Source organism: Mytilus californianus, unplaced genomic scaffold, assembly GCF_021869535.1.
Source record: "Mytilus californianus isolate M0D057914Y unplaced genomic scaffold, xbMytCali1.0.p SCAF_14, whole genome shotgun sequence".
NCBI classification, from domain to species: Eukaryota; Metazoa; Mollusca; class Bivalvia; order Mytilida; family Mytilidae; genus Mytilus; species Mytilus californianus.
In genome coordinates, this window is record NW_026262626.1 from 22162658 (window position 1) to 22223605 (window position 60948).

The following is a 60948-nucleotide window of genomic DNA, read 5'->3' on the forward strand; positions in this document are numbered from 1 at the left end:
GTTTCAAGTTACACTTCTTTACAACAAAAATAAAAGTTGGGCATGTAAAATAATTGAAAATTTGTGTATATAAATATTTTTACAAATGCAAATATCTGAATATGGCTATGAAATCTAAAGTATAAAATAATTCAAATGTGGGTGTGTTGATATAAAACAATTTCAATGTGGGTTTTTAAATAATTACAAATTTTGATTCCTAAATCTTATAAATTAAATGATTCAAACCAATCATACTGTAGACATATTTCATTCTACATTCATAATATTCAATGTTGATATGGTAAATAATTATTATACCAAAATGTGGTTTATATAAATAGCAAATTATGATGATATACAAATCATTCATTTAACAGAAGAAAAATTTGTGTAATGTCATCTGTTGGAATATATTAAGTATTACACATGGACAGGATGTTCCCCATAAAATTAAGGTATTCCACACCCCAGAGTACACGCAACTGTCAAATAGAAGTTATTGCTTTACCTGTAATCAGCCATACAACTTATCAGTTGACGGACCATGCCACTACAATTTAAAAAGTTTGTTGATAGATGAAAATGAAAATCATCATTTTGATGAAAAAAAATTGAATTGAAATGGATTTTCTTCATCAAAATTATGAAGTTAATTATTTTAACATAAAAACAAATTGAATAATTCCCAAAGATTAAAAAAGATTATTTTCTACTCCAGGAATAATAAAAAAAAATGTATTTATAATGGGTCCCATCAATGATTTCTATAGAAATCATCGGTCTTATGAAATGGTTCTCAAACAGACATGCATAATATAGATCTAAACATTTTTTTCTTTTCAGGAAGGAGTTATCACAAATATTTATTTTTGATAAAAAATTATAAAAATCAACACTCAAATTTGAATAAAAAATGTTTTTGGGTTGTTCTAAAAAATGAAAAATTCGTAAGGGTTCCGCGGAACCCAGTGTCTCGCCTACTTTTTCTGTTAATCGCAGGCTCAACAAAAATGAGGAAGTAAATCAATAAAAATATTCCTCTTGATACTATCTTTTGATTGTAAGAAGCTTCTGTCCAAGTTTGGTAAAAAACCAGGATAGTTTATGAATCTAATATATGTTTAAAAACTTTAACTGCAGACTGAATGTAATGTTCACTGGAAGAAAACAAAATTTCCTTCTAGATACTAGCATTTGATCATAAACAAGCTTCTGTTAAAGTTTGGTACAAATCCAAAATAGTATAAGAAAGTTATTAAAATTTTAAAAACTTTAACCACAGAGTGAATGTGTTGTTTCCTGACAGAAAATCTAAGTCCATTCAAAAGTAAAATACGGAAAAAATGGATTTATTATTTTACAAAAATTCCTTCTAGATACTAGCTTTTGATCATAAACAAGCTTCTGTCCAAGTTTGGTACAAATCCAAAATAGTATAAGAAAGTTATTAAAATTTTAAAAACTTTAACCACAGAGTGAATGTGTTGTTTCCTGGCAGAAAATCTAAGTCCATTTAAAAGTAAAATACAGAAAAATGGATTTATTATTTTACAAAATTTCCTTCTAGATACTATCTTATGATCATAAACAAGCTTCTGTCCAAGTTTGGTAGAAACCCAGGATAGTTTAAGAAAGTTATTAAAATTTCAAAAACTTTAACCACAGAGTGAATATTTGTGGACGCCGCCGACGACGACGTCGACGGAATGTAGGATCGCTATGTCTCGCTTTTTCGACTAAAGTCGAAGGCTCGACAATTAGGTTTTTGAATCAAGATGGGAACAAATTCTTTGACCTAAACGAAAGCCCCCCCCCCCCCTCTTTTTTTAGCCACACAAACCCAAAAGATGAATTGTGGGGTCCAAAAGAGATACAAGACACCTATTTTAGTAAAGCAAATTTGACTGGCAGTTTTGCGAACGGCAAAAATCTAAATGGTGTTTGTCAATACCTTCGACTTATATTCCAAGTGAAAACAATTACTTAAATGTTTAATAAAAATAAATCAAAATTAAACTACATGGGGGATTATTCAGGGTATTCCAACTTAGTTGCACCAAAAGGGTATCTTACTATACCAAATTAATCCTCGATTCTTCAAAGTTTAGTTTAGCCATAATAAAAAGGAGTATATAACAGCAATAGAATGTCATAAACAGTGCAGAATAAGTCTGTTCACATTTCAGGCGAAATTTATACTGTTGAGATAGTGTCAAGACATATTTAAGACTGTCAAGAATGTGTCGAGACATATTCAGACATTATTTAGAATGTCAAGAATATGTCGAGACATATTCAGACATTATTAAGAATGTCAAGAATATGTCAAGACAGATCGAGACAAATTTAAGACAGTCAAGAATTGGTCGAGACTAATCCAGACTCTTATCAGATGATACAGGAAGTGTCGAGAAATTTTTAGACAATGTTCATACTGTCAAGACACTTGTCAAGAGAAATCAAGAACCTTATTAGACAAATTCATACTATGTCAAGAATTTTTAAAAATTATTCAGACAAATTAAGAATGTCGAGTAAAAATTCATGCAAATTCAGACAAAAACTGGTCTTTTCAGACTTTTTGACTTTTGTAGTGGAGACAAGAAAGACAGTGTCTTAGATACATGATTTTTTATTAGCTGGTATTGGCTTTGAACTAGCTTTCAGTAACTGTGAGTACCCTTAGATCTGTACTTTGAGTTTTTATTGTTGTGAGTGATGTATAAATACCCTGCCTCGCCCAGACTGTATTTGTGTGAGATGTTTTTTTCTGCTTTATGATGAGTTGAGCCCTTTTGAACTGATTTTTATAGCTTGTTCTGTGTACTGTTACACAGCTGTCCCAGGTATAGGGAGGGTTGGCGCCTTCATACATGTTTAACTCCGCAACATTCTTCTTTGGGTGCCTTTCCCAAGTCAGGCCTGTAGTTCAGTGGTTGTTGTTGGTTCTTGTCTGTCATATTTGTTTTTCGTAAATAGTTTTGTTTAATTCACCCCTCCCAAACTGCATTATAAAGTGGCATGTTTTTTTCTAGATTTTAAAATAAGCTCAGGATATGAAACCGGTAGCTCTACGTATATATTGAGTCCCATCTCTATGTCTGATCGCCCTTTATTGGTAGTGCCGCGTACTGTCTCCGTATTTCGTGGATTCATATGCCCAAACATGACATTCATGAAACCCCACTGTGGGTGTCTTGATAGAAGCTGGAGTTTCTCATCTTTTCGGAGCACCTAGTTCGTCCTATTTGTCATCTTTTATTCTGGGTTCTGTGTTTTTTTTTCTGTGTCTCGATATTTTCTTCATTTTTTACTTACGCTTCATTTGTCGCCATTTTCCGCAAAATTAAATAAAACTTAGTTAAGTAATACAAGGGGTTGAAAGTGTTACGACCAAAGTGGATGAGAAGAGTTATCCAACTCTGGTATATTTATGTATGTAGCTGATAGTGGTGAAATCTCACTCCCTTGATACGAAAGACACTAAACAATACCGGGGACTAGAACAGCACAGAATGACAATAGACACACAATCTCCGAAAAAGGGGTGAGGATAAGGACTGAACAGTTTGCAATAAGCATGTGTATCAACTCCAAGGCACTGAGACAAATATCCAGCATGAGAAGAATGAGGGAGCAGCCATTTAACTTCAAAAAGGGGGGGGGATGGGGGGGGGGGGGGGGGGGGGGGGGGGTAGTATGTTCTTTTTTTTCTGAGTCAGAAATTATTTTTATTTAGTTTTTCGACGCTATCAATCACATTTTTTTCTCTCTAAATTTAACACTATAAGGTATGGGGAAGATCTGGATTCAGAATATTATTTTTTGTCATCTGCTTGGCCAGAATATTTTTTTTCATCAAATTGGGGATCAGATTATTTATTTAGGAAAAAACCATAATATATGGCTAATCCTGATTGGTCGAGATGTGCACCTGTTATTTTCTGTTATAAGAGACTTCGTGCTCTCTACGTTATACCATAGGCAAAATAATATATATTCTTTAGCCCTAACTGAACTGAGATGTCTTTTCAACGCTAGGATGAGACATGTGTTTTTAGGTGCAAAATTGATAGGCAAGAGAGATATTTAAGTACAATTTACGTTATGGACCAAAATACTGTCCGAATAATTTTTCTTTAATTCTGGCAAGAGTTGTTAGTTTATTACGTTTACTTATTGAAAAGTATTTGATATTTTCACAAACACTCTAATTCAGACGGCACGTCATGGTGTGGAACTAACAGGAGTAAAATAATCGGTACAAAACTAACATGTGAAACGTCCAACATGGGCCATATTGAGCATACGTATAAACGATACGATACGATATTTTGGGGATAAAGTTTCCTATCATGATGTTTTTTTTATAGAAAGTTGCGCTGCTTACAAGGAAGCTGATGTATCAAGGGTTCCGAGTGGTAATGTTGAAGTCATCCCGTCGAAAGTTTTACGAACCCTTCGCTTTGTATTGAAGGGGTTCATGGTTCTTTTGCTTCAGTTTTCATGCGAAAGATATTTAAAAATTTGATAGTATATGATGCATGATCATTCATATGACTTATATACGTATGCGTATTTCAACAAGAGTTGTGTTCCGATTGAGTCTCAAAGTTTTTTCGTAAGTGTGGGAAACATTGGGTTATTTCTCTTGGTGTGCGAGTTCTGAATCTTAAATTTAAAAATATAAAAGATCATCTCGGCTTTCGTAGTTATAACATGTAGTACACTAATCAATTGCATACCGAAATACATATATTTCATAACTGTGTGAAGCTTAAAAACTGATAAACAGAATATTATAATTATTTCTGGTTGTATACTATTTATTTCAAAATTAACAAAAACATAACTATAAATACTGGTTAATACAAATGTGAGTCATATACACAACAATACTTCAAACTTAAAACATGATACAATTTTACATTAGATAACTATAAATGTAAAAATGAAAATAAAAATAAAGATAAAAACAATATCGTGAATGTAATGACTATTTGTTACCTGAATTATTTTGTTAATTTTTGATAATTTCATCTTAAAAGTAGTACGAATCTATAACGTATTTCAGGCCTTTATGAGTGAATAAATATACAAATAACATGTATGATATACAATATACAATACATGTATTAAGATTAAAAAATCATAATATCATGAAACTATTGAACAAATATTGTAAATTTGCACTTTAAAGATTATTTAAAGAAGGAAGCTTACATCATATGTATCATTATGATAATATATTTGTTAACCTTTCAGTCATTTTTTAATACCGATCAGTGAAAAAAAAAAGTCACATAAAGAAAATAATAATGATCAGTAAGAACAAACCCGCAGGGATCTATAATACCCGTATTGAAGACGATAAGCATACAGGTACAAGGAAACAATTATATATTGACCAAAGTAAACTATATCCAAAGATGTAAGCAATAAATTTAAACAAATTTTAAAAAAACTTAACCCTCCGATATGCATCCAGATCTACAGTACGTTGTATCGTTGGATCAACTTTGATCAAGATTGTACACTTCTATTTCACGACTAGTGCAATACTATAAACAAAGAGAGATGTAGATTATACGTTAACGAGACAACAATCCAACGATAAAATAACCAAACATGATTTGGAGGGCACCAATAGACAGATGTCCATAGAATGTATCAAACAATAAATATTCGAGTCTATGAAAGTTGTGAAGACGCGATTTTTTGCAATATTTTTTAAAATTTAAGATATATGCAGACTATCCTTTAAGACAAGCATTTCTTTCTTGTTTGAAATTATATATTGATTGATTGCTGGTTGCTTAACGTCCAGTGGTAAATATTACATGCATATTTAGGACGAGAACAAATCAAAAATAAATACAATAGGTATGTTCTATAATAGAGGGGTCCGAGATTAAGGTCTAAGAAATTTAGATTGCCACGGGAAATGAGGGTATATTGGATAGGGACAGAAATTTAGCCTTGCAACAGGTCACCAACGGACCCCTCAAAGAGTTGTTACAAGGGTTCTTAACGTGCAAAGAGCGTGGCACTCTCTTTACACGAGGCATCGGATTTAACGTCCCCATTCTGACCGGACGTGGCTGCAAATTTGTACATCCCGCACAGCCAAACGGACGCCCCACTGTTGGCGAGGATTACTGCCGGTCGGAGGAAGACCAATGGTGAACATACTTCTATTCCCCAGTCATTTCGGGGGTTAAAACATATAGGATCAAAGCAATAATCATGATAATAGTTTCGACAATATCCTGTGCGAAAATTAACTAATAGTAGAACACATTTTACTGTGTTTGATGTTGTGTGATTCTTGCACAAAGTCTTCAAACATATAACGCCTTTCCAGACAAAATAGGTTGCCAAGGAAGTTGTTTTTAGACTCGAGGAGCTGTCTGTGTTTATTCTGCTGCATTGGAGAAGTATATTTTCGGTTTTTGTATGTCATCGGGAAAAAGACTTTCAATTTTTGACGTAGTGTATAAATTAAACAACGCTCGCCATTAAGTATTTAAACATGGTTCATTTCTCATGGAATATTACATAGTGGTAAAAAGCAAGATACCAGTAATCTATAAATTAATGATATTGGTTTTGCTGATTGTTGAAGATCGTTTTGTGACCTATAGTTATTAACTTCTATGTCATTTGGTGTCTGGTGGAGAGTTGTCTCATTGGCAATTATACTACATCTTCTTATTTTTATATTAAATTACCAAACGAAAACTGTATAGACAGATTTTTTAAAATTCATTTGTAGGATTCCACCCTAATCGTCACAGGTGTATGACAGTATGGGCATACAAAATACATTGTAGCACACTGTTTGCAAGTCAGTCTATGACCGCAATTAAAAATCATTGATTTTTTCCTTTCATTGCATTTTACACATTGTATAGTTTCCATTTCTTTTCGTGTACAAGTTTCCCAATGGTATGGATCATCTTGGATTTGATGGCTTCTTAGTTCTGCGTAAATAAGCATTAACTTGATTCAAATACTAAAACAGTCATTAATAATGATTGTATCTTTAAAAGATAATGTTTGGGTGAGTTTTGAATAACACAAGGTTGCTGCATGGTAATACATCTGTTCGATATATGACATAAATTCGTTATTATACTTAATTGCAATTGCTTGTCTGTTTATAGGCCTTTTATATTATGCTTATATCAGGTCACTTAACCTTCGGCATTTTTCGTGTTATTTGGTCGACGTTTTTTCATAAAATACGCACACAATATTGATACTCTAATACTTTTTCCTGCTTGGTTTAGTCTTTGCTATGCGATTTTGTTTTTCTAGTAATTTTTTAGTATGTCATATTATAAGTTAAACTTTTAAGTCATTTTTGTAGTTTTTGGCAGTTAATGCTTGTTTAGAACTCACGAACAGAAAAGCATGTTCTGGTGACAATAACTATAAAGTCTTACCTCTTTCAATTCCCGGATCTCTCTTTTCAAATGTCTGATAAAACAATAATAAAAGAAAATAATAAAAGAAAAAAAAAAAAAACGAAAGGAGAAATAGATACACTGAACGAAAAAATTTGATGTATAATGACACAATATTTATACAATATGCAAAACAATGTAAAACTATAACCTGGATCAAAATGGCTATACATATGAAATTACGTACACAGGTAACTTTAAATATAATAATTTTGTTGTTAGGAGTACGGAAATATTTTTTACAAAATAAATTTGTTGTTCAATGTACGAGAACAGAAGTGAAAATTTGTATGTTTAAGCAATTTATTGGTATGTGCAACCATATAGATTGTTTTGTATTGTCTCAGCTAAATGCTTGCTTCTTAAAGAAGATTTGTTATGGCAAATCATAACTCGATGATAAATATAGTACGTAGGTGAAACTGGGCGATATTTATCTAAACGCACGCAAGAACAGCTGAATCGTTTTAAAAGACCCAATAAATTCAAAAGTATCATTTATCAACATCTCAAAAAGCACAATCATCCTATTAAATATTTAACAGTTCAACCTTTAGAAGTAGTAAATAAGCAGCCTGGTGAATCTCATTCAAAGTATGTACGATCGCGGAAAATAATTGAATTAAATTGGATTAAAAAATTACAGTCTACCCTCTCGGTCTTAATGATAATATCATGGGAATTGGTAATATATCAAGAACCGATTCTGTTAACATTTTGGATATAGTTTCTAAAACTGTTCGTAAAAACCGTTCGCATGGGCGTAGAAAAAATCGCAATCAAAGAAAATTTCGGACCAACCATACAAATATTTCGGACCTAATTTCTATTTCAAAAAACAACGGCAGACATTATCTATTAACCAAGCTCTGTTCTTTACCTATGAATAAATTAAATAAAATTTTAGAGGATTGCAACACAATTTCATATTGCAGTCCTAAGTATGAAATCGTTCAAATTATAAAGGCATATTGTTATTCTAAACAGTTTCCCAAAATTGATCGCCCTGAAGATCATAAAAAACATTTTATTAAAATAAAGTATGTCAATAAAGGTTTTGATTTTGTAAATATTGCCGGTATTTTTAACGACCATTATGTTAAAGAACATATTCCTGGATATTTTGATAATACTGAACTCCCTCTTATTTGTTATATTTACAAGAAATCTACCCGAAAATTTGTGTTTAATTATAGCCAAGTCTGTAAAGATGTAAATATCAGTGAAAATACACCTCCGTCATGTAATTGTAGTAATTCCGAATACACTTATGGCCCCATTTCCCATGTTATTACAGGAGACCTTAACATCGTTCGCGACCGAGAGTTAAAATCATTCCTCAGTAAAGGACCTAAATATCGTCCCCCGTCAATTATTAATTGGAATGAGTGTCGTAATATCATCCACGACTCACTTCGTGCTTACTGTTTGAAATGGATAAAACGGGAAAAAGCGGACAAAAAATTTTTGGACTTTTTTTTTAATTCAGTAATGAAGATAGTTGATATACGTATACAACATTTTAAATAACATTTTACTCTTAACAACAACCATAAAAATCCTATCTCTCGTATCAAACATAAACTAAAAGAACTAGCCAAGGAATTTGTTTTTGTCCCGGCTGATAAAGCTGCAAATAATATCATTATAGTTTGACGTAAATTTTACATTGAGGTTCTGCAAAAGGAAATCACGAATTCACCAACATTCCAACTGACTTCATTTTCAGAAAACGATATCTGTTACAAACATAAACTATTAGCTACTTCTTTACAAGCAGAACCAAATACAATGAAAGTCCCAACTATGTACTGGCTTCCGAAGCTACACAAATCACCTTACAAATATAGATTTATTTCGTCTTCAAGTCATTGTTCCACTACTAAATTGTCTATTCTACTTACTAGTACACTTAGTACAATCAAAAACCTGATAATAAATTGTTCAAATAAGGCCTTTGAAAATAGTGGAATTAACTACTTTTGGAGTGTCAAAAACTCGTTGGAAGTACTTGATAAATTGCATGCATATATTGGTGATTTTGAATCTGTTCAAAGTTTTGATTTTTCTACCCTATATACCACTTTGCCTCATATTCTTATGAAGAAAAAATTCACACACCTAATTAAATGGGCATTTAAAAAGTCGGAATGCGAATACATATGTTCAAACTCTTTAAGGTCATTTTTTAGTAGCAACAAACAAAAGAGATATGTCAATTGGACATGATTTGATACTATATCTGCCCTTGAATTTTTACTTGATAACATTTTTGTTCGCTTTGGAGATTCCGTATATCGTCAAGTTATCGGAATTCCAATGGGGACTAACTGTGCACCACTTATTGCGGACCTGTTTTTGTATTGTTATGAGTTACAAGTTATGACTAAAATCAGCAAAGACCCATCGAAACAACATCTGATACAAAAATTTAACAATACTTTTAGATATTTGGATGATATATTGGCTCTCAATAATGACAACTTCAGTATGTATACTAAAGGATTTTATCCTGTTGAACTTACTTTAAATAAAGCTAATACTAACAATGACCACTGTCCTTTCCTCGATCTTGATATCTATATCATTAACGGGAAGCTTAATACAAAAATTTATGATAAAAAAGATGATTTTTCATTTCCTATCGTTAATTATCCATTTTTAGATGGTGACGTTTCCTTGTCGCCATCTTATGGTGTTTATATATCTCAACTTGTACGATTCGCTCGTGTATGTAACAACGTATTATATTTTAGCGAGAGAAATTTATATATTACTGAAAAATTATTACACCAGGGTTTTCGATATCATAAACTTGTCAAAACATTTACTAAATTTTATCATCGGTATAAGGACATCATTCGTAAATATAACTCAACATGCAGACATCTTATACGTTCGGGTATTTCACATCCAATCTTTTATGGTAATATTCTTTACAAAGCACAAAAATGTCAGTATTCACCTCAAAAGCTAAAAAACCTTAAAACAGACTTATTAAGAAGGGATATAGTTACGATACTGTTGTCAGGTCATTAAAGATTGCATATTTTGGCTTTAATATTGATTCACTTATAGGGTCTTTGCATCGGAATTAAACATATTTTAATCTAAAACCAGTTGTTGGCATGACACGGGTTATGTTCTTCTCATATATTTTATGACGGTATAATACTAAACCCCTAACAGGAGGGATTGTGCCTGATATTCATATGATGAAGACATAATCTTTCAATCAGTTTAATTGAGGTCTGGAGCTGGCATGTCAGTAACTGCTAGTAGTCTGTTGTTATTTATGTATTATTGTCATTTTGTTTATTTTCTTTTGTTTCCTATTCTGACATTGGACTCGGACTTCTCTTAAACTGAGTTTTACTGTGCGTACTGTTGTACGTTTGTTTTTTCTACATTGGCTAGAGGTATAGGGGGAGGGTTGAGATCTCAAACAACATCTTAAACCCCGCCGCATTTTTGCGCCTGTCCCAAGTCAGGAGCCTCTGGCCTTTGTTAGTCTTGTATCATTTTTAATTTTAGTTTCTTGTGTATAATTTGGAGTTTAGTATGACGTCCATTATCACTGAACTAGTATACATATTTGTTTAGGGGCCAGCTGAAGGACGCCTCCGGGTGCGGGAGTTTCTTGCTGCATTGAAGACCCATTGGTGGCCTTCGGCTGTTGTCTGCTCTATGGTCGGGTTGTTGTCTCTTTGACACATTCCCCATTTCCATTCTCAATTTTATTTTTTACAGAGTTTGTCTTTAGTGCCGTGTGGAGACAGTAGAGTGCCTCCCCGTGCTTCAGGTTTATGCTCTTATAATATACTAGATTATGGAGTGTGTGTCCGAGCGAGAACTTCTCTATGTTCATTACTTTAGGAATATTTATCAAAAAGTAGTATGTCACATTCAGCCCCATTCTTCTATTTAGTCAGACGTCAGTCGCTACCCTGATATACCCTATCTTTTGTTTTATTTTTCGGATAATTTATGACGGATAGCGTTTGACGTCTTTAGCCGAACAGTTTTATCATATTCACATAATTCAATTTATTGTGTGCTCCTTTCTAATAAAATCCACATAACAAAAAACAAATATGAAGCTTAGAAATGGAAAAATAGTAAATACTAAACTCGTTCAAAGGGTATCTACACGTCTCAATCTTCAAAATCGCTTATTTAAAAATACTACCATCGCTAACATTTTTAACAATAAAAATCGTGGTTACCCTTCTATCGAAAAGTGTCATGCCAACAAATGACTTACATGTCCCCGTCTTTCCACCAACAATACGGTAAGGTCTACGTTTAATGGTCGCACATTTTCTTTAAATTTTGAAACTGATATCACTTGAAAAACAAACAGTATTATTTATTTACTCACATGAAACAAACCGCGATGCGGTATTCAATACGTAGGTGAAACTGGACGATATTTATCTAAACGCACGCAAGAACACCTGTATCGTTTTAAAAGACCCAATATATTCAAAAGTATCATTTATCAACATCTTAAAAAGCACAATCATCCTATTAAATATTTAACAGTTCAACCTTTAGAAGTTATAAATAAGCAGCCTGGTGAATCTCATTCAAAGTTTGTACGATCGCGGAAAATAACTGAATTAAATTGGATTAAAAAATTACAGACAGTCTACCCTCTCGGTCTTAATGATAATATCATGGGAATTGGTAATATATCAAGAACCGATTCTGTTAACATTTTGGATATAGTTTCTAAAACAGTTCGTAAAAACCGTTCTCATGGGCGTAGAAAAAATCGCAATTAAAGAAAATTTCGGACCAACCATACCAATATTTCGGACTTATTTCTATTTCAAAAAACAACGGCAGACATTATCTATTAACCAAGCTCTGTTCTTTACCTATGAATAAATTAAATAAAATTTTAGAGGATTGCAACACAATTTCATATTGCAGTCCTAAGTATGAAATCGTTCAAATTATAATGGCATATTGTTATTCTAAACTGTTTCCCAAAATTGATTGCCCTGAAGATCATAAAAAACATTTTATTAAAGTAAAGTATGTCAATAAAGGTTTTGATTTTGTAAATATTGCCGGTATTTTTAACGACCATTCTGTTAAAGAACAAATTCCTGGATATTTTGATAATACTGAACTCCCTCTTATTTGTTATATTTACAAGAAATCTACCCGAAAATTTGTGTTTAATTATAGCCAAGTCTGTAAAGATGTAAATATCAGTGAAAATACACCTCCTTCATGTAATTGTAGTAATTCCGAATACACTTATGGCCCCATTTCCCATGTTATAACAGGAGACCTTAACATCGTTCGCGACCGAGAGTTAAAATCATTCCTCAGTAAAGGACCTAAATATCGTCCCCCGTCAATTATTAATTGGAATGAGTGTCGTAATATCATCCACGACTCACTTCGTGCTTACTGTTTGAAATGGATAAAACGTGAAAAAGCTGACAAAAAATCTTAGGACTCTTTTTTTAATTCAGTAATGAAGATAGTTGATATACGTATACAACATTTTAAATAACATTTTACTCTTAACAACAACCATAAAAATCCTATCTCTCGTATCAAACATAAACTAAAAGAACTAGCCAAGGAATTTGTTTTTGTCCCGGCTGATAAAGCTGCTAATAATATCATTATAGTTTGACGTAAATTTTATATTGAGGTTCTGCAAAAGGAAATCACGAATTCGCCAGCATTCCAACTGACTTCATTTTCAGAAAACGATATCTGTGACAAACATAAACTATTAGCTACTTCTTTACAAGCAGAACCAAATACAATGAAAATCCCAACTATGAACTGGCTTCCGAAGCTACACAAATCACCTTACAAATATAGATTTATTTCGTCTTCAAGTCATTGTTCCACTACTAAATTGTCTATTCTACTTACTAGTACACTTAGTACATTCAAAAACCTGATACTAAATTGTTCAAATAAGGCCTATGAAAATAGTGGAATTAACTACTTTTGGAGTGTCAAAAACTCGTTGGAAGTACTTGATAAATTGCATGCATATATTGGTGATTTTGAATCTGTTCAAAGTTTTGATTTTTCTACCCTATATACCACTTTGCCTCATATTCTTATGAAGAAAAAATTTACCAACCTAATTAAATGGGCATTTAAAAAGTCGGAATGCGAATACATATGTTCAAACTCTTTAAGGTCATTTTTTAGTAGTAACAAACAAAAGAGCTATGTCAATTGGACATGAATTGATACTATATCTGCCCTTGAATTTTTACTTGATAACATTTTTGTTCGCTTTGGAGATTCCGTATGTCGTCAAGTTATCGGAATTCTAATGGGGACTAACTGTGCACCACTTATTGCGGACCTGTTTTTGTATTGTTATGAGTTACAAGTTATGACTAAAATCATCAAAGACCCATCGAAACAACATCTGATACAAAAATTTAACAATACTTTTAGATATTTGGATGATATATTGGCTCTCAATAATGACAACTTCAGTATGTATACTAAAGAAATTTATCCTGTTGAACTTACTTTAAATAAAGCTAATACTACCAATGACCAATGTCCTTTCCTCGATCTTGATATCTATATCATTAACGGGAAGCTTAATACAAAAATTTATGACAAAAGAGATGATTTTTCATTTCCTATCGTTAATTATCAATTTTTAGATAGTGACGTTCCCTTGTCGCCATCTTATGGTGTTTATATATCTCAACTTGTACGATTCGCTCGTGTATGTAACAACGTATTAGATTTTAGCGAGAGAAATTTATATATTACTGAAAAATTATTACACCAGGGTTTTCGATATCATAAACAAGTCAAAACATTTACTAAATTTTATCATCGGTATAAGGACATCATTCGTAAATATAACTCAACATGCAGACATCTTATACGTTCGGGTATTTCACATCCAATCTTTAATAGAATTATTCTTTACAAAGCACAAACATGTCAGTATCCACCTCAAAAGCTAACAAAACCTTTAAACAGACTTATTAAGAAGGGATATAGTTACGATACTGTTGTCAGGTCATTAAAGATTGCATATTTTGGCTTTAATATTGATTCACTTATAGGGTCTTTGCATCGGAATTAAACATATTTATTCTAAAACCAGTTGTTGGCATGACACGGGTTATGTTCTTCTCATATATTTTATGACGGTATAATACTAAACCCCTAACAGGAGGGATTGTGCCTGATATTCATATGATGAAGACATAATCTTTCAATCAGTTTAATTGAGGTCTGGAGCTGGCATGTCAGTAACTGCTAGTAGTCTGTTGTTATTTATGTATTATTGTCATTTTGTTTATTTTCTTTTGTTTCCTATTCTGACGTCGGACTCGGACTTCTCTCAAACTGAGTTTTACAGTGCGTACTGTTGTACGTTTGTTTTTTCTACATTGGCTAGAGGTATAGGGGAGGGTTCAGATCTAAAAAAAACATCTTTAACCCCGCCGCATGTTTGCGCCTGTCCCAAGTCAGGAGCTTCTGGCCTTTGTTAGTCTTGTATCATTTTTAGTTTTAGTTTCTTGTGTATAATTTGGAGTTTAGTATGACGTCCATTATCACTGAACTAGTATACATATTTGTTTAGGGGCCAGCTGAAGGACGCCTCCGGGTGCGGGTGTTTCTCGCTGCATTGAAGACCCATTGGTGGCCTTCGGCTGTTGTCTGCTCTATGGTCGGGTTGTTGTCTCTTTGACACATTCCCCATTTCCATTCACAATTTTATTTATACATAATTAGACTTTGTAAACATTACTCTTTTTTCAAGTATCTCTTGTCACAACTTTGAAGTCCTCAATCTGCGTCAATATTAATAAAAAGATCAAAATAGGAAGTAGACTTTCTAGTTTCGGTTATGCATTTTATGCCAACATCACTGGTATATATGAGATGTGGATTTTGGAGTGACAAGACATCACCACTATATCCGAGAGTGAAATTAAACCCCCAAAAAGTACAAATCTGTTCTTACCTTTGTAATATCGAGTACGTATTTGGGTCCTTTTCTGACTTCCAAGTACTTGCAGAAACCTCTAAGAAGGGCATGCGCTTCCCATGGACCCAACTGTAACTTCCAAGGCAACAAGGATAAACCACAACAATGGCAAATGGCAATTCGTCTTGAAGTTCCTTTATCTTTCACTAATATATAATTGTTAAAAAATTAAAAAAAAAAAAATTGTTGTAAAATGTGAGATGAATATATTGAAATATGAATATCTATGGCATTTTATATCGAAGAATGTCTGAAATAAATACTTAAACATTAAAGAACAGTTGATTAATAAGTCCAACATTAATACCTTTTCAAAGTTCACAGTTTCTGTTTTTATTTTAAATTATCATCTAAATATAAAAAAATTTGGCTTTCACATTATTGTCGTTTTGCTGTCTGTACCTCAAATGGGACCTACAGAATCAGACTTCTCACCATGTTAACTGTGTACGTACATGAGCAAAACAACGGGTGCTTACACTTCCGGAGTACCTGAGATCATAACTAAACTTGTTTTTTTTTTGGGTGAGTATTGCTCATTCTTTATTTTTCTTTTTGTGTTTTGAGTATTGTTATTTGTCTTTTCCTTTTTTGCCATGGCATTGTCAGTTTGTTTTTCGACTTATGAGTTTGAATATCCTATTGATATCTTTCGCCGCTCTTTGCGCTCTATTTTGTTTTGTCAAAGTATTCATTTTCGCATTGGTGTTTACGATTATATTTGTCTGTTTTATAGATTCAAAGTGCGTACCATAAAAAAAACCTGCATGTGACATACGTTCGGATGAGATATTGCCAAATTCTTCATAAAAAGTGTTTCTTCTGTCAATCTCTATTATATAATTCGGATACATTGGGATAAAAGACTGAAATTATTAAATGAAATTAGGTTAACTTGTCTAACCAGGATCTCCAAACTGCGAACGAAAAACAAAGCATACATGTAACAATTTAAATTTATAATTATTGTTTAAAAATATTCTCGATACAAAGGATTTGTATGATTTGGAATAGATTTATTAAAAATAAAATACATATAAGACATTTTCAATACCGAGAATTAAGCATTATCATGATTATGTCGATATGCTATTATCAAAGACATGCTATTTATGTTCGCAATTTTAGCTTAACAATCAGTTAAAACAGTCATCAAAATAGTTCAAATAAAGTTATAGTTGCATTGATTTAATATAAAACACAAAACATCTTGACAGTTTAGTTCACAAAATATGAGAAATAATACACAACACAACCTTTGCCCCGAGTAAAACTGCTACATGTGTAAGTCACGGTATGCATAGTATAGGTTTTGCTCATTGTTCGAGTGCCACTGATGAATTCGATGTAGACGAAGCCCGACTCTGACCTACCTAATCATCAGCTTGGTATTTTTATTGAGGACTCTGGAAGTTAAGGAGGTAACACTCAATATATCAATCAATCTTGTATGAGTTTGTTCTGAAGTAACATAAACGTAAAACGTTATTTCTGTTTTTTTGTTGTTGACGTTTCTTCTAAATTTATTATAAACGATTGACGTTAGTGGTGAATACATTGTTTATACAAAAGTATGAAATGGGATGAATGAATTTACCTGTTTCCAAGAGTTATGTAGGAACGTTAGTCGATCTTTGTCAATGTGTTGCATGATTAAAGTACAGACTGGAGAAAATCGGGCATGAATAACGGTTAAATTTGACATTAATTCTTCCTTTTCAATTACCACACGGCAACTGCTACAACGAACTGCATCCATACCTGCAATTTGTAAATTTTGTAAAGTTTTACTACGCTAATTACGAAATAGAACAAAACGTCAGCTTCTATTCTCTTTATGAATTTGTTTGGTTATCTAAAAGTTTGAATACACAATATTACATCAATATACATTATAACTGAACATAAATTATATGTAAAAAGAATTGCGTAAAACGACGAAAGTGTGCTTATTAAGGCTGTTCGTTGCTTTTTTTTTCAGAATATCAAGCTATTGAAAAGACTGTTATAAATTGAAAGTAACAAAATAATGGAACTGAAAAAGCAGAAAAAAAATGAAAGGTCCGTGTCCTTGTTTTTGTGATACAGGCCATTGAAAATTTGGTCGGAAATGTTTTTTCTCTAGATTTTCCCTATATATAACATAGACGCCTCTTTCAAGAACTACGACAAAATTAAAGGAATAAATAAAATTTACAAAAATGGCTTTTAAACTCTATGCAATAAAATTATGGAAAGAAAAGTAGGAGATTTTTTTAATGGAACTACATGTCGATAAAACCCGACGATTTTGAATATCTGACAAAAAGTGGAAAACAAGACATACGTGCAATGTAAAACCGTTTAACGGGTTACATTATAAGCAGATTTCGACTCGAAACAGTAAAGTATTGGTTCAAAAAAAGGATTGCTTCTAACGTTTCAAAGCCCTGTACAAATAAAATTAATGATTATTCAATGAAAATCTCTCTATATATAAAAGTTAATATAAAACTCCCGTTTTTGATATAGCGGTAGATCAAGTATTTAAAGGGCTTATTTTCTTGGAAAATCAAAGAAATTGCAACATAATTTGATTTGATATATGCAAAGTTTATTAATAACGTGCAACATTTTAGCTATAAGACCTTGTTTTCACACAATCTTATAAATACAAGGAATATTCATGCATATTATTCTTTAGAAAGACATTAAATAAACACTGCATAAATTATGAATATTTTTGAGTTTGAAATAATAAGAACATGCGAATACTCGAACATCATGGATCTTCTTATGTAATGGTTGTCAGAAGGGGTTTCAACTTCTCAGTAGAAAGTGCACAAAATGTATTGGCATGGTTTATAACACACTTCTGTTAAATACTTCGCTGCTAAATTTAGAAGTAATATAAAACTTAGCTTCGAACTTCTTAAGGCAAAGTAGACCTTATTTTATTTAGCTAATCTTGCTACTAGTATGCTCCTTTTTGCAATAAAGCTCCTCACATTGTCGGGCATTGATGATTTCGTAGGTTTGACCGTTCCTGATGAAAATAAGTCCAGAAAAACTCTTTGGGCGCACCAAATTTATAAATTCATTCAATATTACGTTTTTCATTTCTCAAATTTCTTCAACTGAAGGTACAAGGGTGTTACACAACTGATGCCTTATGAAGACCATGTTCGAAAGTACATGTCTTACTCAAAATTTGAAGACATCATTGGGATTATAGATTGAAAGGCCGAAGAAGAGCGTTGAAAAATTAGTTTTCCCTTCTTTTTAGATGTACAATGCAAGATAAAGGTCATTACATTCATGGGTTGGTGTTTTATTGATTAATACCAAATACCGTCTTCTACTTATATTTCTTCAAAAAGTATTTCAAAGCAACACGTAAATACCAGTAATATGACTAATAGAAAAAATCTAAGAATTTTTTTAAAATCAACTAATGATTATAATTAATAATTATGTTCTCTTATATTTTATTCGTGTTCATGCGAATAACACAATAAATACGTAATGCATTAAAATATAGAATATCCTTACCTCCGTCGTATAAATAACCATCACTTGCAAGCTTCTCTGCTAATTTTCTGGCAACTCTAAAACTAGTTTGCAATTCAGAAACCCTAAGTTCTTTCAGAAAAAGCGTCGGGGAGACATGCATTGTATCTTTTGTACTGGAAACAACTTTTCTGCATTTTTTCATATCGCTTACTTCTTTAGCATATTCACATGTTGGCTTCAATTCTAAATGCTTTTCGTGTGGTTCTTTTGTTTCACACCATTCATTAAACCTTGTTGTAACATTGCATATTGGACACATAAGAATGTCATCAATGCCGGTGTATTTGAATCCTGCCTCAATTAGTAAAGAAATCTTCCCATGATGCCAGTTTCCAAACGATTTTAAATTTTCAAAATTATTGCTGCTATAAATTAAAACAGGTTCGATGGTCTGAAAAAAAACCCCAACCGATTAGATATTTAATTGGTGTTAGAGATCATCGATTCCGTCAGATATGTTGAGTGTAAAATACTTAATTATTAAAGATGTATAAAAAAGACTCTATTATTTGTCTACGTACAAAATATTCATAGATACCATTTATTTTATTTTATTTATCACAAAACGAACTGAGACGTCAGTAACGAGGCTATTTATTGTCATTAACAATGTTCTTTACTTACCTGCGAAGAAAAATTTGGTTGAAACATTTTACCAGCCATCGATGGTGTTTTAAAAATATGGTCCATGGTTCACCAAAATGTCATCACTTGAAAACATATTTTTTTTCATTTTTCAATACCTGGAAATAAATTTGTCTGATAATACAACGTTTTAAATTATATGCACATCTATTATCCGCTTTTGTTTTACAGAGAATGTTTACTTTAGTATCTTTGTTATGTTTCAAATAAGAGTTTGAATGATAATTCACGTTCACTGTGTTTATCTGCCGAATGTTGGCTGGATACTATTGATATTTGTTAATGCTTATTTTGACATTTAGTTTATAGTTTATGTATTTTGAGTTGTACTTCAACACTGCTATTACAAGTGAACGAGGGTCGATGTAACTGCGGTGAACGTTTCGTCCCGAGGGTAACACAAACCTAAGAAACAGCACTTTTGTAATGTCATTTATTTAAAATGTTCAGTTTCTGTAAATTTATGTTGATAAAACCTTATGTATTCGACACACTAAAGCTTGTTTACCTCCAAGCAGAGATTGTCTTAGCCTTAATTTGCACACCGTTTTGGAATTTCCAGTTTAAAATCTCTTCTAATGTTTTAATGAGGCATTCCAACTTTTTTGAATCGGGCGCAACCGATGAGTCTGGTATCGACGAAATACTGCTCTGTTGTACCTAATTATACGCCTGGTATGTTAATACAATATTTCCAACCACTGGTTCGATGTAGTTGATATTGGCATTTTCTCCCGGTAGTATCACCAGCTCAGTAGTCAGAACTATTACATGTGTTATACTGACATTAAATGTCATTGATTTGTTAATTTTCTGTAAGTTTCCTGTTTATAGAAATGTTCTACTGTGGATTCATTTATTTTCGTGGGTACCAATTTTCGTGGATTGTGGAAAATTTGCATTTTCGTGGATATTTAATTTCGTTGTTTTGGCAAAGTCTGCATACATGCCTTTATAAAATTTGTAAATCGTTTAACATTTAAATTCGTGGTTACCCTGTAGCCACGAAATCCACGAAAATTGGTATCCAACGAATATTAATGAATCCACAGTATTCGAAAAACGAAAGACGCTAAAGCTATTATATATTTTATCGTTAAAAAACTTTATACTTTGGGATGAATCAATTAAAGAAAACATTACATATTAAAACTTCATCTTTTCAGGTGTAATATTTCGTTTTTAATGGGGATGGTTAGAAGTTTTCTATAAAAAAGTTAATACATGGTTTGGCGTTTTCGGGGAAATCTATAGTAGCCAGAGAGAAATCGTTAGCATAAAAAAGTAATCGGTAAAAACATACAAACTATTTAAATGACATAAGTCATCAGATAATTGCTCATATTGGCTTTCAATGACCATTTTATAAATTATATTTTTGAGATTTTTTTTTGCACTTCAGAAGACCGAAGGAAATTGTTTATAGCAAAGATGATTATAGGACAGCATCTGCACATAGTCTTACGACTGATACTGTAAGTCGAGTGCCTATAAGGATTATTGTCCTTGTTTAGCGATTATTGTACGCTTTTCGGCCATTAACACAAAACTATGACAGATATGAGAAACTTTAAATAGCAATAATTGTCAGCTTGACAACATAACCTAATAAGTCACATGGAGAAAATCACCAGTCGACATCTTGAAGGAGTATTTGCCTTTAAATGATGATTTTTGAAATGTTTAGTTTCTGTATATTTATACCGTTTGTGAAACTAAACTTTCCGAAGAGGGGGCGTACATCAGCTGTTGATACTTTAAAATTCCAAAGATCTGTTGGAGTACATGCAATCTTAGTCTCTTAATTCTACTTGCAATAGCATTAAAACATTTTGATTTTTCTACCCACATTTTCCCCATTTAAAACTTAAATACAAATTACACTTTTAAACTTTAAAGTTTTATAAAACAAGAATGGCGAACGCAAATGCAAGTAAATTGACTTAGGGATGGATAAATCACACTTTTTAAATCACTCTTAATCAAAGAAAAAATCTGTGAAACTGACATTATCAATATGCTTGATTTCTTGATTGACATGCTATTGTTTCCGTTTGGAGGACGTATGAACCTACTGTGCTCCTCTACTTTCCGATTTACTCTTTTATTCACACAAGACTTACATCACATAGTAATTAATTTAATCGAATACTCCTTCTAATTTACTGTTTTATTTATCATTATATCACAGCTGAAATAGTCTTATCTTTGATCTATCTATACTACTAAAATAACGAAGTCCAATTTGTTAGCCGGCAAAACGTAAAAACGACGAATCAAAGAATTCAACTTATATAACTGATAAAGAACAATGGTGTTAATTAAAATTATACTATTCAAGAGGCCCTTCTTTTCTCCCACATAATTGATAAAAGCAATAATTATCAATATCCGTGTCCAATCGGATACTCATACCAACAGTATATATGTCACATGTACATGTAGTTTCCGGTTGCAACACATTACAACTAAGTTGAAACGTTGGAAGCAAGGAAAAACTTTTTAAGTAAGTAGCTAACTCTGTTGAACTGACTGACAAGTAATGTTTACAGTGTAGGGTTGCACTGCTGACCATCAAGCGTCTCCGATTTAGCTAAATGGGCATGAAAAATTCAGACACCGAATCCTAAAGGGGTAATAAATCGTTTAGGGACTATAACTGTCTTTAGATGCATATGTGCGTCACTGCTTTTTAATAATTTATCGTCAACACAACCTTTGATGAACTACATTGATTTTTGAAGTATTTTTTTTTTGCACCTGACCGTGTCAGTAGAAATATTTTGTAAATGAAATAAAAGGGGATTATAAGTTAATAAACAATCAAATAGAATTTGTAATAAACAATTCAATAAGTTTCAAGATTAAAACTTGAGGTTCAGTAATGTAATTTGTGATGTGGACTGATAATAAGTTTTTCTTAATATTAATTATTATTACAGTGCAGCAAACGTCATTATTTATTGCAACCAGCAAAAGAATTTCGCACATAAAGAGCAACAACCACCAAAATTTATTGACATTACTTTAAAGTTTGATGTACTCCAAAATGATAAACGTCAAAATTTGTTGTAAAACTGTTGAACCCAAATCCGTGAAATTTTAGACCTACCAAAATAACTCGCTTTATGGTGATACTGATGTCTGTTTTCCAGTCTGTATATGCATAATGTCCTTGTTGTACAATGAGTTAACTATAGTTCTTAGGCACTAAATCTCAACAAATTTTTACATGATGTCAGAAGCTCCTTTTTGTTTTTGAAGTTTTTGCCATTCCACAGTTATGAAATCATGGGCCATTACTAGTTTATATTAAAATTAGATGTTGTATACTTGCCAATGAGACAAATGACATGATAGTAGTTTTGATAGTTTATTTTCCTGACTTCTGGTTCTACGGGTGTTTAAAGATTCAACTAAAGCATCTTATAAACTTCGTTTTCTAATATGTGTTAATATAAAAAAGAAGATGTAGTATGATTGCCAATGAGACAACTCTCCACAAGAGACCAAATGACACAGAAATTATCAACTATAGGTCACCGTACGGCCTTCAACAATAAGCAAAGCCCATACCGCATAGTCAGCTATAAAAGGCCCCGAAATGACAAATGTAAAACAATTCAAACGAGAAAACTAACGGCCTAATTTATGTACAAATAAATTAACGAAAAACAAATATGTAACACATCAACAAACGACAACCACTGAATTACAGGCTCCTGACTTCGGACAGGTACATACATACAGAATGTGGCAGGGTTAAACATGTTAGTGGGATCCCAACCCTCCCCCTAACCTGGGACAGTGGTGTAACAGTACAACAAAAGAACGAACTATAAAAATCATTTGAAAAAGGCTTAACTCATCGGTGGACGTGGACGTGGTCGGGTACTTGTGTATCCCAACAACAAAAAGACACTAAGTACAGATCTGATAGTACTCACAGTTACTGACAGCTAGTTCAAAGCCACTAACAACTAATAAAAAAAAGTCATGCATCTAAGACTAAATTATCAATCAGTACACATCCAACATCCAATGGATTTAGTGTAAAGACGTCATAAACAGTCAGAGAAAAACATGACTTTGTGCAATCTGCTAACCTGTATGAAATCTACTGTGCTATTTGTAACAATGATTTACCAGATCTTGATTTTAGAAATGCCTCAAACACAAATTCGGAAATTTACATTGTAAATGTCAACTAACCAAATTGGTGAAAAATCTATTGACCCAAATAAAGGCAACATTTATATACCGCTGTTCAATAGTCATAAATCGATTACGCGAAAACAAATCGTGGTCACAAATCAGAACCGAGGGAACAAATCCTGGTCACAAATCAGAACTGAGGGAAACACATCGACCTTAAGAGGATAACAACAGAACAACAAGAACAAGAAAGGAAAAGATAATAGCTATTGGTGTAAGCATGTTTATTGAAATAAAGAGATTCCTACTTCTTTACATTTTCAGAGGGCACAAAAAGTTGATAAAAAACAGGCATACATAATCTGTTGAAATTGGGCGTTCTACTTGTTTTAAAAACACGTTTCGACTACACAGTAAAACTCAAGGTATACTAATTAATCCAAATACCGATATATGTAGCCCAAAGATGGCCTACTTAACTATGCATAAAACATAAACTATCAATAGATTAATTGTACAATTAAATGTTTAGAAAGCTAGTTCAATTTGACTGTAAAACTACCAATATTTTATTTTCATCATGTTGCCCATTTCATTCAGATATTATGAAAGAGTGCTTCAATTCAGTCTTTATGACAGGGATCATGTTGCTTAAGCTTTAAGAACGTTTAATAAAAATTGATCGCCGTCATCATTATTCATTGTCATAAAATATTATTATCAATTTTCTCCAGTATATATAGAACTCGTCTAATACAATTGCAAAATATCTTCTTTACAAAGTTTCACAGTGCATACCTTTTTTCTGTATACTTTATGCATAAATGACCTCATTCGTAACATCACATTGTACTGTGATGAAGGTATTTAAAACATTAATGTTCTTTCTCTATTTACATGATAGTATCTTGTTATTTAAATACACATTTGAAAACCTTGGATTTCTTTATCAGAATATGAACAAATCATTTTTAAAAAAGATAACACACATCAAGTAAAGCTGGTTTATAGAAAGATAAATACTAAGATTAAGTGTGGGGAGCCAAGAAAACAAAACCTGTTCCATCGACTTTCCAATTTCAGCCCATATTAACAAATAGAATAATGTTATAATTGGTATTTTGATAGATGGTTAGCGCTGACTACTTGTTTCACATGTGTTTGTAGAGATCAGAATCTTAGTTGCATTCTATAAATATTTACTCAATAGTTATATAGGTTTCATTTGAGTAAAATATAGGACACTCATTTACCTGATCTTGAGTGTATAAATGAAACATATAATATTTTGAAACTTAAAGGTTGATTATCATTTAAACATCAACATTAAAAATTCTAAAAGGTCATTGACTTCAGAACGAAAAAGATTGTAGCTGATGGTGTAGGTATGTGTATTTAGATAAAGATATGTTTGCGTCTTTACATGTTAAGATGACAAATTATATTGACCAATATCATGCAAATATGTAGCTTGTTTAGTGACCTTGAGAAATCTACATATTTTGGAAGTTTCTTTTTTCAATATCACAATAAAACTTTTTTATTCCTAGAAATAAAGATATATGTGACACATACACCTAGTCTAGCTGATAGACATTAATTCCATCTACCAGCATATAGATCATGTATAAGATTACAACGGTACGAAAACATTTTTTAAGCCAAAGTTAAACCAAAGCTATGTTTACTAATCAAAATAATGATATAGATGGCACGTTTGCCTCAGACATTATCACCGTACGCCAATGCATGATGGAAGGAATCAAGTTCCTTAGTAAGGTTTAAAAAAAGATTTACCATCAACTTCATTTTATGTGACATTTATGATTTTGTCTTTTCTAGAGTGTATTTACATCCAATTGCCCGAATTTTACGTCCTAAACATGCTAAACTTTTAAATGACATACTTGTGTGTGCACAAAGTACCCGCATAGTTGGCCACAATAACATGCACAATATTCAGTTGCATTGTTTTGCGATCAAGGTTTTACGATCGCGAACAACATTTTTTTCAATTACAAACCTGCTCGTGCATTTTTCATTGTTATTCAACGCAAAATAATTATCTAAGAGACCTGGGACGATCTCATTTCACAAAGGTTTTCTATTGTCTGCTTATTGTACCTCGAACTTATTTACCCGGTGTAGGTCTTTAAGTTGAGGTTCAATCTACTAAAAGTTAATCGGGCATGACTAATTAGATATGCCCTCCTAAAATCAGGGGGTCCGAAATAGGATCGGGAAAAAACCAAGCAAAATACCATAATTTACAATTTTAGAATTTTTTTGATTTAACGTGCTTTTAGTTGCTTTAATATCTCCGGTCAATAATCAAACGGGATTTTAGTGGAAATACTAACCTGTCTCGAACCGGGAGATGTTGGCTGCAATAGGAATTTATTTACAAAAAAAGTTCATATATCTCAATTATTTATAGTGGCCGTTATTGATTGTAAATTCATGACGTTTTGTTTTTGACATTCGTCTACCGTGGAAGAAAAAAGGGAAGAAGGGCTAATAGCTTTAACTTACGACTTCGACCATGGTTCAACTGTATTCTATTACGGCATATACGTTTTACCTCAATCGAACGCTCTGCCTCATTGTAAAAAGTGCCACTCTAAAATTGTAATCATTTGCTTCAGGTTGATCCACTCGTCGTGAATATGCATGACATATTTGCCACTGGACATTAATGGAGCAATTTACTTATCAGCTTCATTAAGTGATGTATATTCATTTGTCTTCAGTTGATAATTGTCTCTAACAGTTTTCCTAATTTTATATATTTCAATTTTATTTACATTTGCATTTTAAGCGTAAATCTTAGCATTTCTTCCATCATTTTTCTCTTTGCATTTAATCTTTGCATTTAATCTTTTTTTTTAACATTAAAAAACGTTGTCGTAGTACACATCAGGGGTTACATTGTAGGAGAGGGGATTAGAACAGAAAAACAATCTCCATTGAGTGGCAATAACTCTCATATTGAAGCGTACAATGACGACTGTCTCGTCTAGGTGACAACAGTTGCTGTTTAAAGTTTATTTATATCTCAGACTGGTATAATAGTTGACAGAAAAGCAAAAATGGATAACAAAAAATTTTTGACATTAATTTATTTAAGAATTCAACTTATTTTGAGCGTTTCATTTATATTTTTTTTTCAGATATTGTCTTGCTAATCGGTTTTGTTAAATTTTTTTCATCTACAATTGTCCTGGCAAAAGTGGCAAAAAATGTGTTAAAATCAGCCATGCGACTTATTTGAAAAGATTTAGCCGATCTTTCTTGTTGTTTACACATTTCAATCATTCAACTCGTGCGTAGATCGTATTTCCCTCTAATGTTTTTAACGTATAGATAGCGTGAAATTCTCACTACACCAGTCATCAGAAATATATTCCTATTTCGATCAGACAAAGCTGTGCATTTATATATCCGATAAGCCAAACGAACGCACCCAAGGCAAGGGTATACTGTGGGACGGTGAGAGGTCCAGACATGTCAATATCTCTTTACCCAAGTGAATCATTTTGCTTTGAATGAAAGGATATAAAGGTATACATTAATGCGACAGCAACCAAAAGACACAGACAAATCAAAACATTAAGATTCAACATTCAGTTTTTATAGAAAGATGCGTATACAGAATAAAAGCTCAAAACCGCCCCATGACTAAATAATAGTTATACGGAGTTAATTCAATAATTTACCGTCAAGTATTATATATTCCAAAAGGCACATTTGATTTAATATTATTTACCGTCAAAAGTATCCCAACAATCACAAGAACTGTTTGGTTGAAAAATTTCACCTGCCCAATTTTAATTTTGATCGGTGAAAATTTAAGAAGTTGTACTATAAACCAGTAGAAGAAAAACACTTCACTGTATAATATAACGGTAAATTAATGATGATAATGGATGACGACCAGCGGCAAACAAAATGAATATTCAGTACGATAACATGTAAATATGATATGAGTATTAACCCCGCTTTTTACTAGACTGACACGCTGAGTCGTTTTTTTTTAACGTGTAATTTTACATTAGTTCGCAGTAAGAAAAGTCACCCGACCCGGACACATTTCCGACTCTGAGCCGACCAGTCTGTGCTCTTACTCTATGATGCCAGGTGTTTAGCGTTGAAATAGCAAATACCAATTTTAACGTCTTTGTTTGGCCCGGTCGGGATTCGAACAGACGACCTCCCGCTCTCGAGGCGAACACCCTCACACGAGACCAACCAGGAGAGTGGTAGTACAGAATATCATACCAAAAAAAATCAAGTACAATAAACAAAACAGTTTCACAGAATTCTCACAGTTACTAAAGCGAGCTTAAAGTATCTAACCTAAACCTGGATGCGTGAAATGATATTTCAAACTACACGTAAACATCGATGATCGACTTCAGAGAAGATTTCATGGATCAACGCTCTCGGCAAATTAAAAACTCTTGCACCAATTATTTGAGTGGTCCGAATGTGGCCAGCTGTTGCAAGTCTAAATTTTTGTCCTTACTCAATATATCCTCAAGCAGTATGAATTATCATTGCTGAGCGGATCATTTAATTTAATATCTAAAAAGAAAAATTGTCTGATAATAATGGGAGATCCATCTTAGACTTAAATTGTATGTGTCATGACATTCATCTGATTGATTGCGTCCTTAGTAGGAGAGGCAACTATTTAATGCTTGTTCTGGACGAAAACAATTCTAATACGGTAGTATTTCAAACTCGGTTAACTAGCATCAAATAAAAGTAATGTACATATACTTTTCTTTTCGTAATTTAATTCTTTGAAATTTTTAGAAGTGACATTTTTTCCGTTTTGCCTTTTATCATATTATGAACCGCTCAAGTGAAGGGGTGTGTTTAATTAGTCATGCAATCCTAATATTTAGATAATACAAACTCAGCAATCTATTCCGGGTCAATAAGTTGGTGAAATACTAAGAAAAAATAAGTGATCTATTTCTAAATTAGATTGTCTTAGGTATCGTATATATAAGTGGACAATACTTTTGAGTCGAATATCAATTAAACTACAGTAAAAAATTGTAATATCTAAAAAATATACAATACATGTATGCAACGTCTTCCAGTAAATATTGAGGCCTATTGGACATATAGGTTTAATTGATTAGTGATTCAACAACACGTATTGAGAGACAAACCATTTGACATAGTACAAACAAAAAATGGGTAAAACATCTCCTGCTACTCCTTGAAAATCGAAAAATAATAACATGCTTTTTTTCTAGTTACATGTACATACTACGGATTGTATGAATTGGTGATTGGTTTATTCGTTCTGTCTGTATTTGTTTTTATTTGAAATTTTCAAAATGTGATCTTGATTTAATTTAATCTTAAGTTGAACATATTGGTCTAAGGTACTCTCATTTCTGTCTCTTAAAATGACAATGGTTTATAAAAAAGTCTATTCTTAAAGTCAGTTCATTCTTATAATTGTAAAAATACTGGGACATTGGCTTTCCGGAACGCAAGTGGCATAGACATTTGAAATTAAGACCAGATTGCCTAAATACAATCAGTAAGACGCAAAGAATTTAATAAAACAGTAATGGGTTTGATGTTGTTGAAGTTGCCTTAGGTGTTCATACATGTATCATCATTGTCTATCGCCTTTGGTAGAATGGATGCTTCTTAAGCAGTTTTACCCTATTTACTTCATTTTAAAATTATATATCCAAATAATACATGTAATAAATATGTCTAAATATCGCCAGTGGAATCATATATTTAGAAAAGTAAATTACATTTTTTTATTGCAGCCGCTACATGTATATGTGAAAGGAACACGCAATTGACCAGATTTCTAACTTACGATGAGCAGGTTAATGTTATAAAATCTGTACTCATGTTGTTGCAAAATGAGTTTGCATTAAACAAGAGTTTACAATATACAGAATACTTTTTTTAATATCCGTATCATCTGTTTTATCTGAATAAGATAATCGTCTTACCTTTAAGTATGTAAAGCTTTAAAATAATGTGATCTACCAAAAACATGTAATATTATCAAGTTATTTATTGTTATGATAGATATCTATGTTTCCAATGGCTTTTAAATATACAAACTATTCAAACTAGAGCATATTCAAAAATAAATCGATATGATTTTTTAAATATTTTCACACAGCGAAATATTTATGACTTAAATATCTAGATTAGAGATGTACAATGTACATTTTGAAGCATTTTTTTCTGTTATATGAAGTTTAAATGCACAGAACATGTCAAAGATGAATAACTAATGAGGTTACAAGAATCTTATTTTCGGCCCAAATAACTTTTTTTTACTATTTCTTCCACATATAAATGTATAACCGTCCTTACAACACATATTTAATGACATTGCATATCTACAAAATATTAGAAAGGACACTTTGTCTCGTTTGCAAATCCTGTATGTAAACAATAATTCATTTTACAAATCATATTGTATATTAAGCATAGTAGGTGAAACTCTCATCATATTATATTAATGCCAAATATCCTCAAAAAAGATCATTTGTAAAAATCATTCGGTTATCTTATTTTAGATGATGCAAATATAAGACAGATGAAATCAAAGACAGGAATAAAAAATTACAGAAAAACAAAAGATACAATGGTCAAAAAGAAAAATGACAAAATTGCAAACAGCACTCGTATACTGGATAACACGTAAAGATTGATCGTAAGTCGGAGTTGTCAAGGTTAGCCTATCTTAACCAAATAGTGGTGTCCGTCGTGAAGTTTTGAAAGGTAAACAGTTGGTGATAAGTTGCATGTTTTTTTTTATGTCATAAAGGAGATGGACAAGATATTAGCTTCTACACCTAAGACAGAATCGTTGTCATATATGACACAAATGTTCCAAAACTGTCAAACAAACCATGATGACATCCATGTTGTTGGCAATTCCTCATTTATATTTTCCACTATATTAAGAAATTACAAGTACTGTTAACTTTGAAATTGCAATATTACCACGATAAAAATATCAATTCAAAATTGACTGGCATATAAGGAAAAATATTAAGGATCTCATAATGCAGCAAATGAAAAAGCTCGTACTTGATACTGTCCAACCAATTGGAAAAGGACGATCTTACAAAATACGTATTAACTATACGATTTGAACACGTTTTGATTCATAACTTGACCACCTGAATTTCCGATCAATATGTACATACTTACGTTTTTATATTAAAACAAAAACTATCAGTACTTAGTTCCTGATAATTTACAATTGCCGATGCAGCACACTAAGGCACATTTAATGAAATATAAAGATTTGTGTAACAATAACGGTGAAGGATAACCTTTACGAAAAATATTTGAAATAGAATGACAAATATTTCGTCCCAACAATTGGTTCTCGTCCATGTCCAACCTTTTTCGAAATTTAATAAAAGAATATTATTTGATGTATTAAAAGAGCTAAAACATATAGATGACTTATGTTTTTATTGTAACCTACCACTTAATAGACAAACCACAGAAGACGTATGCGTATTGGTACTCCCCACCCCCAAAACAATAAAAATAAATATGACTGTGTTTGTAACATTTCAATACAAGGATTAATAAAAGGCATCAAGATTTCCCGTCCCTATCTGGTAATTGTTGAAAAATGTATGTGCCGCATATGCAAAAGTAGTTTGTGTACATGCTCGAATGTAGACCTGATGTATTGGTCATGATAAACATAAATCCGATGTAAGACATATCTGTGACAATGATTTTTAGTGAAATGTTGTTTTGTTTGCATTTAAACATGTTAAAGTATGCATACATAGAATAAATATCTTTCTTATGTTTTCCTTCAATACTTCTATTCTATATAATGTAGTCATGCATTACATTTAACTTTAGATAACATCAAGTTTGCTTGTACAAATTTACATTAAAATTTTTTGGCACAGAGACAAGTCTTGATACGAATCGTTAAATCTTTCTTTATTTTATTTCAATGTCATTTACAATGACACCAGTGTAACTTATATCATATTCTACAATTGAAGGTATTTCGACAGTAACCAAACATATTCTACCAAGCAGTAAATCAATATAATTGTACAGGGGTATTTAAATTATAAATCTCTATTTACATTTAAAAACCGTATTCATATCATTTTGGCAACTGAAAATTTTCTGTTTAAATAACGACGTTAACTTCCTGAGTCATATGAAATTGAGGACTATAAAGAGAAGAAAATATTTTTGAGTGAGTAACCGAAAGTACATCATCTTTGAAATTGATAAGGAGAATAAATTTACTTTTTTTTGTAATGTAAACGTAATGTACGTACATTTATAATTTTAACTGTATTTACTCATTAATTATTCAATCAATGAGTCCATAAGACGAAAAGAATCGCCATTACCATAATGATAATAAAAATGATAACGAGAATTAAAAGTATAACGATAATAATACTGTACGAATACTAATAATAATCATAGAGGGATAATGAAAAGTAAAATAACAAAAATACCGAACTCTGAGAAAAAAGCTAAAGGTACAAAGGGGAGATCAAACCCACAAGTCGAAAAACGACCGACACCATCATGGCAAAACAAACAAAAAAAGACGGAAAACCAAACAGCTTACTAGAAACTGGCAATGAATAATTATCCTACTTTAAAACGTTTTCAAATTCGTAAACCATCGGTCGTGTAATATCTCTTACACATAAACTTGACCGAACGTGTCAATTTGAATTTGAAACGCGATGTTTTCGGTCAGAGGCTACACAAGAATGTAACCATTAGAAAAAAACGCCAGTGAAAAAGTATAGTGCTGAAAACTTAAGTAAGAGCAACACAACACACTTTACTACCCAACTCTGTGTGATATGTGGTACTCGTCGTGATGATTATGGTACATATTTGTTCAAATTCGGTTTTGATATAGTTCGTTGATGTCACAATCAAGGAAAATAGTACGAAATAATAACTACGACAATTGTAACATCTATAACATCTATGTGGTCATCTGTGACAAAGGTATTTCATCAAATTAAACAAACGTATGGTGGTGTACGGGAAATTATCAACTTTACCACTAGGAGTTCGTTGTTCGATATGTTATTTTAGCAGTAGTCCTATTATAAAAAACGCATGTAAAGGAACGCTACCTCTGGAATGTTGTATCTACTGGGATGTATATAAGAGCTGCTTAGATGTTGCGATACAGAAAAGGAAAGTTCATAATTGAAAATTTGTCATTTTGTTCCAAGCTTACCCTCGGGCTCAAATGTAATTGTGACATACTTTATTTAAAATTGGAATCGATAGATGAGTTCAACATAGTCACCATTATTTAGATTATTAAGTGAGACATGATCTATATAACTTTAAATGATGTCAAAGGATAATTTAACTTCTTTTCGTACACTATTCGAATATTCATATTTGTTGATTTTTAGAGGTCTTAATTTAAAATCCCTATTATCTGTTCACTTGCATGTACAAGTTATCTTATCGACATCTTGCCAATGCAAAAGATAGCACAAACAAGGTTGATGGAATGACATACATATTTTAATAATAACTAGCAAGCACTAAAATTCAATTAATCAATCGAAAAGAGGAATGGTCTCACAAGACACAAACAAACAAATAAAACATCGATCAATGTTGCTAGCAAAAACTGTTTAAACATACCCTGAATATATTATGATATATTCAAGTTAAAATAGATGCAAAAGATACGAAAGGGACATTCCAACTCATGAGTCAAAATTAAACTGTCAACGCTATGGCAGGTGTTCCAGAAGGGTAAGTAGATCCTGCTCCACATGTGGCATTCATCGTGTTGCTAATGTAAGTGAAAACCCGGAGAAAAGTCAGGTCAAATTCGAGTAAAAGGAGGAAGGCATTGTTGTTACGATGATTGGATCACATCCGGCGTTATCTGTGTAACAGATACTCCATAACGGTCAACTAACTTGTGATAGTGTCAGTAAAACATTTAAATAGGGAAGGCCTATCGACAATTCTAACATTGATTGATGTAACAGTCAATTTGACAGATGTTCGGCTCCTTTTTAAACCTGAATTGTTTTGTCCATTATCCATTACACTGATTTTTATACTTTATTCATAACTATTTAATGCATTGCAAGGATTAAGTGTCTGACCTAAAAATCAAAAATCACATACAAATGTACGTTGATTTCAATAAATGGGTAATGAACTAACTGTTTCGAGATTTGACTTTAACTCGAATTATTATTGTATAAGTTGTAAATTTCATTCGATTACAAGACAAATACTGCTACAAATGAATCTACATGTATACCATGTATACAAATGCCTTAGTACATGTTCTGTTCGGTTGAATATACATACTCAAACAACGATAAGATCTATTCTTATGCCGTCAACTTGAGTTTCATCTTTATATTGCACAAATATTTAGCCAAAGCACATTATCTATTGCCATATACAGGTAATAATATAATCAACAAACAGATTATATTAATTTCCAAACGTTTTAAAGATTTATAACTTCTCCTACCGGCCTTGTTGGAAGGGTTTCGAAACTACTAAAGATATAAGGCTTATAAGTTGGTATGCCATGCGTGTGTTTCTTCTAAATAAGACTTCGCCCACAAAATTAAAAAGTTGAGATACAAACTAGATAGTACATCTTAATTTTTACGGTAACGTTGTGTAAAGTCCCGGTAAATTTTGAAGGATCTGGGTAAAATTATCGATCCTATAAATAAAATTATTCTTAAAGGTTACATATTTAACACTTAAATTTCATCTTTGGATATCAAATCTCTTTCTGTTAATTTCAAATAAACAACAATAGTTTTCTTATTTAACTAAATGGTCGTTTGAAAAATCGGATTGCAATTTATTTGCTGCAACTCATATCACGTGTATAAAGCCTTTTTCTCTAATGAGGAAAACATATATGCTAGATATACTTACTGGATGTGTTATGAGATGAGTAAAGCTGTAAATGTTCTCCTTGATGTACGTTTTGGCAATAAAGTTTATTGACATGTTGTAGGTACTCCTATAAACACCAATTGTGCCACTTTAATAACATACTTGTACTTGTACTGTTAGACGCACAGATTATGACCAAACTCCGTAAAAACCCGTCTTTATTCCATTTCATTGATAAATTCAACAACATTTACCGCTATCTTGATAATATGATTTCGTTAAATAATCAAGAATGATCTAAACATACTGCCGAAATTTACCCAAAGGAACTTACTTTCAAAGAAATCAAATATTAACAGCAGTAACTGTCTTTTTCTAGATTTTGATATTTCAGTTTCACACGAGAAACTCTACCCAAAATTGTACGACAAAAGACACGATTATTCATTCCCTATTGTTATTTTGTTTGGTCTTGGACGGTGATGTTGCTGTGGCACCGTCTTATAGTGTTTATTTTTCCCAACTCGTTCGCTATGCAAGTGTCTGCAGTGACATTTTGCATGAATGTCATTGAGCGTAAATTGTTTTGTCATAAATTAGGCCGTTATTTTTCTCAATTGAATTTATACGGTTTATATCATTGTTAAAGGCAATACGGTTACTTATAATTGCGTACATCCACTCCATTTGAACTTTTGTGGTGAGTTGTCTCACATGCAATCGCATTTCTTCTCCTTATTTGATATACTTACAAAACTTATTAACTATCAACAAAACTGCGTAAGAACCCTGCTGCACTGAATGTGATTATTATTGTTTTAAATCCGTCAAATCTAAAAAGCGCTCTGGATTTTGTTTATATTCAATTTTTTAGAATAATTCCTACTACTCTTACAATGGTACTTGATGAGAAATCTAACAAATTCAACGCCAATTTCGTTTATTTCTTATCCCTTACTAAAATTCATCTTGTCGAAAACTCTCTATATACTAAGTAGTGTTGTCAACGGTTTACTGGTTAAATCGGTTAACCAATATGATCGTTAATTTTCTACAAAAATGTGCCCTAAGGGTGACTGAGGTATAGATATATGGTATGCCTCAAGTAGAAATGAAAAAAAGGACCGATTATCGAATACCAAAGTCATTGTAACCAGTTAATCGGGCCTTTTGATTTAATCAGTTTTAATATCAATTTATATTGAAATCATAAAAAACACTTGGTACCATGCTGATCATGACATGAACAATGCTATAAGTTCTGAGAAAGGATGTGACGACACACTTTAATATTTAATGAGATGACCGTACAATTGGGATGAAATACTGCAGTGCCTTTGATTACTTCATTGTTTTTTATGTAACGTCCACTGGCAAATATTTCATGTATATACAGGATGAAGACAAATAAACATTCATTACAATAGGCTGCAATAGATGGATCAGGTATGCCGGATTGAAGGTTATAGCTTTACTTATGCCACTGAAAAATATTTTTTTTTTATAGGAACAGATAGTTGGCTTTGCAAGAAGCAACATAAACAGGAGTCCTTAAATAGTTGGGTAATTAACGTGCAAATATCTCGATACCATTTCTACGTGAGGCATACCATATATCTATACCTCACAAATAATACACGATGGTCTTGAAGTATAGATTCTGGGTACTGACGTTGTTTATCATCTTAATAACGTGTTATAGTACTCTTTTGTTTGTCTTTTTGAATGTTACGTTTACGGTTTAGTCTACTCTTGGTGATATCCATTTCACGTGGTTCTGTACATCCCGTGATTGTGTTATTGTGCTATGATAAATTTTTATATTCTTGTCTTTAATTTTTGTTTTTGTGCTTTGTCTATATGCCTTTTTGTGTTTCTTTGTTGCATATTTGTTTGTTTTTAGTGATTAAGATTATAACACAATGTTGACAGTTGTACCTCTATTTTGACATTTTTACCTATTATGTCAGATTGTTTCGTTCACACATCGTTGTCACTATAATAGAATTAAATGCGACTGTCAAACAAGTGAGAGGTTTAGCTAACTATAAAACCAGGTTTAATCCGCCATTTTATACATAAGAAATTGCCTGTACCAAATAAGGAATATGACAGTTGTTATCCATTCGTTTGATGTGTTTGAGCTTTTGATTCTGCCATTTGATTAGGGAATTTCCCTTTTGAATTTTCCTCGGAGTTCGGTATTTTTGTGATTTTACTTTTTTCAGTCACCCTTAGGGTTGAAAATTAACGATCATATCGGTTAACCGATTAATCGGTCAAAGGATTATTCGAGTAACAAGTTCGGTAAATGTTTTCATTTTGACAACACTATACATATATGTATATTGTGCATTAGAAAGAAAAAGAAACATTTAAAATAGATATAAAAAGATAATAAGAAACAGTAAAAAGAGGATTAGCTTGGTTATTCGAATTAGATATATATATATAGATTGCCTAACAATGTAATTTTAACACACTATTTAGTATGTAAATATAAGAATGTTTAAAATATTTACAAAATGATGAAAATAAACGCAATATTTCGCTAGACTAACTAGCTTTATCAAGCGTGCATCTATCCAGGTGAAATCGGATGTAGATGATAAGAAACTTTTGCAGCTCAATGTATATGTTGCACTTGAATTTAGCTGCCTAGAAAATAATACATAATTTGGATGAAGTTCAAGATTTTTACAAAATTGGTAGTTGAAGTTAGCAACGTCCATTGGCCAATACTACAGGATAAAAAGGACGATGCTGTGTACTAAATTATTCTTTATCTTTTCTGTATCTTTTCTCATCTTTTTCGTTAAGACCATCAGGTTCTAAAGTGTGGAGTTGGTGGATCCAAAAATTTTATCTTCTCCTTCTCGCCGTGGTGTCCCACTCGGTGTTGACTTCTATGATTTGGAAGGTAACATTATCAAAAGAATGTTTCGTTGAACGAAGATGTCTTGTGAGAGGACAGTTTTTGTTGGTTTTGTACCATGAACGATGGTTATTGAGCCGAATATTAAATTTGTCCATTGTGTCTCCCACATACTGAATGCCACATGTGTCACATGTTAATATATAGATTGAGTTCTCCGTTTTACAGTTGGAATTTGAGTAGATGTTATAATTTTGTTTAGTAACGGAGCTGATGAAAGAACTGCTTGTATTGGCAGCTTTACAACACAAGCAGTTCCTTCGACCAAATTGTTTGTAGCAACCGGGAGATGGAGTAGGCTGCTTTGCTAATACAGATGTCACTAATTTGTCACGGATGTTTTTAGGTCTTCTGAAGGCCATGACTGGTGGTGAGGAAAATACTTTTTTAAGATTTGAATCATTTTCTATAATTTTCCAATGCTTCTGAACAATGGAAGACACATTTTTAAAATCAGGATGGTAAGTGGGTACAAGGGGTGTTCTGTTAGCTGCTTTATTATTATCTTTGTACTCTAGAAGTTCTTGGCGACTAGTTTTATTTGCTCTTTCGAAAGCGCTATCAATGATGTTGTTATTGTATCCTCGAACAACTAGATGTTTACGTAGTTGTCCAAGTCTAGCATTTTGCGTATTTTCAGTAGAGCATATTCTCTTGATTCGCAATGCCTGGCTGAATGGGATGCCACGGGAGCAGTGTTTAGGATGGCAACTTTTAGGATAAAGGAATTGATGTTTGTCCGTTTGTTTGGTATGAAGGTCCGTTATAATTGTTCCGTTCTTGATGTAACTCGTAGTGTCGAGGAAGTTTATTTTCTCCATAGATGATTCATATGTAAATTTTATTGAATGGTGGAAAGAGTTACAGTGTCCTAGAAATTCATTAAGATGTTCTTGTGAATCTGTCCATTTGAAATCAATATCGTCAATGAATCGGAACCATGATAAGGGCTGATATGGAGCACTAGCCAAGAGGCGTTTTTCAAGTTGGCCCATAAATATGTTGGCATATGACGGGGCCATTTTTGTGCCCATACTAGTACCGTCTATCTGGAGATAATGTTTTTCATTGAAAGAGAAGTTGTTGTTCTCTAGCACTAGTTTAAGAAGTGTAACAAGGCACTCAGTTGGAGGATTTTTTTCACTACGAGTGTTCCATACCTCTTCACACGCTGCTATTCCTTCGTCTTGTGGAATGTTGCTATATAAAGAAGACACGTCTATGGATGCAAGTATAGTATTGCTTGGTAGAGGATTGAGGCTTTCCATTTTCTTTAGATAATCAGTCGTATCTTGGATGTAAGAGGGTAGTTTTTTCACATGAGGTCTTAGATGATGGTCTACAAATTCTGATATCTTTTCAGTTGGATGACTATTTGCTGAAACAATTGGTCGACCTGGATTGTCCGTTTTATGTATTTTAGGCAACATATAGAATCTTCCGGCCTTTACCTTCCAAATCATAGAAGTCAACACCGAGTGGAACACCACGGCGAGAAGGAGAAGAGAAAATTTTTGGATCCACCAACTCCACACTTTAGAACCTGATGGTCTTAACGAAAAAGATGAGAAAAGATACAGGAAAGATAAAGAATAATTTAGTACACAGCATCGTCCTTTTTATCCTGTAGTATTGGCCAATGGACGTTGCTAACTTCAACTACCAATTTTGTAAAAATCTTGAACTTCATCCAAATATGTATTATTTTCAAGGCAGCTAAATTCAAGTGCAACATATACATTGAGCTGCAAAAGTTTCTTATCATCTACATCCGATTTCACCTGGATAGATGCACGCTTGATAAAGCTAGTTAGTCTAGCGAAATATTGCGTTTATTTTCATCATTTTGTAAATATTTTAAACATTCTGATATTTACATACTAAATAGTGTGTTAAAATTACATTGTTAGGCAATCTATAATTTTATTTGTGTAATTGAATTAATCTCTGTACTGATTAATCCACACTCCCATAGATTTGTATGTCATGTGCTGCTATTTATAGGCACTTATATATATATATATATATATATATATATATATAACCAGTCTTAAAATGTGCCTGATTGCTAAATTTAATTTTCTTGTTTCATTTCTGTGCTTATCGATCAATGTATTTCATTTGAGAATCGAATGTTAATTGGTAACGTATTTGTTTGCATTGCATCGTTTATAACTTATAATTTGTACATATCATTTATCATGTTTATAGGTATTTTCTACTCGTTTTTGATATGAAGACGAACATGTTGATTTAATGTGATTCCTTCTTTCTTTTAAACGGTTCACTTCTTTTTTCATTCATGTCGCTAATTGTGCTTATACATTTCTGCAGGAAATTTTGAAAAATAGTATCGTCGCCAATATCGTAGCAGGCATTTATCGTTTAAAATTTGAAGCTAGTTAATACTTGTAAGTAACATGAGATTTAAACACAAATCGAGAATTTTTGTACAGAGCATGATTAGAGAATTTTGATGCTTTAGAGTTGATGCTACCAGAACGAAATGAAGAGTTTATGGAAGCGTCGGGTCAGCATTATTTCGCCCTTATATATCTGCAAGTGTCGCATAGTGATTGCAGATAAGATAATATTTGGAATGTTCTAGCCATCTTATGATTTATTGAAAAATGGGTCTTTGCGGATAATTTTCAACTTTTAATTTTACTTATCATAATTGAAGCAATACTTATATTTGCAGTCAAAATTGACCAAAATCCACTAAAAAATAAGATAAGAGAGGAGAATACAATATTATTTAAACAAATGATATAAACAAATACTTCTTCTTTGAGTGCGGTTTACGAGACCAAAACATTTGCAAAAGATGTTTAAGGCAAATTACATAATTTTCTAGTCTTTTATTCTTCAAAAAGTAAAAAAAACAAAAACTCAAAGGAAATTCAAAACGAAAAGTCCCTTAACCAATGACAAAATCAAAACATCAAACATATCAAACGAATTTCAAAACAACTCTCATATGTCATATTCATTTTCATGTTGGGAAACTTGTATTGAACAAAGAACGTCACCTTAGTTCTTGCTTGTGTATTCATAAACAAGTATAACAAAAATACCGAACTCAAAGGTCAGTTAAAAAAGGGGAAAACAAATCAAAGCTAGCTAAAGCTCCCATTTTTATAACAGTTGTATATGGTTATGTTATGTTATTGAAAACTTTGAATAGCAACCAAAACAGACATAATATGTTGAATTGACAATAAATGGGATCCTGCAGTCAAAATAGTGTAAACATATATCACATTTTCTGTTCGTGTATGTTCTTGTGCGATCATATTTTTAGCGCATTAGAATGCAACTTATTGTCTTTCTGTATGGCTTAGATTAGTTGATTTTTGAACGTTTACATCTGGTTTGTTTCAACAGATACACGGACAAAGTAAAATGATGAGGATTTCAAAAGATCGAATAGTCAATTCTACAGCAGACAATCAATGGATTGACGTACAGCAGACTACTGGTAAGCAATATATTAAAACAATTTCATACAATGTTTATAATGTTGAAACATTGAATACACTTTTAAACTCGAAATCTTAGGCATCTTTTTAAATTAAATGAGTTAGACTTTTCTGTAAGATCAATCAACGTGTTGAATTGATGTTCCCATTTAAATAATTGCATTATTTCAATATGACCATGTCATTGGTTATACAGTTATACTTTTACGATAAAGTATATTAAAAGACGAAGTTAGTTAACTATTTGATCTATAAATGCTTAGAAATTGAAGCAATTTCAGCAACCAAAATATGAAAAAAGGCATAGAGTATATTTTGCTTATCTATTCACTTGTTGTAAAGGCCAAAACGTTGAGTCAAAAACAAAAATATTTGCAAAAATTAGAAACGTTCATTATGTTACGTTGATGATCTCACAGTCATATTGTGGAACTAATGGTTGGGTAATATTCGCACATTGTGAATGACTTGCTTTAAATGTTAAAACAATATGATTTTAAAATGGCATTATGTAATTATTTCAATGGTGAATTTGAGAGCCCAAAAATAAAAACTTGAACACCCTAAATATGTCCTTTAAGGGCATTCATAACATGAGTAATTGCCAATGTCGAAATCATCAGGAAATGATAAATGACAATTCTATTTCAACTGTAACCGATAAAGCTACCATTGGATCAAGAATATGAAAATATGTATGGCCTATTACAATTGCATAACCTATGATTTCGAATTGGGGCTAGGGAGAGTAAAAAAGGAGTTAATACATAGTCTAGAAATATTATGGATGAAAATAATTCAAAGCCCTTTCAATGCATAAAGTGCCCAAATAAATATAGGGCATCATTTCATCCTGTCATCCGTGTTTGTACATAAATGTCAAACACAATGGCATCGTCAAATTGTTTATCATGTACTAGACCAGTATTTCAAGATGCATTTTTGTAATTCCCCGTTGTATAGGATGAGTTATCACAATAACTTGAGGTTGTCTCTGTTGTTTCAACTTCCACTTGTATCTTAATGTGGCAGGACATGACCAGAGGTCTAACCAGTTGTCATGAAAGAACACAATAACCCTATGTGGTAATATTCGGTATAGAATAGGTACATGCATACACTGCTTTGTATGTCAACAAATAACACAATGACCCAAGGTGATTTCCCTTTGTCTCATTTTTCTTCAATTTAATAGGGAAATGACCTTTGGTTTTTCAGTGAAATTCATTTGAAATGTGGCTTGGTTTTACATAGACAAAACTGACATCTGACCATTGTGTTCTATGTCAAGAAACAAAGTGGATAACAGGGGATATTATCTTTCAAAGCAAAGGAGGTTATTCTTGTTTTTTTTATATCTGTATCATATAAGGTAATTTGTCATTTTCTACTAAATTCAAGCTGAACCTTTTCAACCCGTACCTACTAACTTGATTCCAGTTAGATAGGTCATGTTGTTGTCATGTTCCTGGTTTTATAATAGCAGTTATCAAAGTCATTAAACATTTTTCAAATCATTCAATGACTGTCGATCTATTTAATATTTGGCAGTTATAAAACAAAGGTTGTATTGATATGAAATTTATTCTGAAAAACTTATATCTATGACGTAATTTTTGCGAATATGGCCCTTAAGTCATGGATGAGCTGAGGTCGATTCTTATGGTACGTTTTGAGACTGTGCAGTTAAATTTCAGATATATATATTATAATGATTATGATTAAAATAAAGAGTGATTGACCTTAAAACTATGTAAAATTGTTATATTTTCATTGTCAATACGCTGGAAATAGGACAGACATTTACTTTCAGTATTCGATTTGTTGTTACGGATGATTAGATTTCTATTTAAAGATATTTTAGAAATAACTATACAATATCACTTCTGTATGTGTAATTGTATTTTTGTTTGAAGTACCCTTATAATATTTTTTAAGTATATATGCACTTGTTGAAAGGTTATCGTTGTAAAGTTTTTGACAATGTGCTTGGAAGCTATTTTATCGTGAGTGAGTCATTATCATTTACATACTCGACACGTTTTCATTGATTGTTATGTCTGAAAGAGGAAACACAATTATACACGTTATCTTTTCATTTTATCGCGGTTTAAATCATTATTCGCTCTCATCTATAATAACATGTACACATGAAATATTATCCTTTCATATCAGATCAGATATCTGATTGGTAGATATAGTTTACGTCAATAATGTCTACCCAGTTGACAAGTTATCGCAAGGAATGACTTGCATGTCTATTTTTGTAAATACCAGTTTTCTTAAATCTAAATTTAAATTAAAACCATGTCTTCTTTGATATTCCCTTTCTTCTCATTTTGTGAACGACGATAAACATAACAAAAAGAAATTATTGAACACATTATTTTTCAAAACCCATAATAAACAAAAATGAATAGCATAACGTTCGTTTCTATCCAAATAATGTATGATTAATTGATACACATATAAAATACGCACGAACGAAAACAACAATCAATGCGAAAATGTCCAAAGATAATAGTATACTGTGAATTGGTTTGTTGTTATGCAGAAAACGGCAATTCATATACTCTTCAATATTGCATATTAAAAATCTTATTATTACAATTTGAAAAGAGTGTATCACAATCCAGTCGCAACAGAAGGAAAATGTACAAATGTTTTGTTTTTATATACACTTATTTAGTTATTAACATTTGTGTTGGATGATATATAGTCTTTTAGTTTTTTCGTAGGTAGCATGGAAAAGACTATGGACGATGAAGCAACCATAACATGTGGTAAACATGTGAAGAAGCTTATTACTAGACAATTTGGAAAGAATTGTAAACCAGCAAAATTCAAACTCAAGCAATCCGACAATGACAGAGGACGATTCAAAATAAAATTAAATGACGGTAGGCATATTACTTTTTCAGATATCAGTTTATAATTTCTCCAAACTTTGTTTAAATTTACATGATTTGGATTTATACATATTTTCGATACAACAAACAAACCAACAAACAAACAAAGAGATAATGAAAGTTAAAAGAAAACCTAAAAAAATGCAATATACTTATTTAATTATTAATAAAGAAAAAAATATGAATATAAGAAAAAAAACCAGAATGACAAATTTTACTCCAAGAATAAACAAAACAGAACAAAATAAAGCAACACTAATTCATAAAAATCACTGTCAATCAGTCTTGTATTTCAGTTGTCGAAAATTGATTCTTAAAATTAGTTCAAGCTTCGATTAAAGCATCTAGTATTCAAATTTTTTGGAATATATTCTTTAACTTTTTCATTTTTTTCGTCTTTAATTTTGTACAATGATATCTCTCTATGTATGTACCTAAAACAATTAGTATTTGTTGTACCGCTATCAATTATGCCATTGCTAGTGGCGGTTTCAACATCGAGAGTATAACAAGCCCAAAAGTCATCACTTTTCTGTTGACATCAAATATCATTGTCATTTATTTTCAAATAATCTGTTTTAAAACTTTGAATTGTCTCAAAACAGTTATGCAAAAAAAAAAAAAGATTATGTATGTCTGTAGATGCTGATTTGATATTTCTTTTTTATTGGTACTGTAGCATATCAGTTTCAAGACACAGTATAATATAATGAGTTCGGAAGGACTTCATTTCGAGTAGAGCACCTGGTGTTAATAAATTCAATATCATAATTATGAACCGATTTATAGAACTATACTTAAGCGTTGGTTTCATAATATAAAGATAATCAACTCTTGTTAACAGTAGCCCGGAAGAACAACTGATTATCTTCGAATAAAACTTGTCAATAAAAGGTCAATCATTTTGACATTAGTGATAAGTCCTGGACAAAGTTGACAAACATAGCAAAAATGTATTTGACATATTAAATCTTAAATTCAGCTTTTATGTATGTATGTGACTGTTCGTTATACAAATACAAAATGAAGCGCAGTTTGAACACATTAGATGATTAAGTGAACGAAGAATTGTGTAAGCTTGTTTGATTTCCTACCAAAAAATTAGGTTTTTATGACAATTTTGATTATTTGATTTAACAGTTGACCACAATACCACTTCAATGTTATATCTGCGTATCTTAGCTTGTCATTTCTACTTTTTGGGTCTATTTGAAACATGTCAATCGAAAAAATCTTACATGCATGTCCATTTTATCCGGCAGACCAATTTCACAGGCAGCCTATTGATACATTTTTGAAACAGATGACGTTGCTAATTCGTGAGGGCATCACCAGCTCAGTTGTCATGGAACATTATAAACCTTGTCATTTTCAATAAATATACTTTTATCAAAATATTATATTCTTAAAAATACTATGGATGTACTAGCCCATACATATATGGCATCAGTGCATTGCAGCACTTGTTTTTGAATATTCTTCAATCACGTCGAGCTCAACTGATTAGTCTTATATAGACCGCACGCGTGTATAACGTACCGAATAATCGTACTGGTATATTTGCTGAGTTTTTGTAATAAGTCTACGTTACTCATTTGGTATGACTTAAAGCGACCATTCAATGGCGACATGGTTCACCCACATTATTTCAGCTTATACATGTAACCAAAAATTAATTAAAATCCCTAAAAATAAAGATTTGTACTGCGTTCCTACACTGTCAAAACTTCACGTATGATATATCAATGTTTCAAAAGCATGGACTTCTAAGACAATTATATGCTTTCATTTCAGGATCAAAAAACCATACCCTTAAACTGTCTGTAGACTTTAAAAATTCTACAGTTGACATGGAATACGATAATTTCAAAAGACAAAACTCAATGACAACATGGAAAAGGCATAGTGCTTGTGGAAACAAAAAGAAAAATGAATCCCGTCCAGTAACAATAGGTAGAGTTAACACATAATGTTGATTTCCAAATTTTGCAATTGTAAATAATGAAGTAAATCATAATTATTTACATTCATATTTGTTTTATAGCCTAAATTGCTGTAAACAATAAAGCACATTTTCATCATTTTTATAAATACTTTATTTCCAATTAAATCTTAATGGAAAAATACGTAGTCTACAATATTATTCCGTAAAATTCGACACAAAACATTGAGAGGAGGTCTTATGAGTTATAATCTAAGAGCATATAGTTCATGCTTGAGATGAACAATTTGTTTTATTGTTTATTCTCAATAAAAGAGGGACGAAAGATACCAGAGGGACAGTCAAACTCATAGATCGAAAACAAACTGACAACGTCATGGCCAAAAAATAAAAAGACAAACAGACAAATAATAGTACAGATGACACAACATAGAAAACTAAAGACTAAGCAACACGAACCCCACCAAAAACTGGGGGTGATCTCAGGTGCTCCGGAAGGGTAAGCAGATTCTGCTCCACATGTGGCACCCGTCGTGTTGCTTATGTTATTACAAATCCAATAGCTGTTAGGTGAAATTGTAGATCACAAATGAACATAATAATGAAAAACTGATCTTTGAACGCGTGATATGTATCTGCCTTCTTATCTTTACAGGCTGTATTTCCTTCGTTATACTACACGTGTCGATACAATTAAATCTTAAACCTAGTTATCCCTCTACACACACATTTGCATATCTGAAGTAAGAAACTTCCTCAAACGATTTCTTACGATACATCATAATGGATTTATCGGTTTCGAAATATTGTTGTGTTGATTGTAGGTATTTATTGAAATTGGAAAGAATGCTACCGATATATTTATACATTCATCTGTTCAATAGATACGTACAACACTATGGCAAAAAGATAATCGAAATAACAAACATTATTTGGCAAAAAATGAATGAATGAACATGAAACTTAGGTCGAACTCAAGGGTCTCACCTGGAGTTTCGGGTTTGGCTAATAATCTTATGTTCATACAGGTCATCAATTATTCAGGCTTTCAAATGTGAGTGTTTGAGCGTTACTGATAAAGGTCATGTCTGGAAGTCTCTTCGAACGCACAAAATCAAGTTATGTCACTTTAACTGACACTGGGTCGTTATCACGAATGTTGGACTGTTAGTTATCGAAAGTATCATCAAATCAGTAGTCAGTGCTTTCGTCCTAACACTATTTATATATTTTTTTTCGCAATTCTTCTTTGATAAAGTAAGAGGTGATCAAGGACTAAGGTGCAAACTCCCCCAGACAAAGCGACCTATGAGAAATTTGGCATTTTCTTTTTCCCCTTTTGTCAGACAGCTTTATACGTTTTAAGGTATTTATATATCCTCGATTTGCAAATGTTTGGATTTGAGTGTTCCTGGTGAAGATTAATCTAAAACAAACCTCTTCGGATAATTGTGTAAGTTTATTCGTCTATGTGAAACAGAGCCTGGATTAGTATAATGTTAAATTACCAGAAATGACATAATAATAGTTCCTGAATCCTATATAGGGTAGCAACGCCATTTGTATAAGAGATAAAAACCATATGCTGTAAAGAAAGTTTTGGTTGTTAAAATTACTATTAGTACTCAAAGAATTGTTTGCTGGAAAGACGACCCTGCTATCTGTTTTGGTTGAAGTTGCCGACATTTTGTTATTGTATATTCTATTTATCCCTGTAGTAGGTCATGTATTGATACTGGTGTTCAGCTAATTATAGAGCTTATAAAGGTATTACGCCATATATGTTTTTATTTAATCGTGCTTTCATTTAAGTCAATTATGAAGAAATGAAACGTGATTGTCATTGTACAATATTTTTTTTTTAATTTTGTAACTACTACAAGTTCATTTTATTTCCGTTAGATGAACATTTATTATTGTCATTGCTTTTCATATTTCGGTTGTTTCCATCTGATAATTTATTGTAATAAGTACATTATTTTTTAGAGGTTCAAACAGAGAATCCTGATGTTCAAAGTCAAGACGGTAATGGAATATTTGTTTTCAATTGCATTCAACTACTCTCCTGACATTCACTAAAATACAACAAAATGGCATCACTGGGCATGTTCACATCTTTGACCTTTGGTCTCTATTTATAATTTTCTGTGCATTCGTACCATATTTCCTTCTTTTAATATATCAAATGTATGTAATAGAAAATTCAATTATAAGTGTATTTTCAGTTGTTTTTTTTATACAATATAACGAATATTTTTGCAATGTTTTCGGGTTTTAATTATAATTTAAACACTCTAAAACAGCTGACATGTAAATAAACAAATAAAAGAAAGTGAAAGATTTATAAATATTGCGTTATGCCTCATAAAGGATTATTCTTTTTTTCTTCTCCATTTTGGGGTTTTAAGGTGCTTTGGATTTTACTCTTAAATTTTATTTTTGATCTTCTATCTATCCAAGAATTTGTCGATTTGATAACTTCTTTTGAGTTTATATGACAATTAATGTTTTTTATTTACAGAATGTCAAACAGAAAATCTGAATACGCAGATACAAAACGGTAAATAGATATTGTATTAACTAGTTTGAGCACTTGAACCGATATGTTTCGATAAATTCAGTTTTAAAAATAATTAAAATACACCTGTGACGTAAATCTTTTGTTCAAACTCTCCATTATTTTTCAGGAATGAAGAGTTATTTTCTATTGTCCATCTTCATTCACCCGGACGTTTTGCCCTTTGGCTATTTCCATTGGCACTTTCTTAAAAAGTGTTCACCCATGTAAATAGTTCGAAAGGACGTAACGCGATATTGAATGAAGATGAAAACTTACTAAACGGCTGATATTAAATGGAGATATTTTTTTTAATTGGGATGACCTTGTAGTAATACAATGAACACCAAATATCTCATTATTGATAAACAGCTTTTATTTGCGAGTCGTAATTCCATCGTATAATATATGATATCGTTTTCACTAAAATTCCACAACATTATTCACAATTTGTTTTCCGATGCACATCTTGGCTAAATTTCTGTCACGGATAGTATCCAAGCGGGTAAAAACGAATATTTTCCATTGAGTGCCGGTCCTCTTCTGTGCATGTACAAAATATCAAATGTGTTAACTCAGTTGAATTCTTTCGTAATATTGAACACAGTAACATTATACAATAAGGAAAATTAGAGAAAATATATTTGACTTACAGATTTGCTTTTAATTTTACCGTGTAAGATATTATTTGCTTGAAATTTAAAGTGTTGTATTTTGATTTTGTTCCATTTTAATATGCACATTTAAAAAAAGAAATATTACTCAGATAGTTTCTACAATAGTATTGTGGTTAAATAAAACAAATAGTTCAAGAAACTAAAATGCTAAAAATGGCGTATTCGGTATATTATTTGATTTTTCGTTGTTATAATTTGAATATGGTACTATTGAACAGAATTTGAAGGGTATGGATAACATTTGAATAAGGCTTGTGTTAACTATTGGGCGGGATTTTTTATTCAATATTCAACAGAAACGCGTAACACAATCTAATTCCTTCACTGTTGTTATATGACCAGTAGCAAATATAACAGTTATATTCGTAGTGCAAATGACAGCGTTAATCTTAAAATGTTTAAACGAAATCAAAAAGTAGTTTTCCACTTAATTTAAAGACATACAAAAGGCAATCTTTCTGATAATAATTTGATCTAATAGAATGGTTTGAAATATAGAATCATATTTTGTTTCAGATACGACTTCAAATCGACTACACCCTTATTAGTTTAATAACATATACTAGAGTGTTACATACCTGGAAATTTATTCTAGTTGTACCATGTCATTTTTCTCAGACGATTCTACATCCAAGATTTATCAAACGAAAAACACATAATCCATTAACATATAATAATATGCATAAATATTAGTTTTTTCTCTCTCCCGAAATAACACTTAAAGACACAAATAAATATCCTTTCAATCCCACCACAAGAAAGACGTGCGTATCCAATGACTTAAAACACAAATCTGGATGAACTTTATTCAAGATCTTTTTATAGTAATTATTCTACTGTTCATAAATACTTGTTAAGTGAGTTGATGGTCAGCTTGATCTTAAATTTTGCCTGTGGATTATTGGGTACACCATGGGGAAAATGAAAAGAAAACCATTACAAAATGAAATAAAATTCTTTAAATTTTATGATCTAAAATTCGTTCTTAATATTTAAGGTGTATTTTAAGTTAGCGAAAGTCCAAATAACTGTCCATTCCTGGGAAATAATGGGCGTCGGCACTCCGGGCCTCTGCTCCATTATTTCCCAGGAATGGACAGTTATTTGGACTTTCTCTATAACGTACAAATAAACTAAAACTAATATACCTAAATTGAAATAAATAATGCGTATTATGTAAATAAATATTGTATACAAATGGTTGAAGACCAAACAAAACATTTAAACGGATGCCAACACATATTGCTCCGTTTGTCTACGTGTTATTGAGGTAAACGCATCTTAATTCTGTTTACTTCGAAAATTCAGTTGATATATCTTCTATTTTTATATTAAAACAACCTAAGACCAAATGGCGTAGAAGCTAACAACTATAGGTCACCATACAGCCTTCAAAAATGGACAAAACCCTTACCAGATATTATCTTCAGTTTTGATTCACAGATAGATGTTGGATAAATACGTGCCTAGCAATGACTATTTTGTTTTCTATGAAAATTGCACAAAGATTATGATCAATTTGTTTATATCACATCACTTACTTAACTGAAAGGTATCATCAAGGACAAATCCTTGCTTATATTATTTATTTATGTATTCTTTGTCCTGAGTGTTTTTGCGTTTATTTGTACTGTATTCCTGTCATGTAATGTGGTCAATTTAGCGATATTCCTAACATAGCCATATAAGCGGGAGATTTGGCTAGCCATAAAACCAGGTTCAACTTACCATGTTTTCTTAAAATGTCCTGTACCAAGTCAGGAAGTTGTTTTCAAATAGTCCGTTTCTATGTATGTTGGTGTTTGTTTTTGTTGCAGTTCAGTGTCTCTGTTGTTCCGTTGTTTCCCTCTCATAATTGATGTGTTTCCCTCTGTTTTGGTTGTGAACTGGATATGTTTTCGCTTAATCGATTTATGACTATTGAACAGCGGTATACTGTTGTTGCCTTTATTCATCTTGTTATATCAGTAATTAAAACACATTTTGTTTCATTTATACAAACATTTTTGTTTCAGTAGTCCAATCACAGAATAAGGAAGTTCAAACACAAACAGGTAATAAGAATTTTTCTGTCATCACTAATAAAAAAATACAGATGATTAAACTTGGAAAAACGTAACATCAAAAGAACAAAAGATAACAGAACCACAACGCTTAGTATTAAGAAACTGGACAGTACGAACATAAGGAATTTTTGCGGATCAAACTGGGTTTTTCTTTACATTGCTCCATGAAAAATAAATTTTACCAAGCATTTACTGTACAAGTGTACGTTTTTGTATTTCATGTGTTCCAGTAAACTTGAAGGTAATGCTACTACCGACAGAACTCTGATGGATATTTGTCTCATTGAAAATCAAACCCAAACTCCTCATTTTTATAAGAAGATCTGGCCGAAGCTTTATATTTTACTACAAATCGACACCGATTAGCAACTCAAATTTGAATCTTTGACCAACAGGATGACTTCATCTTTTCATTTTTCAGCAGTAAGATACACTCTACCCTATTATATGGCTTGTTCATACATTATCTGAATTTATATGTTATGGTCGTATATGTGCACGCTAAACGGAGATAACAGGGATGTGCTTTCAACGCAAATTCTGCTACTAGTGTCGACACACCCGGTCTTGCACCTTTGGTAGTTCATGATATTCCGTAATTTTTTTAAATTTTATTTTTCTTCATATGGACTTGTTAGAATTGGACATCGGTAAACTACTGTTGCCTCAAAAATAGTGTACCTATAAACTCCTCATTTTGTTGTTCTAATTTTGTTTTCCTTTTTCGTTTCCTTTTTCTTCTTTATATTTCGTTTAATTTGTTTTATTCAGGTGTTGACTATTTTGCCTCTTTACATATTTTGTTCTTTTCATTTTACATAGATTCTATAAATGCTTACTTTCTTGTTTAATATATTGTTTTCTTATCTTAATCTACATGTATGATACCTATTTGCGAGTTTCACTTTAGGGGTATGATTTCCCCTAAATATTTATGCTGTTGAATACATGATATTGTTTTTCTTTTCTCTTCAGAAGTCCTATTGCAGAATCCTGATATTCAAACGAAGACTGGTAAGGAGCTGTGTGTTAATAACACTAAATTAGATTTAAGTTATCTTTGAATACCAGTAAAACCTCAAACAAAGATTATAAGTAAACAGTGCACTACGTATTTTTTTCTGAGTAAGAAGGATATTGTCTTTTAAAATGCTCACAGCGACAACCAAAAATATCTGTGTTTTTCCTTAAATTACAAGACAAGAGTAGACAAATAATATGTAAAAAAAAAACAAAACGACAAAACAACTACGCAATAACATTCGAACCATTTGATTTCAATTAACATCCTTAATGAAGTTGTTTTAAAAAACGTCCCAATTTCTCTAAAAAAAATGAAAGTTTTATTAGGTACTTGTAAGTCTTTAATAAATAAGATGAGAATCTCTATAAAGGTAGTAATATAAACATAATATTCTTTTCTGATCATCTCTGTGGCACCAGGTTATGCAATATGCTGTTTGCTTTATTTCATGAGGTTAAAACTTGAATTTAGAAATTTTAATTAGACATTTTTAAAAATTTATATATTGCTCAAGAATATTAGCATACCACAAATAGTTTTGAAGAATAAGTAAATGCCATTTTTTCTGATAATAAATAGTAAAATGTTAAAATAAATATGTGACAATTAAAATTGTCAAACAATTAGGCTGGATATGAGAATGAAATTTTAATATTTTTATATGCCTAAGAAGTTTAAGCAAACACAAACGGTTGTTTAGAATAAGTAAAAGACATTGTACATTTTAACGAATGATAAAGAGTAAAATGTTATCTAAGAATTATAATAATTGAATAATTAAAAATGAAACCCAACCAAACAACAAAATCAAAAAAGGGTTTTACATCAAATATCAACTCTCACCTGACTACTCATAACCAACCTATTCAAAACTGTGACATTTTTGTTTTTCACATTCAGTTAGTATATTCGAATGATCCGCACTACAAAAATAGTTAAAGTTAGCTTTAATTATACAATGATATAAGCGTATTTATCTTAGATTGCATCATTATTTGCCCTTTGTCTTTTCTGAGTTTCTGATAGTTCCAGCTGGTACTAGATAGTCACGAACATGTTTGTACTGGATGCTTGTATAATCATAAAATCACTTAGTATGCAGCAATTACTTTTTAACGAAACATGGTTCAAAGGAAGTTGAAATAGTAAAATTGTATTTTATTATTATTGTTTTCTTATTTTACTTATTAGACTTCAGATGCTTCTTATTTCATGTTTACCATGACACATGTTTCTATCTTATTCGATTTTTGAAAGGGTATCGTCTATTGTACAGAGATGCACATTATTTATAGTATATTTTACACATTTTTGTATCAAATCTTCAGATGAACAACGACAAAGAGGTATTTTAGTTTATATTAACGATTCTCTGTCCTTAGACGCGCAAACTCTTACAAAGACCGAAAAAAAAATGTGTGTGTCAGAGTATTAACAAAAATATTGAACTCCAATGTATATTACAAAATGATCCCATGTGAAATTGTAACGTATTTTAGTTTTGTTGTGCTCACTGAAGTTTTGTTGATAAGGATGTTGTGTACACATGAATGTGCATGTTATGTTTTAAATTAAGTTGAATTCCTTTTTTGAATTTCTTTTTATTCAAACTCGTCTGACTCAATGTATTACGAGTCGAACAAATACATACGAAAATCATATATTCATGTGTTTTTCTGCACGAAGAAATCAGTTCCGATTGTTTAAGTTTGGTCATAATTTAAACACATAAGCAATATATGTATATTTCTATATATTTATTGGTAAACAATACATATTAAATGTTTAAGAAGAAAAATAGAAATAAAAGTTCATTCATTTTCTTTAACCGTACATCATGTACATAAAAATACAAAGTGGGCGTCTGAACAGTTATAGATCGCCGTATCAGGTTTAACAATGATCAAAACCCATACCTTATCGTGATCTGTAAATGGCCCCAGAATGATAATGTGAAAAAATAATTTAATAACGAAATCAAACTGCATGAACAGCAGTGATGGAAATCAAATTTGGCAGACAGTGACCGATCATAACCTCTGAAGTATAGTGTTTTTAGCGAGAGGTAAGCAAATCCAGACTCTTCCACTAGGTTAGTAATACATTATAAAATCAGCTTTAAAAGTAGTCGGGTAGGACTAGATTTATCAAATCGGTACAACATGTACACACAAACACCAATTAATAACAAAATAAAGACAAATAGTATTGTTCGGACATTACTTGCAGTTAAGGCCTGTTCAAAGCTCAATTTAAATTAACAAATTAATTATGTTCTCAAAAGAAAAAAAAGTCGTTAAGAAACATCTAGGTGATACAGTTTAAACAAATCTATTGGAAACAAAGTAGTTTGTTTTCTCATTTTTTTAAAATAAACATTAGCATGCTTTCAACATATCTCTGCATACGATTATTTCACTAATGTTTGAAGAATAAATGATTACTATATTGCATTTCTTGAAAATTTGTGTTTCAGAACAATTTACAGAAATTAAACTTAACGAAGACGTTTCAACTGAAATTAATTCAAATATTACAGATATAACCAATCAAAATGAGGTATATGTATAATTATAAATTGTTTATATATTTATTTTAAATCGGAAAACAGTGTTTTCTATCTTAACTATCAATGTACTGAAAAATGAATACTATTTTAATTACCTAAACTTTGTTGAAATACCAACATGGTGTTAATTTAGTTTGATTAATTTCCTGAAAGTGCACAAGGTCAATCAATTATATGATTGTTTTAAATTTGCAAACTATATATATGAACAATGCAGCCAAATAGACATGAAGTGAAAATTAAACAAAATGTTCATCAATAAGGTTAAACAATCAGGGGTTATATAAAAAGAATGAATGAGCGATACTTAAAACAAAACGCCAATAGTTTTGATTGATTATTAAAAACAGATTTTTATTTTTCTAAATACAGGAAGACTGAAGTATCATTTTAAAACACGAAACATATAACTTAATATAAAATGATATTCAAAAAATGATAGCAGATAACTAAATGTATTACTACAATATTTAGATAAAGTACATTTCTTGAAAGATATTTCACTTCTACATTTTTTTGTAGACACTTGCAAATATTTGATTTGTTACAAAATAGTAAAACTTGATCATTTTTTTCAAAGAGTGCATTGCTTTATTCCAATGTTTATCATGAGTTTCAGATCAGTACCGACAAGGAACAACTTGACACAAATGCATGTATAAAGATTGGTGATAATTCATTTTGTTATACAAAGTTAAAATGCGAAAGGAAGGAAATTGAGAAACAGTATGGTTCAACAGTTTTAGTCGGTACTCCCGAAAGATGGTTCACACTCAATGCAGCAGTACCAACTTACACAAACTCAGAATACAATGTGTCATCTAGTTTGTTTGTTAACATTGAAAGAACACCAGAACATAATAGCGCTACCTTTTTGCATCCAGTTGATAAACTAAAGAATGAAAAAATAGTTGAATTGTGTCATGGAGCATTGCACAAAATAAATACATCTTCTGACCAATTTCAAAACTTAGATGACGTGTCTACGAACGCATCCCTCTCAACAAATAGCTTCAACCACGTGAGTGATCAAAACATATTAGAATCTGAAAATAAGAAAACAACTCCTGTTCAAAATGAAGTGACAGCAAGTAACTATTTCCAAACTAGTGAAAAGAATTCAGAAATAAAATATGAACAAGCTCAGGCGATTCAGGAAGAAGGGTGTCGACGAAAAAAAGTAACATCTAAAGTTAAAGGTCAAACCAGACACGTTCCGCAAAAACCGTTCTACATAATTACCACACAAGACGAAGAATTTGTAAGACAATTACTTTTAGATTTTCCTCTACACGATTTCGTTAGAAAGGAAACTAACCACTTCTTTAGAAATGAACAAAAAATGCACTTCACTCGTCCATCTGTACCAATACCTTCAATGCATCCTCTTCTGCCATATAAACTTCTTTATCTTGATGAAGTAGAAACGTCAGAGCATCATGTTATAGAAACGTCGTCAGCACCAACTGAACCAAAAAGTCAGGTAAAAAATTTAACAGTAAAGTAACTCTTATACTTGTTCACAACAGAAAAGAAAATATGAAAATATACATTGATAAATTTTCCCATGACTACTTCTACTATTTGTTTTTCTAATTAAAAAAGGAACAATTATATCAAATATTTTTATAGTATTATACATTGTATAAAAGAAATAAATCACATAATCTTATACAAACATTATTATTATTTCATAGCTATGTTTTCATAATAATTGTATGCAGTGTAAATGCTAACCCACAAACCGTCGTTGACTTGTGCATTGTATTCACTATCAAATCAACTCTACCCAATGACACTGATAGAGATCAACTGTTGATCTTTTTAAATATAGTGCAACGAGTCATTGAGAAAGGTTGATAAATTCTAATAGTTTTAAAGAAGCACGTGTCCACGAATATTAGCAAATAGTAAAAATTTCTTTAAAAGGTCCGTTTTAAGTCTTACATAATATGCACATTTTACATATTTTGAAAGAAATATAAACGCTAGAAGGCCAAATTTTATAATTTGTTAAAACATACATACGGATGTTTATATACATATATAAAAAAACACCTTAAAACACTTTGCACGTTAAGCCCGTGACCAAAATTGAACTGAATATTTACGAAAATAGTGTATTCTTAAACATGTTTAAATCAAACCAGTACCGAAGATGTTGCAGCTTAGCGTACAGGACCCTCTGTAATTGACATTGTTTTGATTAATGAGAAACTTTTATCTAAAGGTACAAATGATTTTCTTAAATTTTGTTTTTTTTTAATTCATTATAATCGAGTATGCTCGAAATAGAAATTTTGAAAAATAAATCGTCAAATACCGAATAAGCTTAGTATTATCAATCACTATGGTCATTAAACATGTTAAACATGGTTATGAAATAGAAAATGAATGAAATAAAAATTTACATTTTAAGAAACTTAAAATATTGAATTAAAAAGTATATAAAAAATATAAAAGAATATGAAAGCACGTTTGTAACTTTTTATTTATGGTTTAATACTTTAAAATAGAAGAAAAAAACACTTGATAAAATGTTTGCGTTTAAAGCACTGTTCTAACTTATCTTTGTCCATGTTATCATAAACGCTAAAATCCTAACAGTTGAACGCCAGGAGTGTATTAGTAGCGTTAGGAGCAAAATGACCAAAATGGACCTACAAGAATAGTCAATTACTGCTAATTACAACATACCCTGATGGTGTTGGCACCCTAGTTTTAGTGGTTAATTATTTCTCGACGGGGTATTATAACATTTATTTAAGACACGTATATACTTGAACTAAGAAATTCAAAATTTATTTGTTTTCTTCTTGATATTTTGGTTTTAAGGTATTCAACCTTTGTCTACATGATCTACTCTTTACGCCCCACGTTGGTTTTAATTGAATAACATAAACGGTACCATTTTTCTGCCCCAGATGCGCATTTCGACAATTAATGTCTCTTCAGTGATGCCCCAGACCACAATAATTTAATTGAAGATACATTTTATCAATGCTATCTGTTCATTATTGAATTCTGCATTAAACTAACTCAACCAGAAAGATATATTCAGAACAGGTATACACTCCGAGTTAACTTTTGTTAACCTATCAACTAAAGGTTCAACTTTAAGAAAAAACAATCAAATTGCTATAACATGTTTTAGATGTTAAGTCAAGGTTTTATTTTTCATTTTTTCAAATTATGTGGTGGTATTCTTACATAATGTACTGCATCTAATAAATTATTTTTTTCTTTTAATTTTTAGGATTCGGACCTTCATCACGAGGAAGAATACTTCATTTAAAGATTTTGGAACTTTGTTATCATTATTTAGTCATTAGATATTTGCATTTGAAGATAACTTTTGAAATATTCTGTAAAATATACTTTTTATTCGCTTACAATGCTATATCTTTTAAATATGACAGAACAATGTTCTGTTTGTGTTTATCAATTGTCTCTATCATGTTTACTACAAATGCCTCCATAAGCTATCTGTATACCTATTATATCTTTCCTACTTTTTTCTGTATAATAACACTAAGTGATATTTTGTAAAATATTGGCTGTATCAGACCGCTAGTCGAGTTTTCAAAAGGTTCACCTACTGGCAAAATCCTTTCGCCTGAAACTCACATATATGTTGTTTTTAACATTAAGAGAACATATAACTGTATTGGCATTAGACATACGATGAAAAACAATAGCAAATTCAAATGCGGTCTTCAATAAAATTGAGAATGGAAAAGGGGAATGTGTCTAAGAGACAACAACCCGACTGAAGAGCTTTTTTTTAATGTTCCAGTTCCTATCAAACACGCCAAAAGCGTACATTTGGAATTCCTGGAGCATCTTAAACTGTTATGTTCTAACATCAAAACCTTACCTTACCTTATGATAAAATAAATTACAGGAGGCTTTGAACTGTTCCGACTAAAAAATAATATGTGAAAAAAAGAAAAAAAAAGTCATAAATTTCAACCGGAAGTATACGACGACTACCATTTAATTTAGAGATTTCCAGTTTTTGTAAAATTACATTGGAAAGGAAAATTGGGTGATGAGGCCAGTATTTTAATCCATTTAGATAACAAAACTTTAAACTATTAAAAAGCAAAAACTTGGTAAACAACATTTTTGTGAACGTGAAATAAAGAGATTAAAGAAAAAATAACGGAATCTGAGGGACCATTAAAAGCATCTTCGTAATTTGGTAATCGTTTAACTCAATAATATATCAACCTGCATTAACAAAATAAATACAAAGATGAATGACAAATTAAGAAAAAAAAAAAATACCGAAGTCGAAAAATACGGAAGGAATCATCAAACTCATAAGTCGAAAACCCATGGACAGTGCCATGGCAAAAAAAACCCAACTGTCAACAGTATACAAAACAAACAAAGTAACTAAAGACTAAGTAATACGAACTCTACCAAAACCGCGGGTTCCTAGGTGGTCTGGCAGGGTTTGTAGATCCTGCGCCGCATGTGGCACCTGTCATGTTCCTCATGTAAGTACAAACTCCTTAGTAAGTCTTATTCGGTAGGTAACACTTAATCGAGGAAAAGAATATGGGATTGTTGTAACGACAATTGGAACATATCCGTCGTAATTGGTGTACTATTCATTCTTTCATTTCATTGTGTTCTGTATTTCTTTCTTCCATTCTTTATGTGTATATTCATTCATGAGAGAACATTACTCCAAACTGATCACATCCTCAGTTTAACGTTTCAGCCCAGCCGTAACAAAATATAAGAAATGAGGGGGTGAGGAGAAATGATGTTTATAAGAAATGTATGAAACCATCAGATTTTTGTTTATTCTTACTAATACTGAAATAGCACATTCCTATTTGTTGAGCATTTACCCGGTTTGAAGTAAGATTTCATTTTTTTACATTATAGATCTGTATTATTGACATTGTCATGCATTACCGTATATTCTTGTGCTTGTTTTTTGAGTTTCACATATACAATCTACGATAAATTGTATTTACCAAGAAGACAAAAATGAGCGAGTGTGAAAATGTTTTATTAATAAATTTGATTTAAACTTCATGATCTAGTTAGAAAAGAATCTTACCATTATTGTTTTAATATTAGAAAGAAGTAAAATCACAAAAATACTGAACTCCGAGGAAAATTCAAAACGGAAAGTCCCTAATCATATGGCAGAATCAAAAGCTCAATCACATCAAACGAATGGATGACAACTGTCATATTCCTGACTTGGTACAGGCATTTCTTATGTAGGAAATGGTGGATTAAACCTGGTTTTATAGCTAGCTAAACCTCTCACTTGTATGACAGTCGCATAAAATTCCATTATTGTGACAACGATGTGTGAACAAAACAGACAGACATAATAGGTAAAAATGTCAAAAATAAGGGTACAGCAGTCAACATTGTGTTATAATCTTAATCACTATAAAAACAAACAAATATGTAACAAAGAAGCACAAAAAGGCATATAGACAAAGCACATTTAATTTAGCAAAAATGAAAGACAATAATACAAAAAATTACCATAGCACAATAACACAATGACGGGATGTATAAGTACAGAGCCACATCATATGTAACAAAGAAACACAAAAAGGCATATAGACAAAGCACATTAGCAAAAATGAAAGACAAGAATACAAAAATTTTACCATAGAACAATACCACAATGACGGGATGTATAAGTACAGAGCCACGTCAAATGGATATCACCAAAAACTAAACAGTAAAAGTAATATTCATAAAGACAATTAAAAGAATACAATAACACGTTATTAAGATGATAACCAACGTCAGTACCCAGAATCTATACGTCAAGACCATCGTGTATTATTTGAGAAGTTGATACGGAATATTTACCAACAAGGTCTTGGTACCTTCCGATGAACTTTTTTAGAAAAAGGACGGGACGTTCTTTAACATACTCCTGGTTCATCAACTTTCTGCTCAGACACTGGTGACGTTTTACAAAGTCTGAGAAACATCTGATACGCAAATGTAAAGAGGGTGCATCACGTCGAGCTATAAAAGTTAATCGTAAAGTG

The 60948-nt window shown here is 31.6% G+C and overlaps 2 protein-coding genes across 4 annotated transcripts; one reads left to right on the forward strand and one right to left on the reverse strand.

The window, feature by feature from the left end:
• Positions 1–4938: 4938 nt before the first annotated feature.
• LOC127724383 (death-associated inhibitor of apoptosis 2-like) lies at positions 4939–19762 on the reverse strand. Of its 2 annotated transcripts, XM_052231336.1 has the most exons (7): positions 19642–19762; positions 18997–19408; positions 17063–17226; positions 16217–16331; positions 15442–15611; positions 7431–7464; positions 4939–6965 (listed from the first exon to the last, which is right to left on the reverse strand). In XM_052231336.1, the coding sequence occupies exons 1-7, from the start codon at positions 19705–19707 to the stop codon at positions 6748–6750; spliced, it is 1179 nt and encodes a 392-aa protein (XP_052087296.1). In that variant the 5' UTR covers positions 19708–19762; the 3' UTR covers positions 4939–6747. The 2 variants fall into 2 exon arrangements, with proteins under 2 accessions (XP_052087296.1, XP_052087297.1); XM_052231337.1 differs by having other exon boundaries at positions 4939–7464.
• Positions 19763–32003: 12241 nt separating this feature from the next.
• On the forward strand, positions 32004–59959 carry LOC127724403 (uncharacterized). 2 transcript variants are annotated; one of them, XM_052231339.1, is made up of 11 exons: positions 32004–32062; positions 41066–41159; positions 43899–44060; positions 45864–46022; positions 47998–48036; positions 48533–48571; positions 51261–51299; positions 52287–52325; positions 54812–54894; positions 55518–56387; positions 58161–59959. In XM_052231339.1, exons 2-11 carry the CDS (start codon positions 41084–41086, stop codon positions 58197–58199), a joined length of 1545 nt encoding a protein of 514 aa, XP_052087299.1. In that variant the 5' UTR covers positions 32004–32062; positions 41066–41083; the 3' UTR covers positions 58200–59959. The 2 variants fall into 2 exon arrangements, with proteins under 2 accessions (XP_052087299.1, XP_052087300.1); XM_052231340.1 differs by having other exon boundaries at positions 55524–56387.
• Positions 59960–60948: the final 989 nt, after the last annotated feature.

What these genes read in the sequence shown, in the direction of transcription:
- LOC127724383 (XM_052231336.1), bottom strand. Translation starts at nt 19,707, where the DNA reads ATGGACCATATTTTTAAAACACCATCGATGGCTGGTAAAATGTTTCAA. An exon ending in AACCAAATTTTTCTTCGCAG is followed by an intron (nt 19,409 to 19,641) that starts GTAAGTAAAGAA and finishes GTTTTTTTTCAG; the next exon opens with ACCATCGAACCTGTTTTAAT. An exon ending in ACGTACTCGATATTACAAAG is followed by an intron (nt 7,465 to 15,441) that starts GTAAGAACAGAT and finishes TTGTTTTATCAG; the next exon opens with ACATTTGAAAAGAGAGATCC.
- LOC127724403 (XM_052231339.1), top strand. Translation starts at nt 41,084, where the DNA reads ATGATGAGGATTTCAAAAGATCGAATAGTCAATTCTACAGCAGACAAT. An exon ending in CAAAATAAAATTAAATGACG is followed by an intron (nt 44,061 to 45,863) that starts GTAGGCATATTA and finishes CTTTCATTTCAG; the next exon opens with GATCAAAAAACCATACCCTT. An exon ending in ATCCCGTCCAGTAACAATAG is followed by an intron (nt 46,023 to 47,997) that starts GTAGAGTTAACA and finishes ATTATTTTTTAG; the next exon opens with AGGTTCAAACAGAGAATCCT.